General features: G+C 33.4%; 2 protein-coding genes and 1 long non-coding RNA gene across 7 annotated transcripts in view; 1 reads left to right on the forward strand and 2 right to left on the reverse strand.

Annotated features, from left to right (window-relative positions):
- LOC133675736 (uncharacterized) overlaps positions 1 to 1149 on the reverse strand; it is a 15367-nt gene extending 14218 nt beyond the window's left edge. The window contains exon 1 of one of the 3 annotated variants that reach the window (XR_009835467.1): positions 1 to 1149. This exon is cut by the window's left edge and continues 216 nt beyond it. This is a non-coding gene — a long non-coding RNA (uncharacterized LOC133675736). The other 2 variants (XR_009835465.1, XR_009835466.1) reach the window with 2 other exon arrangements.
- A 20167-nt stretch (positions 1150 to 21316) lies between these two features.
- On the reverse strand, positions 21317 to 50932 carry LOC133676199 (transcription initiation factor TFIID subunit 2). Of its 3 annotated transcripts, XM_062097815.1 has the most exons (25): positions 50688 to 50932; positions 50166 to 50502; positions 48791 to 48936; positions 48629 to 48695; positions 45189 to 45388; positions 44924 to 45077; positions 39942 to 40026; positions 39735 to 39826; positions 38731 to 38856; positions 38598 to 38651; positions 38297 to 38362; positions 37189 to 37286; positions 36050 to 36388; positions 35881 to 35968; positions 33466 to 33591; positions 33328 to 33384; positions 32898 to 32977; positions 32768 to 32810; positions 26275 to 26361; positions 25344 to 25433; positions 24288 to 24346; positions 24090 to 24180; positions 23839 to 24004; positions 23519 to 23702; positions 21317 to 22725 (listed from the first exon to the last, which is right to left on the reverse strand). In XM_062097815.1, the coding sequence occupies exons 1-25, from the start codon at positions 50801 to 50803 to the stop codon at positions 21495 to 21497; spliced, it is 4182 nt and encodes a 1393-aa protein (XP_061953799.1). In that variant the 5' UTR covers positions 50804 to 50932; the 3' UTR covers positions 21317 to 21494. The 3 variants fall into 3 exon arrangements, with proteins under 3 accessions (XP_061953799.1, XP_061953801.1, XP_061953800.1); XM_062097817.1 differs by lacking the exon at positions 50688 to 50932 and having other exon boundaries at positions 48791 to 48953; positions 50166 to 50303; XM_062097816.1 differs by lacking the exons at positions 39735 to 39826; positions 39942 to 40026.
- Positions 50933 to 61948: 11016 nt separating this feature from the next.
- Positions 61949 to 69848, forward strand: LOC133675176 (uncharacterized). Its single transcript, XM_062096466.1, has 10 exons — positions 61949 to 62208; positions 62364 to 62486; positions 62734 to 62854; positions 63431 to 63556; positions 63685 to 63794; positions 63912 to 64095; positions 65084 to 65281; positions 67677 to 67901; positions 68015 to 68225; positions 69442 to 69848. The coding sequence occupies exons 1-10, from the start codon at positions 62186 to 62188 to the stop codon at positions 69537 to 69539; spliced, it is 1419 nt and encodes a 472-aa protein (XP_061952450.1). The 5' UTR covers positions 61949 to 62185; the 3' UTR covers positions 69540 to 69848.
- The last annotated feature ends 2241 nt before the right edge of the window (positions 69849 to 72089 follow it).

Here is a 72089-nt window from a genome sequence, read left to right on the forward strand (position 1 = left end):
TAGGATGGTGGACACAAAGTATTAACAGTAGACTCTCAAGACAAAAGGACCCCATTCAACAACTGGAGAAAAAACACCCACACACACACACACACACACTCTATACCCGGATGACAGGAACCATATATAATTCAAGGCAGCAATATACAAGAGAGATAGAGCGACTTCCATGTCCTCTCCAAACACTCACTGCCGACAGCCAAATTTAGCCAACATTCAAGAGATATCACCATACCATATAATTTCAGCACCACAAGACAACGGACCACAGCGGCAAATATATTGAAATTCCACAACACAAACCACTCAGCATAGCGTGATCAACAGGAAACTTAATTCCCAAGCAGAAACTGTCTACAATGTGTTGTCTGAATTTGGTAGCTGTAGCTCAGCTGGAATGCTTGGAACATTTATCTCACCTTGCAATACAGCACAAGATCCACCCATCAAGGAAAGAAATTGCGAGGCACAACAAGGAACTTGAGAATTAACCAGCATAATCGATCCCAACAGCTACCTCTTCGCAGAGATAACAGTGCCAGCACCTCCAAAGCTCAAAAGAACAACTTCAAAAACACAGCTGCAGCAGCTACACCAGATCAAGCCATGAAACTCGAGTAAAAGGCAAGAACACACAAAATCGACTACGAACTGATAGCATCGATAGCAAAAGAATTAAAGCATCATAACGACAAGACTCCTCTGAAACCTCATTGATCAGGCCACCCATCAAAATACAGCTAAAGAACAACAACAGTCTCACCCATCAAACTACAAATTAACATTCCTTATTAGCTTTCACTTCCTTCAAAAGGAAAACAAAAGGAAGGAAAATGAAAGACATTGAGTGACGAAACAACCAAGTTATGCAAATATATTGTGACAGTAGAAAACGAATTTAGCCTAAAGATATTATATAATGACATGTGCCAAGACTGAACACCTCAAAGCAAGAATGTAGCGAAATCATACGTAACACATAAGAGAGACAATCTGATAAGCAATGTCAATTCATAGTATCCAAGGTTAATTTCACTAACTAAACTTAAATTCTGCAAATTCTTCATCTTATTCTGTTCACACATGGTCCGCCTAAAGTAAAGATGAAGACAAAATCCCAGAAAGAGAGAACAAAACAAAGACAAAGAAAGAAAGTAGACAAAAAAGACAAAAAGACTAGTGTCAAGAAATCCCATCAGTCATTATATATAATGGCTACGCTGTTCACTTAACTATACCGAAGAAGCTACTAGTACTAGACTACTCGTATGCTAGCAAATTGAACATGTAAAATGAAATAGGAAAAGCAGTGTCATAGGTTATAACACAGACACACAGGAAATATAATATAGGATTTAGAAAATGTTAGTTACCTAACCTTTCCTAGGTGAGTAAACTGTGCATTTAGTCTCTATAGTTTTTCAAATTGAATTAAATAGTCCCTCTAGTTTAAAAAATAAATTAATAGTTCTTATATTTTCTATTTTTTTAAGAAATAGACAAGAAATAGATAATATGAAAAGATCGGTAAAAAGAATAAGAATTTTTTTAAAACAAAGTATCATTAAATTAAGTATATTAATACTCACTACCAAAAAACTGATAAATAGCAATAAAAAAACTGACAAAATTTATTTTGTCAGTAATTTTTGACATAAACAATGACAAAAAAAAATTGATGATTACTAATGGAATATAAAAAATAAAAAAATAATAAACATTTCATCAACGACTTCATAGAAAATTTGACACGTAAATATTTTTCATCAATGAAATACACACACATTTTCTTTGTCTTCTTCTTACCCATAAAAAAGCAGCCCCATCCTTTATTTTCTCACAAATCCAGTCATCTCAAACTACTAGTGTCAACCTAAATCTATCAATAATGCCAACATCTCTTTCTTGGTTCAATTTCTGTGAAGCTTCATTATATCAAGTAAGCAAACCTTTTCATTTTCTTTGTAACCAATTTATATTTTGGGCTAATTTATTGAATTGTTTTTGTACTATTTATAGTTTGATTGTATATTTAAGTGTTTTGCAAAAACATTTATAGAGAATGTTGTTGTATTAATGTATGATTTGTTTGAGATTTTGAAAAAATTGATTTTATTTGTCATTTAATGAAATTGAGTTTGATTTTGTAACTTAAGTGTGTTATAATTGAAAAAATAATGAGTTATTTAATTAGTATCAATTACATTTTATCAATTATATTGTCATGTTGGAAATGTGAGGAAATTTAAGGAAAATGATTTTTTTGAATTGATAATAATTAAAAGGTATTAATTTTTATTGAAAAAGTTTGAATTGAACAAACAATAGATAATCAATTGGGTACCAATTATTTGTTGTTAATTTTATTGTTTAGTTCACATTATGAAGTAAAGTTGAATTTGTGTAGAAATGATAATTAGTTATTAGGTTATGAATTAATTTTGAATAATTATTTGAATTTTGAGTTGGTAGTTACATTATTAATAAATGCTATCATCAATATTCTATACAAGTTTATAAGTGATGAGTGATCATTCTTGAATATATCGAGACTCTTTCGAAGGGTTTTATAGGCAAGATTATCTTAAAAGAGTTGAGGTTCTTATTAACTTTATACTTTCTAATCCAAAAAATATTAGTAGGGGTAAAATTATATGTCCATGGGCGAAGTGTAAGAATAAAAAGTTTCATCATAAAGATGTTTTGACAATACATATACTTAAAAATGGGTTCATCGAGAAATAATTATATTAGTTTGTATATGAAGAATCCTATGTTCCTTACAAAATAATGTTAGAAAGGATGATTGGCTTACCTTCTAGTTTTAGAAACATATATGAGTTTGAGGATGATAATATTAATCTTTATAAGAGTATGATGATAGACACAATGAGAATGAATCAAGATTATTTAGGTAAAGGTTCACGTAATATCATTTTAGATGAAGAACCAAATGTAGATGCAACTAGGGTTTTTAAACTTTTTAAAAGATTTTGTTAAACTATTATGGGATGAGTGTACAATTCACGGTAAATTATCTGTTATTTCTTGGTCTAGGATACCAAAAAATTAATACGTGTCTAAACTTTTGCATGTTGTACAACAATGAATATGCAAATTTTACAAAATGAAAAATCTTTTATCATGCTCGGTATAAACCCAATAATGATAGAGAAATGACATTTATCGCAAACAAAAAATTAAGATACTATGCAATCATTCATAGGGCTTCAAAAGCTTTTTATATCTCCAAAAACTGCTAAGCATGTGACATCATTCACATGATGGGATGGAAGGTGTCGTAGGGCGACGTTGAAATGGCGCAATAAAAGTGTCTCCTGAGAGGTGTTGTTGTTGGCAAAGGAAAAGATTTTGAGTCTAATCATACAATTATGATTAAGGTTTAGGAGTTACCACCTAGTATTATGGTTATTAGAAAACCTATGGTCTACAAGAGTCTGAGTAAAGGACTGATTGTGCAAGGAGAAGACGCATCACCCCCAGTGCACCCTACCTCAAGTAAGCTGCATTGTTGTTTGATTGTTTTTCTTGATCAAGTTTCTATTTGTTGGTCTTTTCTAAGTTCTAAAACATATCTCCATTCATGAGAGAGTCTTTACCTTATTGGTTGAAGTCCAAATTTTAGTATCACATTTATTTTGTACTTTATATCTTTAATACCTAAAGGTTTACTCTACTGTGTAGTTCTAACCCTCAAATATTAAAGTCTACATATAAACTCTAATATAAAATAACCAAAATAATTGGTAAAGGGTTTTTGATATTTTGGTCAAATCCTAATGAATAACCATAAACTAGTTACAATATATTTTTATATATTTTTAAAACATGAGAAAGATGCAATTTTTTTGTTCTTTTTATAAAAATATGCCTGGAAAACTTTTAGGATTTGGTTGTATGCAAGAAAACAAAATATTTTTGTTTTTTGAAAGGGGAAATGAATTTAAAAGTTTTGAGATTTTTTTTAATTTTCATTTTTTAAAAGAAACATTTCAAAGAAAACTTTGGTTGCAAGCACACATCCACATACGAAAATCAAAACTGATCATGGAAACAAAACATCAATTTATATTCTGAATATTTATCTCTTCTTAACATTAGTTAGTTAACGGATCCGCCGTATAACTAACCCTAACCATCACACAACCACAGTGTCCGCACTAATAATTTAATTCAATGGCAGCCTTAAAAACTATATAAGTTGATTAATCAAGAAATGAAGTGATAAGTAAACTCAGAGTAGACACAAGGATATATTCCTTGGCCAAAATCCACAAGAGCATTATATTTCAAAGGGAAGAAGAGGGGGTGCTGCCCTGAATCCTAGAGTCAGCCGAGGAGGAGTTTTTGGAAGGTCTTCCACTCCGTCCTAACGACACCCTTGGTCGTCCAATTACAGAGGCAACTTTACTTCTGGTCAAGTATTGCCTCCTTGGAGGGGATGCTGCGGCAGCTTCATTGCAATCTTCAGATACATGAACAATCTGAGCAGAGCCAAAAGATACTCCAGGGGATCCTGGATGCGAAGCCAACTTTACCCGCTTGTGTACAGAGCATCCTGGACTCTTGTCTACAGCGACAGCTGCCTCAGCTGCCATTGGGTCAATTGTTGGTTCACCATAAGGTTCCTCCCTAGTTGACTGTTTTTTAATAGCTTCAGTGTCAACTGAGGGATTAGAGCATCCAGAGGGAGCAGAAGATGTTGGGGGATGTTTTTTCCGCTTATGACTGAAAGTTGAGTTGCATGCTGAAGTGGAGTGTCCCAATGTTTTGCACTGCTTGCAAAACCTGGGTAGGGATTCATATACCACCACCTGTGCTTTGGAAACACCATTTGGGAGAATGATATCAATCGATGATGGTAATTCAGCAAGTAAATCAATCTCAATCAACACTCGGGCATAGAAAAGCCGAGTCATGGAGGATGTTGGAGAATCAGCATGCACTGGTTTCCCAATCACACTAGCCAGTTTAGAGAGACACAATGGTGACCAGCACTAAAGGGGAAGGTTGGGAAAACAAACCCAAACTGGCATCCTAACCATATCAGAGGTGTTAAAATCAAAATAGTCAGGCATAGGTTTCAAAATCAATAACCGGTCATAGACAGAGTATGGCCCTCCATTGAGCACTTCAGTCAATCCAATTCAGAAGCAAACTTGAATATGAGCCAACCAGAGTTGTGCATAGAGAAATTGACATTACATTTCCAGGTAGAATGAGCATACTTGGAGATGGACGTATAGCTAGGAAATTTTCCAGCTATGAACCCAATTAAACTACACCACCACAATGCTTTGTGTTCACCCAAATCAGATTCAAGGAAATTGCAAGAAGATGTAGCAGTGTAATCAGAGAAATGCACTAAGGGAGGAGATAGTGGAATGGTAGTACCTGTATGATGTTATGATGAAGAGGGACCAGGGTTCCCTGAAAAGGGTTTACCTTGCAGTGGGGGAGTCGGCGAAGTAGCATTTCTAACCGTCAACCCATTGTTAGGGTTACCAAAGCCAAACCATGAGTGCAGAGAACCAGATTCAGCAGGGGGGCCACGACGTGGTCTAATAAAGACAGGGGGAGGTTGAAGGGATGACACATGGCTTAGAGGAAGATGATGGAGGAACAGCTAGAGGTGAGCGCTGAAAATCCCTCTTTTGATGCTTTATGTGAACCCTAGCTTTACAATTGGAATGAACAACATCTGCAAGAGTAATTGTCTACTGGCCTTGCTATGTCTAGTAGTGACCTAGTCATGAGCTGATCTTTTGTCTTACTGCATTAGGTGTTGTGCTTATTGTTTCTTGCTTTTGCTGCTTATGGGTTATCACCCAGTGACATTTCTGTTATTGGTTTGTTAATGGTAGTCGGTGTTGATGGGTGCTGCTCTTGCCCTTGGCTGTCCATTCTCCCTTGTTGTGTTGAATGCTCTGCCTCCCGTCGGAGCTCCTGCATGCTGTAATTTATGATGTTGCAGGGGCGTATGGCATGTTGTTATGCATCCTCTACTATTGTGTTCACGATTGCTGATCCTCTAGGTCATTCAGTTATCCTCTTCATGGAAACTGACTTTGTCTACTTTGATGGGCAGTGCTGCATTGCTGTTCAGTTTTGTTTTGCTATTCCGGCTTCGGCCTGATGCCTTTGTTTAGGAAGCATGTTCCCTTTGGTCTTATTGGTTGTAAATCTGATTAGTTTATTTTGGGAGCTTGTTCCCTTATGTTTGTTTAATTGTACATGCTTGTATATTCTGACTTGCTGGTCTCCAGTTTAGTTTCATTTTGATCTATACAATTTCTTACATTTGATCCTAAAAAAAAAATATATTCTTCCTGATGGTAAGGTTTGAGCTTTCTTTTTTTTTTTAAGAATTTCCTAATGGTAGGATTCTTTTCACTTTTCTTCTTAATAATAAGGTTTGATGATGATGATGATGATTTTTTTTTTTTGTGATTGCAGGATTGACATATGTCCTTCCTGATTGTAATGTTGACACTTGTCATTCCTAATGACTAAATTTAACTAGATTTTCTAATGACAAGGTTAAAACTTGGTGCTTCTTGATTGCAGGGTTGACCAGACAATTCTTGATTGCGGGGTTTTTAAAACTCGGTGCTTCTTCATTGTAGGATTGACCTGAAAACTCTTTCTAATGACATGGTTGATCTTCTCATTTCCTTGAGAAATTGTTAATGATAGGGCTTATCTCATCTTCTTTATGGCAGGTTTTTCTTGTTTTTCCTGGTGACAGGGTTTGAACTTTATTTTTCTTTAAGAATTTCCTAATAGTAGGGTTCTTCTCATTTTCTTTTTTATTGTAAGGATTTCAGGTGGTAGGGTTGACCTCGTAATTCTCGATTTGAGGTTTTGAAAACCCGATGTTTCCTGATTGCAAGGTTGACCTGAAGACTTTTCCAGCTGATAGGGTTGATCTTCTCATTTCTTTCAAATTTTTCTAATGGTAGGGTTAATCTCATCTTCTTCTCATTTCAGGGTCAAAACTGTGATTCTTTATTATTGTCAACTCAATGATTCTTTCTTTGTCCACAATCTTGCTGGACTTCATTGAGGTTTTTTCCTGTAACAATTCAAAAAATATTTGATGCAGTGTTTTGAGGTTAGATGACATGCATGCATCCTTACCTGGTTTGAAATATAGGTCCCCCCCTCTTTAATGTTCCATTGTCATAGTGTGCCTTTGTTTGCTATTCAAAGCCTTTTTTGTTCTTCTATACACTAGCTCGTTCGTGTGTCAGCCCTTCACTCAAATGTAAGTGCAGTGCCCATCTTAGGCTATCTACGATAATTATTGTACTCGTTGTTTATCAAGCTCGACAATGCCCCCAAGTATGGTGTTGTTTGATTCATCATGAAAGAGCTTAACCAATCATTCAACTTCTGGATTCTCTCGAGAACTCTTATTTGATTAGCTGTGTGCATCTTGCCAACACCCATCATAGATTGTTAATCAACCACAAACTTGCCACCAATTGAAACAATACTCTTTAAGTATATGTTATTATGGAACCATAAATGAACTATCAAGTTGTTTAGACATGCTTCTCATAGCTTGTAATAAAAGGCTCATGGTCGTATGCTTAATGTTCTTCTTAATGGTTCCTCTCAACTTGTCAAAACAGATTGTGAAAAGAAATGCATTGGCATCATCAATGATTTTCATTTTATCATCCATATTCATGCAGTGAAGTGCCCCGGTTTTTTTTTTTTTTCAAATGTGGGATTTGAAACCCATTAATAGATAACTATATATACTCTGTGTTTCCAAGAAAAAAGTCATGTTTTTTCAATGTGGGATAAAAAACCTTTTGGTTTAAATACTTTAACTTAAAAGGATAACATAGTATCTTTTCAATGTGGGGATTTGAAGCCTTTTCATATATATACTCTATGTTTCCAAGAAAAAAGTCATGTTTTTTCAATGTGGGATAAAAAAAACCTTTTGGTTTAAATACTTCAACTTAAAAGGATAACATAATATCTTTTCAATGTGGGATTTGAAGCCCTTTAGTATATATATACTCTATGTTCCCAAGAAAAAATCATGTTTTTTCAATGTGGGATAAAAAAACCTTTTGGTTTAAATATTTCAACTTTAAAGAATAACATAGTATCTTTTCAATGTGGGATTTAAAGCCCTTTCGTATATATACTTTATGTTTCCATGAAAAAAATTATAATTTTTCAATGTGGGATTTGAAACCCATTAGCATATATACTCTATGTTCCCTTGAAAAAAATCATGTTTTTCAATGTGGGATAAAAAAAACCTTTTGGTTTAAATACTTCAACTTAAAAGGATAACAAGTATCTTTTCAATGTGGGATAAAAATCCTTTTGGTTTAAATACTTCAACTTAAAAGGATAACAAGTATCTTTTCAATGTGGGATTTGAAGCTATTTCGTATATATATTCTATGTTTCCAAGAAAAAAAATCATGTATTTTCAATGTGGGATAAAAAAACTTTTTGGTTTAAATACTTCAACTTAAAAGGATAACATAGTATCTTTTTAATGTGGGATTTGAAGCCCTTTCTTATATATACTCTATGTTCCCAAGAAAAAAAAATCATGTTTTTTCAATATGGGATAAAAAAACCTTTTGGTTTAGATACTTCAACTTAAAAGGATAACATAATATCTTCTCAATGTAGGATTTGAGCCCTTTCGTATATATACTCTATGTTTCCATGAAAGAAGTTATGTTTTTTCAACGTGGGATTTGAAACCTATTAGTTTATATACTCTATGTTCCCAAGAAAGAAGTTATGTTTTTTCGATGTGAGATAAAAAAAACTTTTTTGGTTTAAATACTTCAACTTAAAAGTTTAACATAATATCTTTTTAATGTGGGATAAAAAACTTTTTAAAATATTCTTTTAAACTTCATTGTTTACAATATGTATAACCTATATTTACATGGATTTTTTCTTATGAAATATAAAAACTTTAATTTTTTTAATTTTTCCGGGTTGACCCGAGTTGACCCATGAAACCCGAGACTCGGCCCCTTGGCCGGGTCAACCCCTGGACCGGGTTTAATAACTATGGAGGAAACTATTCACATATCATGTCGGTGATGTCAATTAAAGTCCTCTGAGTCAGTTGCAGGTTACTAATGGAATTACCGATGGACCACTGATGAATTGGATAACCCAAAGCGCGGGTAATTATTGCATCTTTGACCGTGTGTACTATTTAACATTAGCGAGGGAATTACCGATGGATTGTAAAAATTCTGGAGGGTTTTTTTTAATTTAGTGCGAAATTAAAATTTCAAGGTGAATTTACCGAGGGAATCACCAACAGATCAATTAAAATTAATATTATTTAATATTATATCGGTGATTTTATAGATAAAAACGCAGTATAAAACCCAGTGAGAATCCCTTCAGTTCATTTTTTTTCCTCTCGTTTTTTCCTCTCTATTTAGGCGATTTTGCTTCAATCTCTAGTTCTATCATCATCTTCAGAGTTTAAAAGGTATGTATTGTGATTCAATTTATTTATTTTCTTCTTATTTTTCATCTTTTTTTTGGTTTGTTAATAATATATTTTTGTTTTTTCGATTCTTTTTGTATTGTACGTGGATAAAGTTTAAAAGTAAACACACCATTAAAGTAAGCATTTTTTATTCCTAAAGCCTATAGTTGTCTTTGTATTATTTGTTGCCTATTTTATTGTTTTTATTGCAATAATGATTAATTGTTTTTTTTAACTGTTATTGTTGAATTTATAGTATAAATATTAATTGAATATATAGGAATAAATTTTATTTTTTTCTCTATTTTATTGTTAAATTTGTATAGATGTTAGTTTATATATATGATTTTTTTTCTCTATTTTATGATTAGAAACATTATATTATCATGTTGAAAATGTGATGAAATTGAATAATCTGAAATTTCTAGTAGAAATAAAATAAAATCAATTGGATAGTGGCATGATATTTTGAATATTTGCAAGTTTGAACATTTTGGATAGTCGACATTATAAGGGATGTGCTACCGAATGTTTTTTCTTAAAATCAAATTTGATTATGTAATTATACTTCAAATTTGTGTAGATGCGTAGAACAAAATCAATTGCACGTTATAAGCAGATTATCGCAGCTAGTTCTTCTAGCAACGATGATGATGTGTAATTAGGTGCCGACCAAGAATAGACACTTGCGTAGACTCATGACGCTGCCTCTTCCAGCGCGGTTCCACAACATAAAGGCGATATCCCTTCACAACGGGTTCAATTCTCCCGCAAGTACGAGACACATTGGAAGGACAACCTTTCAATGTAAGTTTGTTTTTATTTGAATTGGTTTGTGTTTAACGATTTGTGAACAACTAATTAATATTTCATTAATTTTATTGATTTTCAGGTTGACAAACATTGAAGCCACCTGAGTAATAACATCGGCGTTTAAATCATCGATGGAGATTCCATTGTTTCAATGGAGTCAGGTTTCCAGACATCTTGATTGGAAACCTTATATCGATGCATGGTTTAGAAGATTTAAGGTTAATGTTAACTTAAAATTTTAACTATTTTTTAAATTATATTGAAATTATTGATTTATTTTTAATAAATTATTTATACAAGGAACAAATTCGTGTGGCATAGCGTAAATGACAATGTTACGAGGAGGGTGCAGGAGAATCATGCTGCAACTAGGTAACATAAAAAACAATATGATATTTTTTTAATATATATATATATATATATATATATATATATATTAAAATCTAATTTGTAAGTAACTTATATAAAATACATTTGTATCATGTAGGCTACGTGACTTTTGGTATAAAGCATAGAAAAAAGCTAAAAAAAAACACCAGAGATAACGCTCTACCAGGTTGGAATGACGTCGTGGTTTGGAGGAATTTCAAGCTTCCATACATCCTAGAGGATATATGGGTGCAGTATATTCAGCACGTGATGTCTGGGCGGTTCACACGACGCTCACAGTCTGGTGTCGAGAACCGGAACCAACAAAATCATGATTCGGTTACCACACATATCGGCGGCTCCGTCCCGTTCATTGCACATACGAAGCGAATGATAAGATTAATTTTAATGATATCTATCTCATCTCATTGAAACATATGAGCGAACTCTCGATGGATTATGAACAACTCCGCCAAATGGTCATGGACATGAGATCACATATAGGTGGTACCCATGCGTCCCCTATTTGGTCGTATGATCCCAAGAACAACTAGCCTCCTCCTTCTCCTCCTCCAACTCAACCATTTTTCTAGTTTAATTTTTATTTGTGCAAATAAAATTGTAATGAATATTTGGATTTTATATTATTCAAATTTATTTTTACATATTTCAATTTTATACAATTTTATTTGTTTAATTATTTTCTTTTTTTATTATTCTATACAATTTTATATTAATTATTCTATACAATTTTATTTTTAAAAATATTTTTTAATTATTACAGACGGAGTTACCAACGACGTCAATCAATTAGTATTTTACAGAGAGTTGGAAAAATTTTACTGCATATGCCACAATCACCGATGGACTAATTTTATTGGTGATTTATCGATGGGAATACCGACGGACTAAATCCATCTATATTTTCCAAAGAGATGGGAAAAATTTATTGCATATGCCATAATCACCGACGAACATATGCCGATGGAATTATTTAGTCGGTATATTTCCAGTTGGTAATTTTTTTGGCGTGTATTTTCTGTCTGTAAAACCATCGGTTATAAATTTTTTTTACCGACAGAATTAACTACAGATGATAGAATTACCGATGAATGTTATACCGACGGAGGCATTCCGTCGGTGAATTTGTCGATAAAATTTTCACCAACAGAATGGTAATCTCACGCCGACAGGAAAGTTCGATCGATAAAATTGTCAAATGTTATAGTGACAATGCATGAACAAATATGTACAGAATTTAAAGCGCATAAGCAAATAAATAAAGAAAATGCATATTAACAAATAAACACACAAACCCAACAATAAAACATAATAATTAGACAAAAACAAAGCTTAGTCCACAAGGTTCCTAGTCGAGTCATCATTCTATCATGCATGTGTGGCGTTACGGCGAATGCGTCCACTCTCATGGTATCAAGGTATCCGAAAAATTGGGAAATGGGTTAGACAAGGATTTCTTGCGTTTTCTTAGTGGAAAGAAGGAATGATCGCCGCCTAGTATTTGGTTACTAAGAACCCTAACTGGTTTTAGAGGTATTGGGTAAAGAAAATGTATTAACACCCCAAATACACCTACCTAAGGTAAGTTGCTTTGTCTAATTGTCTAATATATGCTAAAGGGTTATTGTGTTTTCTAATTGTTGGTTTGTCTAAGGTTGAAGACAAGTCCTCCTCGATAAGGAGATCTTTATCTTAACGGATAAAACCTAATCGTTTTAATATCGACAAAAAGAAACATTAACCCTTATTTAATATTAGAAATATTTTTTACGTATAAGTTCGAAATCTCAAATATTAAAAGAAAACAAAATATTTTTTTTGGTATTTTTGAAATATTGGCCTAGTTCTCATGGCTGTAATAAATTGGTTATTAAAGCCAAAAATGCATGCTAATACATATATTGTTTTGATTTTTTGTTGTATGAAAATACTATGTGATTTTTGTATCTTTGAGAGATTTGGTTGTATACATGAAAACAATAAATTTTTTGTTGTTTTTCCATATAAATGTTTTTGCAATATTTCAGAGAAAACTAGGTATTTTAATACCAGATTTGTATCTTTATAGTATAAAAATACAAACTAATATTAAGCAAAATTGATAGAAAATAAACGGGAAAATCACAAATTTTGAAAGAATATTTTTGGAATATTTATATAAGGGTATAGGCTGGTCCAAATATATGGGTTGAGCCCATCCTGGCTAGGATGAAATTGACCTAGAAGAAATTGAGTTAAGGTCGGCCTAAAGGAGTTGGGGTTGGGTCGAGGTCGGCTTAAAGGTATTGGGTAGCATCGGCCCAGAAGAGTGTCGCGTCAGTTTCGGCCTAATGATATTTTTCTCTTTTTTGAACTGAGTTGAACCCAACCAACCATTTCAGTCTGGGCTGGCAATGTCCGACTGTAAACCCCTGAATAAATATAGGATCGTAGTAAAAAAAAGGAAAAGCCTCGATGAGTAATGGAAACTCAATATGAAAATAAATGAATATATAGTAGAAAAAAATAATAATAAATGTGATATGTAAGGGAGAGAATAAGCTCCATAAATAAATTTAAAGATATGGTGGAAGTCGAAATGAGAGTTATGAATTTTAGATTAAAATTTGTAATGTTAGCGAAACTGAAGAAGAGCCTCATAGGATAAAAGGATTATTTTTATAAATCAGTGACGGATGATGTGATATTGAATTTAATGAGTAAAAAATTAGGAAAAAATTCATGATGTTCTAAGTGAATAAATTAAAGCATGAAATTCAAGTTTTGACGTGAAAGACACCGATTATCCAGTTTTATGGTATCGATTATATCGCTTAATCTAACCGTTGGATCACGCTGAAATTTTGAAGAGACTTTCTAGACTAACTATTTTATCCGAGGCTAACATTTTAGAGTAATCGGATTTTAGAAATATATAGAAAAACTAATAATGGTAAGAAAACAAAATACAGAAATTTACACATGAACTCATTAAGGGTATTTTTGTAAATTGGCAGAATTTCACTAATCCTATCTCTAATTCACGCTGGACAGAAGAAATAAAGAGGCGGGGGGGAACCATTTCAAAAATCCTTCATTTTGAGAGCTTACAAACACCTTCCCAAAGAGTGAGTTAGAGTTTTATGAGTGATTTTTGAAGGAAAAAAGTGTTTGGCCGAAATTTATGAAAGGAAAACTTGTTTAAAGGAAAGGAGCTTAAGTGATTAGGTATGGGTTCTTGAAGAAGAAGAACAAACTTGAAGAATAGATTTTAAAGGGCACTCCAAATTGGGTATGAACTTCAAAGAGTGAGACATATTCTTTAACCCTTTTCTTTATTATGTTGGTTTTGGTGAGTAATTTGGAAGAACCCAAAATTTTAACTTCTAATGTTCATACATAATTTGGGAGAAATAAAAATTTTGAATAGGGGTGAGAAGTAGAGGTCCATTTGACATATAAAATGTTGGAAATTAAGAGAAATTGATGATAACAATTGGATTCCAAGGCCATGTAAGTTTCGGCCAAAAAGGGAGGATAAAAAGGGGACTTCTCCAATTTAATCTTTATTGCTTAAATGTTGAAAAGAATAGGTATTTGATCATTTTACATTTTAAATGTATGCTGAAATTTATTGTATAAGACAAGTACATTTAGAAATTCTTGTGAGCATATAAGTTAAATGTTAAATTAAGCAATGATTTGATTATGTGAGAAATGTTTATAGCTTGCATTGATTGTTAGAAAGTGTTTCCATGTAAATTCTTACTTATGTCATGAATGTATGTTGAAGTCAATGGTTATAAAACAAATTAAAAAGAATGAAAAAGGGAAACTTGAGGTGTAAAAATGTTATAGTGATAAATTGGTTGTTAAATATACAAATTCAGAATAGGACAGTTTCGTTGGTCAGGACTCGCACTAATATTAGACATCGAAGATGAAGAAATTTGCCACACATTTTCATATAAAAGTTATAGATAAATGAATTAGCTAACATTTGAAATTGGTATTGTCTCAATTGGAGTTATAAAACTTCAGAAATAGGTAAAACACCGTTGAAAGGTCAAACTACTCGTAACAGGGCAGTTTCGTTGGTCAGAACTCCCACTAATATTATACATCGAAGTTGAAGGAATTTGCCACATACTTTTATATAACAGTTGTATAGAAATGAATTGGCTAACTTTCGGCACTGGTATTACCCCCATTGGAGTTATAGAACTCCATATATAAGCAAAATACCGAGAGGAGATCAGGCTAGAACTTAGTGGATAGATTTGTTTTCTAACTTCTAGATTGGTTTGGTATTTGATAGTGACAGATTATGATGCATATTCCTTTATGAAAGTTATAGATAAATGTGTTACCTTTCAATTGACATAAATTGTGCTTTATTTGGAGTTATAGAACTCTATATATGAGCAAAATACTGAGAGGAGGTCAGGCTGAAACCTACTGGACAGAGTTGTTATCTAACTTCTAGTTTGGTTTGGGATTTTATATTGATAGATTATGATGCATAATCCTTTATAAGATTGTAGATAAATGTGTTACCTTTCTATTGACACAAATTTTGCTTTATTTGGAGTTATAAGACTCCAATTATGAGTCATAGGACACCTAATGACATTGACGCAAAACTGAGTCATAAGACACTGAAAATTATTAATGAAAAATAGAGTTGTTTGAACATTAAATGTTAGTGTAAATGAATGCTAATTTAATAAAATGAAGTGATAAATAAAAAGAGTTTATCCATGAACTTGTTTTCAAAACTAATTGGGCATGTGAAATAATAGATGTGATAAATGAATCAGAAAAGGGGTTTGAGTGCTGATTTAGGATGTTCTACTAGAATGTAGGAGAAGCATACAGAGTGGGACCCGACTTCTCAAGTGCAAGTACAACAGGAGTTCAAGGTAAGGGTTGCCCCCTTGCTTCTTTAAATTGTTTAAATTCTTGTAATGCTAGTATGTGATAGACATTATGCGAATTTTATACTACTGTGTATCATGAGAAATATTACTATATGAACATTGCGTACGAGCAATATAAATATTATTGCGTAAAACTTACCAACAAGTAGGAGAAATATTATTATTGTGTGAACGTTGCCAATGAGTAAGAAATATTATTACAATGTGAATGTTGCATACGGGTAGGGAAACAAATACTAATTATATGTGAATGTTGCTTACAAGCAGGAGAGATAATATTATTATATGAATATGTCCACCCAGTGAATAAGACTAAAGAAAGGAAAGATACGATGAAACGGACATGGATTTGAAATCTGAATTTTGGTCGTAAACTCCGGGATTTGGAGTTTGGATATGGGTCTATATTATGTATATAAAAAGAAAAGAAGAAGGAAAAAAAAAAGAAGAAGAAGAAAGAAAATGATCGCCTATAAACTTGATTAGCCGACCTCGAATAGGGGCGGCTAATGATGTTAGAAAATATTGTTAACATCGGCATGAACTTGATGGAAATATAATGAATATTAAACTTGATTAACTATTCGTATCACGAATAGTTAATGACACTGACGAATAATGTTTGTATCGGCAAACTTATAATAACTTGATTAACTTCCTAAGGAGGAAGTTAATGGTGTCAAGAGAACTTGGCATCGGCATTTCCGAAAACATCTCTAAATGTGATGGAGAGTAATTGATTGACTATTTCGGGTTGGAAATAGCTCAACGACATTGATTGATTAAGTTGGTGCCGACATTGCTAAGAAATTGATTAGTCTATCCGGATAAGGGTGACTAATGACACTAATAGGAGTTATTAGTGTCGACAACGACTGCCTCAGAATTTGGGGCGAATAAGAAAAAAGGTAAATCAGAAAAAAGTTGATGTGTGATAATCGAAAAGAAAACCATAGGTAGGTTGTGGAAGAATAAGCGTTATATGTAGTAAAGGATCTTTTTTTACGGATCAACTATCATTATGCCCTATCAAGTGGGTACATATATGCGTAGTTACATATGGTAGTGACCCTCCATTATCTGGTTGTATTTTATTTATTTAATATAATTATTCTCTTATTTTGATGTTGCAGGTCTTTCTCATTCCTGTCAGGAGTAGTGTCGTAGGTGTCTAGTTCTTTTGTATGAATTAGGGAATTAGCATTTCCAATTCCTTTATATGACTTAGGGTTAGCATCCCTACTTCTTCTATGTGAACCTGGGATGAAATGGATGTTGCTGTATTTTTTTTAGATAATTATATGACAAGAACGATATTAGTATTCCTTTATCTTAATCTTAGAGATCCTCAGGATTTTATGCTCGTAATATTAATGTTATTAATCAAGTTTGTATTGTAAATTATATGTTTGAAATGAATCCCTAGATTTGCAATATATTATGATTAATAATAATTGTGGTCGCGATGCGATATGGAAATGCGTTGATGATGGAATGAACATGAGATATGCATAAGATGAGTTGTCGATAACTTGAGACCTCCCGGTATAGGGGAGACCCTGCCGAAATTTCAATAGAAATTTTGTTATAGTGTAAAACAAATAAAAAAAAATTACCTGTATTTTTTTTACGTGCCAAATTCTAAGAAATTAATTATAAATGCTTACGAAATCATCGGGCGTTACACCGGCCCAAAAAGCAATGGAGAGACTCTCCATTGTTCACATGCAACGTGAACAGTAGAGAGTGAATTAGAATTCACTCTTCACTATTCACTTGCAGGAATAGTGGAGGAAGAAGAAGAAGAAGGTTGACCTAGCAGTAAGGGTCGCATCATTGCTAACGTTGACGACGGCTCACGGTGGCACTGTGTAGCGACAAGCGGTGGTTGCTGCCTTTTTTCTTCTTCCCTGTGCAGAAGCACAAGTCTCTGTTTTTTCTTCTCTTTTTCTCTTTTTGTTTGTTCTTCCTCCCCTCTGGTTTTTTTTTTCTTCCCTACTGTTCTCTCATTCTCTTTTGTTGTTCGTCTCCTTCTTTCTCTCTTCTTTTTGTTTCGTTCTTTTCCTTCCCTCTCCTTCTTTCTGTTTTTTCTCAGTTATCTCGTCCCCTGTTCTTCATCTATTTTTTCTCTATTTTTCACCTCTCAAATCCCCCTCAAAATTTCTCCTCAGCTCCTCTCTCTCCCTGGTGGTAGGCTATGGGTGTGGGTCTTGTCAGTTTTTTGGTTTTTGGGAGAGGGAGAGAGACAAATGCAGGGGAACAAACTTCTTCCCCTGCCTCTATACATCCAGGGGAAGAAGATGGCAAACAATGTCATCAAAACAGCAATGTTTGCTCCCTTTTTTCCAGTGAATAGTGCATGAAACGACATCATTTTGCACAAAGCACGTCATTTCATTTAAAAGCAAATGGCGCAAAAAACATGTCAAATTCCAAATTAGTCCTTAATTTTTTATTTGTTCAATCAAGTCCTCAATTGCAATTTTGATTTTAAGAATCAATTCAATTGCATCCCTAAAAATTTTAATCGTCAGCCATGAAGTTGTGCCTTTTTCACTTTAGTTCTTGGTTTTGAATTTGTGTATTTTGACCATCAATTGATCAACAAACTTTCATTTTTTTTAATTTGGCCCCGATTCGGTCAATTTCAATCCCTTTATTTACGCGTCTTTTCCAGTTTGGTCCTTGGTTTTGAATTCTTTCAATCAAGTCCCTAATTGCCCATGAAACTTCAATATTTATGTAATTAAGCCTCTAATTTGACCAAATCAACTTTTAAAAATTATAATTTGACCCCTGAACTTTAATTTCTTCAAATTAAAGCCCAAATTGACTTAAAATCAATTTTTCTTGCAATCAAACCCTCCATAAATTCAATTAAACCTTCAATAAAATTTAATCAAATCCATAAACATCTGATTTTGGACTTTTCTTTCTCAAATTTGAATTTTTTTAACAATAAGGTTTTTATCAATAAAAAATATATTGTCAAATTTCAATCTTAATATTTCTAAACTTTCTCAATCAATCATTGCTATTTTTTTGGTTTTTTCCGACAATAGTTTTTTTTACATGTATCTAAAAGTGAGTAACAACACACATTGTTGATTGTAGTTCATTAGCCTGTGACCTGTATATTCCTCAAATCCTGCAAGTTATCTCAATTCTCAAGACTCAGGAGATTAAATTCTGAAAAGACTATAGGTGTTCAATGAACTCGATCTCTCTATGCCGCGCGAGAGAGCTTTGGTGGTAGGGGCCATGACGCAGAAGTAGCAGCTCTCTTTTGACCGACTGTTTTGTTACTAAAACCAAATCCAAATCGAAGACCAAGATCCACAAACAGAATCTTTGATCTGCAGCTAGGGGTTTTTTTCTCTGCTCTGGAGACCCTATTCTTTCACCTGTCAATTTTTAGGCTGTGGCTATAGCTACTACATTGATGGCTAAAAACACAGTTGAAATCGAGATTGCAAATGTTACAATAAAAACAAACCAGAAAAGCTTGAAAAAATAAAAAACAAAAGCTTCTCGGCTTTTTGATGTAGGCCATACGAACGCACATTCAACTTTTGGTTACCAAACCCTTAATTAGTAAGTAAATAGCGTGAGTTGATCACCTTAGCAAGCAAAAGACTGGATTCCAATTCCCCCAACCTCCAAAATGAATTACCTCTTAGATAAGTGGACACTAAATCTTCTTAATGTCAAGCAGATTGATTCGGTCGTGTTCTTCTCTGTCGCTACACTTCAAACGGGAAAGAAATGAAGCCTTGACGAAACGCCATGTCTAACCTGTATACAAGTACACGTATGTGTTCTGTGCTAAACAAATTTGCAAGTTTTGACCATTAGTACCGAGAACTAGTTTGACTCCAAAAATCATACTCCCATGAACCTTTATTTGGCGCAAAAATTGTTAAGCTCTACAAAAGCGAAGCCAGCTTCATGAAAAATAAGTAGGTTTCTGATAGCATTTGCGCTAATCATATACATGAATCACCAGTTGTCTAATAACAGTGAAAAATTAGGGCGGTTATAACATTTACATCCTTCTAAATGATGAAAACAGGTATGGATAGGTAGAAAAGGATGAAAGAGGGGGACAGAAAATCTTAAGAGGGGTACTTTCCCCTTTGTTGTTCATCACATATGGTTATCTTCCCAGCAAAATCCATTTTATTCAGGGTATGGCACGTCAATCCATCCACTTTCCGAGTAATCAAAGTTCTAGTGCACGCACAAAAAAAGTTCTAGTGCACTAACAAAAACCAGGACAAACCCTTCTAGGTCTAAGACGGCAACTAATGCCCTAAAAATTCAATTTTTTTCTATTAAAAATTACTATTTTTTTGTATTTTGAATCGTTTTGATTCGCTAATTTCAAAAATAATTTTTAAAAAATAAAAAATATCATTTTAATATATTTCGGCACAAAAAACACTTTAAAAAACAATCACAATCACACTTTCAAACAGGCTCTAACTTTCACAAATAAATTACCATCTACAATTAAGCGTAACTATATCTAAATCATAAATAGTAGAGGTGTTCAAAATAATCGAGAAAACCGAAGAAAAATTAATTGAAAAAACCGAACCGAAATGAAAAACCAATTAAACTAATTTTCAAAACCATAAATTTTAACAGGTCCGGTTCAGTTTCGGTTTTGAACTAGAAACTGGACCAAACCAAACCAGACCCACTAAACAATTAACAAAAATTTACGGTATAAAAAGTTAACTTGCAACCTTACCGGCTAACCCTAACAATTAACATGACCTTCCTACCTCTCATAAAAAGCTGCCTCCTTGTCCAGAGAAATTCTCAATCTTCCTCTCAATCTTCCTTTTCCAGTTTCCTTCCAATTTTCAACTGCACTGCTATCTGCGTTTAACAAGCAAAGCCCTAGCCACCTCTGCTTGGCCACCTCTGCTTGGTTCAACTTAAACATCCTATAAAAGAACCTGCTCCAAAAACTCTCATCATCAACTTTATTAGGCACAACCTCGCCATAAATCTCCCTGATCACCCCATTTTCACTAAAAAACCTCTCAATCTCCTTCTTTTTCTCATCAATCACAAAACCCCTTGATTTCCATTTCTCATAATCCTCCTTATCCTCAGGGTCACTGCAATAAGTATCACATTGCAATGCACGCACTTGAGCATCAAAACAACTATACTGTTTACCCAAACTACTTCTATTGATATTAGTATTAGATAAAAGTATATCACGATCATGATCATGATCAAAGGCTAAAATGAAGTCTCTACCTTGAGAAATGATCTAGGCCGTTGATTTCCACATGAATTAGATTTCCCGGTTTTTTGCCAAAAAAAACCAGATTTAACCGAACTGGACCGGTTCGGTTAATATTTCACAAAATTAATGTAATTTGGTTCGGTTGGTTTTTTTATTTTAAACCAAACCGAACCATGAACACCCCTAATAAATAGTAACACCAACTACAGAGACCGCTAGTAAGATCAGAGAAATTTGACGGTGTCAGGCTATGGCAGTAGAATCCAATAAAAATAACTTTCACAACCAACACGTTCCAATCCCTTTCTAGTATCATGGATACAGATAATTAATGCATTACCTCAACTAAGTTAGCTCCTAATAAATTTTAAGTCACTGAAACTAAAAAGGAAACAGAACAGGCAAGTCTAAGTCAATGCTTGAAAGCTTCAAAAAATAAAAATCAAGCACAAATTGTTTCAACAGAGATGGGTTTCGATTACATTAATACCCAATTCCTGACATGGACAGACTAAAGATCCAAAAATTCAGAGGGATTCCATCTGAGCAATTTCTACGAGGAAATATCTAATAACTTCATACAGCACTAACTGTTAAGTGTCCTATTCTTAATTTTAATTCGAAATTTGGGAACAGAAGAAGTACCTTCTGATGGCTCAGGCTTCGTTTCAATGTTCGTGGCCACTGCTTTGGATTCACTGGGTTGATTTGGTTTCAATGGCACTGTTGCCAACTTAATAGTAGGCTTCTCATTCTTACCTGGCAGCTCCACTGATGTAGCCTTTGCCCCACCACTCAGCAACTTTGTCATCTCCTTTTCTTTCCTTTTCTTCTCTTTCTTCAACAGTTTCCTCTCCAAATATTCAGGATCATCACGGTGCCCCTTGTGATCTTCCCGCTTCCGCTTCTTTTCCTTATCCTTCTTCTTCTCCTTTTCTTTCCCTCGAGAAGAAGATGCCATGATACCCAATGAACCACCATCAGGATTAACTCTTTCAACTGAGAGGGTTTGTAGACTAGCAAACCTTTGTGCATCAGTGTCTACAAGGTTATCTTGCATGACTCTACGTGATGATGGATCATCAGGCTGAGGGTGCATAGAAACTTTACTTGATTCAGCAGTGCACTGGAGTTCCTTTCCAAAATTGTCACCATCACTTGCTAATTTTGCACTGCCAATGCTAGCACTCATCCGAGAACCATGGTCAAGACACGAGTTGACTTCGTCGAGATTTTGGTAGCTAATACTCACAGCTTCAGTTGAAATCCTCTGGGGTGCATCCACAGAAACAGAGCTGCTGGCCCCACGATCAGTTTCATGGTGCCCACCTTGGGATCTCTCAACATTTTGAATATCAGTCTCCTCAGCTCTACTGGAAGCAGCAGAATGTTTGACTCTGATCTTAACAACTGGCCGTCTGCGCTCATGGCTGTTGGAGATGTTATCTTCTTCCTTTGAAGCTACTGGGATGTCTGTTTCCTTTGAAGCTTCAGGCACAGCTACTTCTTCTGAAGCTTCTTGAATGGCCAGATCCATTTTCTGTCCATGATTGTTGGAAATCGCATCTGGATCATTGAGACCTTCTGGAATGGCCATATCCATCTTATGTTGATCTTTGTTGGAAATTATATCCGCTTCCTTTATAGCCTCTGGAAAGGCAAAATTATCTTGTGCAAGTTTTGGAATCTCCATAGGAGGTTCCAGGGGCTTTGTTTCTGTCACAAGACCTGCAAAAATATTCCTTGGATCACTGCAAGTTTCTGAGTCGCCAATACATAATGTTCTATCCCTGGGAATTCCATAAAGTGTTGGGGCCCTGAAAAGGAACAATTAACGTTAATATATCAAAATTTTATTTCCGATGTAAATGCTCCCAACACGTGCGCACACATGAATTCTAACAATCAAAATAAGAAAAGCTCCACTAAAAAATTTCCCTTGACCAAAATGGAATCTTGAGAACATAATAATGAGGATTTTGAGCTATCATGAACGACAACTACAACCTGGTTGAAAAACTTTGTCCGTGTTTAGTATTGTGGTGAATGATGCTTTTCAAAAATGTTTTTCGCTTGCAAATGCATTAAAATGATTTTTTTTCAGAATTATTTTTCATTTATGATATCAACACATCAAAACCATCAAAAAACATGAAAAAAAAAATTAATTTGATGTTTTTTCAAGTTAAATGCACTTTTGAAACACGACTAAACACGGTTCTAAACGCAAAAACAAACAGTGTGCATCCCTAGTCATTTACCCAATGATTTTAGACTTCATGGTGTTAATTAAAATGTGGAGTAACCAGCACACTATATTTATCACATAAACAAGTCATTGAGAGAGTTAAATTTATTTTGTGGTTCACTATTCATGGGTTCGGAGTAGATATACCCTCACTTTACTGACTTTGAGATTAAGAATACAAGGGAAGCAATAGGGTGCCTAGCTGACCCTGATGATTTGGTTGGGTTTGGATCCTGGCCGGCAACAATGATGAATCTTTACAAGCCTACTAAAATGAAGTTAGGCTGGGCTGGACAACCCAACCTGTATTGACTTCTATGACTGACAAACCATAACTTGGAAAGGAAGAAATCAGTACTCACCTTCCTGCAAGGATTTGTAAAATGCAGAACAAGTGATGCCGAAGAATGGTATTGTTGAATCCGATATGACCTTCAAGTAGACGAATCAAAGCCAATAGAGTTGTACACTTGATAGAATCTTCAGAATCGGATTCATCTTGTATCTGACATAACCGCATGGCATGTGCACCAAGTTTTGCTTGCCCTGCAACCAAGTAAAGAAGACCCATTATAAAACGCAAAAAATAAAGCACAAGGACACCATGGAGATAAATAAAACATGCAAAAGAACCAAAAAAAACTTTTCATTTCTTTTTTTTCCATAAAAAATAATGCAGAACCTCTTAATGACGGTTCTTCCTCCAAATATGTGATAAATAATGACAATGCTGCATCCACGCCTTTGCAGTGGAATTCCAGATCAAGGAGTGCTCTACTGGCTTCAATTCGAATTTGCCATATTGTCTTGAAATCCCGAAAAGGTTTAATAAGTTCAAAGACATGATCCTGCAGCAAGTAATGAATGATATGTATGAATGAAGAAATGTTTAGAAAGCAATCCATGATTCGATTGAATGAGTAGAAAACTTACATGATGAATGGATCCTGAGAGTTTTAATGCAATTTGTGTCAATGTTCGAATACAGCTGATTGTCAAGATCCCATTATAACTCAGCATCAGCCTAGCAAATAACACATTAAGAAATATTCAATCACTAACAAGTATTTTCCAATAAACTACCTATCAGAAAAGACATAAAAATATCCCACAAATTAGAAGCCAATGCACCTGTCAAATTGCAAAAGACAGTCAATTCGCTTGAGAAGGGAGGACAGAAAGAGAACAGTCTGCCAGGGGTTAAAGAAGCAACAAGAGTTAAAGCCCTCAGAATTGTATATGAAGGCAGAATGCAGAACTTCACAACATATAGGTATCAAATATCTCTCTACCCAGACATCAAACACAACTTTGATGCCAGATCAACTTATGTATTGAACTTCCAAACTTAGGAAAACCCAACTGTTAACTTTTAAGCCCGGTAGAAAGAAAAAGAAATGCAAATATTGTTGTCATCTGACATAAAGCAACAAATGGAAGCGTAAATGGTAGTCTCAGTCATTCATTATTAATGCATTTGAAATGGACATGCAGCATAGATTTTTTGGCTATGGTGATACATCTTCGGTGTTTGTCATGTGGTAGCAGAATCTATGTTGACATTTTATGTGAAATCAGGGAGAAGGATTGTCACGTTTTATGGCAATACAGTCTGCAAATTTTTGGCATATTTGGTTGGAGAGAAATGCAAGAGTTTTTGCGAATCAATATACTCCTAGAAATTTGATATGTGAGGACACACTTTTGGGTGGTGCTTTAGGGGAGTATCCTTGGCTGATACTCAGCAGGCATGGAGTGCCCTATATGCTTTCTGTTTTGTAGCTTTCTTTCCACGGTGGATAGCTTATTCTCCATTTTGACTTGGAATTCTTACACATTTTCATTAATATAATAATTTATTTTTTCTGCAAAAGTGGAGGCATGGAGAAATATAACATAGCTGCTTCTCAGAAGCTCCCACAAGTCCATGACCAAGAATTCCAATCTCATCCTTCCATAACTTTTCTTTTCCTAAGAACTTAATACATTTGTGACTAAAATATAGTGAGAGCCCAAAGAGAGACAAAGCGTTGCGTCGAACACGCTCAAACGAACAAAACAGAACACATCGAGGGATCAAAATAACAGGTACTTCAAAATTTATACAAGGCTGAAAAGTAACACCAGAAATTATGTATTGTCATGAGTCAACAAATTATAGCATGTGAGAAAATGATGTTGAAAAACCTGTTGCCCAAATTCAAGTCCACCAACTGACTGGACCAGTGCAGCTAACCAGAACACATCAGAGTAAGGATTTCCAGTGTTATCGTTATACTGCCAGACACAACAGAACCAAATCAAATCTGGTTGAACCACTGAGCATATCCAACAAGTAAAGAGAAGAAACAAGAGAAGAACTAAATAACAGGGCACTCAAGACCCCAAAAAGAGCAACTACTATGCATGGATTATACATGGGCTTCCGAAGAAAAATGGCGTGCAATATGCTGATATCTAGAGAATTTTGCTGGCGAGATGCAACAAATCAATGCAAACAAGAACATGACATTGGATAGGGCATTTTGCATGCCTGAACTTTAAATACTGATGAAGGAAGAGAAGGCTCTAAGTTCAGGCAATCATTGACTGCATACTGACCAAAGAATGGGCTATAAGAACCCCCAGGATTAGCTAGTGGCATTGTTGCACTCCACATTTCCCTCCCCTTACAATCCTTGCTATAGTATGACTCAAATATAAGAATGCCAAGGTTAGTTTTGGCTAGAGAAGATTAAAGTTCAGTGTTATGTTATTTCCATTGACAATTCAAATTGTGATCTGGTCAGACTATCCATTCCTTGGCTTAAATGAAAGAACCTCCAGCGGAGGACAAGCAAGGATACCAACCCACCACAATTTTATTGGTAAACATTACAAAACACACAATAGCCTGTTAACCTCCTGCCCAAGTTTTCACTTGCGATCTATAGCAAGAATCTGCTCATCAATTTTATTGATACACCACTACAAAAGTCAATTGGTAAACATGCTTGCAAATAACAAAAATAATGCACCATCAATCCAAATATTTTTTAACAGTTTCTCGCATTGCAAATGATAGAGGGTGAAAAAAAAAAGCAAACAGGATTCAAATTGATGCTAAGGAAGACCCTACCTTCAGAAGTTGCAAAATAAATTCAACAGCTTCTCTTGGGCTTTTCTTATCTGCAGCCCTGACCTTAGCAACAGCATGAGGAATTGCCTGAATACAACAAAAACAAATGGATGCTGTAAGTCTTCAAACGGTGAGGAAAAGTCTAAAAGAAAGTAACCTTTATTTCTGGGGAAAAAGGAAATACTATTGAAAGAAAAATTTGAATTGAAATTTGTTTCTTTTATAAAAAAAATATTAGATATAAAAAGAAGCCATTATCAAGAAAAATAAATGAACTCATCAATCAATCATCAGAAATTAACAATAAAAAGAACACAGAAATTAAGTTTGGAGAATAACAAGTCATTTTTCAACAACCGAGCATTAAAATAATAATGCACCACATAGAAGTTAAGTTTTGGAGAATAATAAAAAGAACATGTCAATCAATCATCAGATTTTTTTTTAAAAAAAAAAGGAACACAAGTTAATTTTGGAAAATAATAAGGCATTCTCAACAACAGAACATTAAAATAATAATACACCTCAACCTCTCTCAAATAACATGTTACGCAGCATATAGCGAAGATAAGACTATGGTTCTCAAGCCCTAAGGTTACAGACCTAACTATAGCGAAATCTAATAAAACTTCTCGGATATTTTTATTAAATCTGAATAATAGTCTTAATCTCTATAAAATAAACTAGACATTCCTAGTTATATTAGTCTTATAATCCTTTCTATGAAAGAATTCCTAATTAAGACTTTAACTAATTAATAAAATTCATCTACCATTAGGATATCTAAATAATAAAATACTAATTAAATTAAAAGTTCTAAACTAAGTAGAGAATAAATAATTAAAATCCAAAATTAACTAGGAAAATAATTAAAACAAGGTTTCGTATGAGATGCTTCGGGGTTTCTTTGCGAGTTTCTTTTTAAGCTTGGCCTTGTCAATCATGTAAACAAACCCTTGGGATAATTGTTTTACATCAATCTCCCCCACTTGAGAAAAACTCGTCATCGAGTTGAGTTTAATAACTAGAAAGTACTTGTAAAGGTCAGCAAGATTGAAGGTCTTTGATATGCCCATACTATCTGAAAGATCAATAACATAAGCATTATCATTGATTTTCTTCACCACCTTGTATAGACCATACTTCTTCATCTTCAGCTTATCATAGATGCCTCCTGGAAACCTCTCCTTGCGCAAGAAAATCATCACCATGTCTCCTTGAAACAATTTAACTTGCCCATGCTTGTTTGTTATGTGCTTATTTCTAGCAACTAAGTATTCTAGTTTCCTCCTAACCTCTTAATGATAGCTTGCAGCAGTTCAACCAAATTCTTTGCTAACTTGCTAAACCTAGTAGCTTTGAGCAAAGAATGTAGATCGAGTACATGATTGGGAGGCTTTATTTACACAATCTCAAATGGTGTCTTACCAGTAGCACTATGATTGGAATTGTTGTCACCAAATTTTGCCTCGACCAATGCAACATCCCACTATTTAGGCTTATCTCCCAGATGCTATGAATTAGATTGCCCTAAGTTCTGTTTAGAAACTCTGTTTGGTCATTAGTTTGTGGATGAGTAGTACTATTAAACTTCAAAGGGGAATTAAACATCTTCCACAAAGTTAGCCAAAAATGACTAAGAAACCTTCAGACATGATGGATTTTAGACATGATGGATTTTGGAATATCATGCTACCTCAATTATCTCCCTGATGGATTTTGGAATATCATGCTACCTCAATTATCTCCCTGAAAAATAGTCTAGCCATACTGCTCGCATTCGTAGTCTTCTCACAACGTATAAAATGTGTCATCTTTAAATATATATCCATAACAACAAAAGAAAAATCCATTCCTCGCTAGGTTCGTGCAAGACCTAACACAAAATCCATGGAAATATCTCCCCGGATATAATTAGGTAAAGGTAAAGGCATGTATAAACTAGGGTTTCGTGATTACCCCTTAGCTGTTTGACAAGTAAAACAGTGTTGACAAAATTTGTTTGCATTACGCTTGAGCTGGGCCTAGTAATACTCATCCTCCAAAGTCGGCATTGTCTTGTCTCTTCCTCTATGACCTTATAATCCGCCACCATGCAAGTCTCAAATCAATTTCTCACATAAGGATCTGCAAGGGATACACAATCGATTACCTTTCATTAAGCAACCATCATGTATATAGAAATCTCCTTTAGCTCGACCATTGAAACACTTCTCCTGTGTCTCCTGAAAATCAGCATCTTCAACGTACAACTCCTTCAGACACTCAAAACCAAAATCTCGCTACGAAAAGTGAATAGTTTATACAGGCCTTCACCTAATGAAACTAAACTTTTAAAGGAATGTAATCCACCTGGACATCGTATCCATACTGATTTTCTTTGACTATTCAGAGACCTCAAAGCTTCATGATTTGAATATAAGATAAATCTCTGTTAATCAAATAACACTCCTTAATTTTCAAAGCCCTTACCACAACATAAAGTTCTTTATCATAGGTAGTCCACTTCAAGCGAGCTTCGTTCAAGTTCTCAATGAAAAGGCTGTAGGATGTTTCTCCTAGGAAAGAACTCCAACGCCCACTCCATATGCACCACATTCAACCTCAAACAACTTGTCAAAGTTGGGTAAAGCAAGCATTGAAGCATTCCATAGCTTATCCTTTATTAAGGCAAAACTTTGTTCTTCCTCACCCCACTAAAACTTCCTTTTTCTCAAACATTCAGTGATTAGTGACACAATGCTATTGAAATTCTGAATAAATCTCCAATAGCCAAGCCATAAACTCTGCACATTACTAACTATCTTAGGTGTGGGCCAAACACGAATTGCCCTCACTTTCTCCTAATCAACTTCAACTCCATCAGCTCCTACAACAAAACCCAAGAAAAAGTTACACTTTTTCAAGTTGACATCCAAACTTATTTTATAGCAGCAATACCTCTAGAACACTCTTTAAGTGCTCAATATGATGTTTCATTATGATCGAACACAAGAATATCATCATAATAAACCACAATGAATTTATTTGTAAAGGTCACAAAACCTGGTTTATCAGCCTTGTGAATGTGCTCGATGCATTCATTAACATTAAAGGCATGACTAACCACTCATACAGCTCATCATTGTCTTGAAAGTTGTTTTCCATTCATCCCCTGGTCGAATCCGAATCTCAAGTCAATCTTCAAAAAGACTATTGCACCACACAACTAATCTAGCATGTCATCCAATCGTGGAAGTGAAAACCTGTATTCCATAGTGATTTTGTTAAAGTAACGAATATCAACACATACATCAACTACCGTCCTTTCATGTCAGTAAAGAAGGGGCAACACATGGGACTTAAACTCTCTTTAATCAGCTCTTTCCTCAACAATTCTTCTATTTTCACCCTTAAGATTTCCCTCTCATTTGGGCTCATTCCATAATGCGGCAAATTCAAAAGACTAGCCCTTGGTTTTAAGTCAATTTAGTGTTGGATATCTGTTGGATATCACGCATGAGAGGTATCTTATCTGGTAGCTCATCTGGAATAACTTCCTCAAACTACTGCAATAGAGGCTTAATAGCTTCAAGAACCTCTATTGCCTTGTCAGCTTCTTCAGACAACAAGGACTTCACAATTAAAGCATGTACTTTCTTCATCTCCTTTATATTTGTCTTAATTTTTTACAAAGATTGGTAATAGTTAGGATTGCTTATCCTCCAACCTTTCGAACTTGCAGTTGGGAATTTCCATTCAAATGCATCAAAGTAAAATTAATCTCATCCTTAACAAAACTATAGATGTTTTCTCATCCCTTATGCCATGCATTTACATCATAATGTCATGGCCTACTAAACAGCAAGTTACAAGCATTCATGTCAACTACATAACAATAAACTTCATCCCTAAACTTGCTTATAAAAAAAAGAAATAAACTTTAAATCTTTCAGTTACTTTTACTTTTGGTACCTCTTTAATCCAACCTACAGTGCATGGTTTAGGATGTTTTTCAATATTCAAACTCAATTTTAAATGCAAAAAAAACCTTTACATCTTTCAATTTTAAATGCAGTTTCCTTACCAATAATATTCTCATAGCTAATGTCATCAATAATAAGGTCAAAAGCTTATGTATTGTGCACTTAGTACCAAAAAGGCTTGTCATATCTCATCAACTTTTAGTGTCAGGAGCAATCGTCTCACCACATAGGCTTGACCATCATCATCCTCCTACACACCCTCACTATCAAGTTCACGTCACTCTTTCGAATACAATTTTATACCTTCTCTACCCTTTCAGTCCTCACATTCAACCATGTTCATAGGCCTCCTGAGAGAACATACATCGGATATATGCTCTTCCTGATTGCATCTATGACACTTTATTAGAAGTAGCTTAGCATGGGGATTATCTCTCTTTTGGTTATCCATGTTAGGAATTGCTTGGGTTCTATTTTATCATTGCCAGAGCCAACAATAGCTTGCTTGGATTGACTATTTGTTTGTGGCAACTTACCCTTCACAACACCATTAAATCAAGGCTTTACAATAGGAACCCTCTTTTGATAATCAAATCTCATATCAGTTTCATCTTGCATCAACATCTTTTCCATTAAATCCATATTTCATGCATCAGTAAAATTCAACAGCATTTGAAGCTCAATTTTATTTCCAATGGCAGGTTTCAGCCCCTCTACCTATCTAGCAACATCTTGCCTATCAGTTTCATGCAGATTATTTCGCTCAACTAAGTGCAAAAATTACATTGTATATTCTTACACAGTTCGGTAACCTTAGGAACACCTCTAATACTTATGGATCAAAAGTTAATCATACATATTAAAATCTACCTCTCAACAGGTCTTCTACCCTCTCACCTCCAATAAGTTATCCCACCAAACTAATGCCCCATGCTTCAATTTAAACTCTGCAATTTTTATCATTCTCAAATCTAAAATTTCCTTATATTCATAAAATCGATCACGTGTAGCTAACCAATAAAAAAACTCTACTCCTAAATCACCACCAAAAGAAGAAATCTCAACTTTCATACAGTAGTCTTGATCATACATATTATTTCTAGCAACCTTCATCTCAATCTTCTTCATCAGATGAATACCAAAATTCATATTGACCACGACAATTTGCACGAAATAGTTCAGGTACAGGTTGGTCGCGAGCATCATCCTTGGAGTGTGCCTCTCTTCTTCACTGGTTCATGTTTACACGCAGCCCTAATACCTTGAGCATGGTTGTAAGGTCATCAAATATGGCGTTGATGTCGCCAAACTCAGTTTGCACTTGCACCTATAACGCTAATATTGTTACCGAATGGCAATCTAACTAATCCTAAAAGGCTTGCATCCCCTAATCATTGTTACGGAGATGGTTGCCTCCAATGATTCTCTTCACGGTTCGCCATTGATCCAAATGTTGATCCGCTCTGATACCACTTGACACGGCGTATGGCATAGATAAAACTAGAGTTCTCAAGCTCCAAGGTTATAGACCTAACTATAGAGAAATCTAGAGACAATTCTCAAGTATTTTTATTAAATCTAAATAATAGTCTTAATCTCTATAAAATAAACTAGACATCCCTATTTGTATTACTCCTAAAATCATCTATAGGAAAGGATTCCAAATTAAAACTTACATAATTAATAAAATTCATCTAGTATTAGAATTCCTAAATACTAAAAAACTAATTGAATTAAAAATCATGAGTTAAATAGAAAACTGATAATTAAAACATGCAAGCAATAACTTCAAGCTTCATATGAGATACTTCCAGATTTCTTTGCAGATTTCTTTTCAGGTCTATAAACTCTTGGGGTAATTGTTCGACTTCACATTTGTTGCAATAGTGCTAACTTGTGCATGCTTGCCTCAAAAAAAGAAAGAAGAAAATTCAATATAGACATCTTAAATTGATGATGCCAATATAAAAAGCAGTGTTTTCTATTTGATTTTCTAAGTTGGGGTCAATTCTGTAATTTTAAGATCTTCAGAAGTCATTATGTAATTTCATTTTCAGTAAGGTATTTATGTGGTCTTAAAAGAATTGGCCAGTGCACTACTTCACCATTACAGTACTAGCTAGCACCACTCAAGGTACTCTCCTAGGTGCGCATCTTTAAGGCACCTCCTTTATTGGGATATATTGGATTACAGGTTATGATCCCATATTTTGATATATGACAGAGTCATATACGAGGATTGCAGCTTCTCTTATTTGTGATGCTTTAGAATTCCTAGGAGTGATTTCTAAGAACCTTGTTGTGGTGCTAGGTATTTCTTTTATGTAGTTCTTGATTTTGTTTACTTCCCAGAACATAACCTAGCCTAACTGCCTAACCTATAAAAAATTCCCAAGCTTCCAAATCACCAAGACAGCTATAACTAGTAAACCTTTAGTTATTTAGGTGTTGTATTCAAAGATTCCTGCATCACACGCACACATCAAATCTGACACAAACTCAATACATATCCTACCTCATTGCATTACCTCAAGAACAAAGTACTCGGGAAAATCATGAAAGTCATTTGGCCTGGCAAGGCAGGAGACAAAATTAGTTAAGAAGGTGTTATTCCAGCATGCTTGCCAAAAGTCAGACCACAAGAGTTAAGAATCTCACTTGGGGAGTCCAATAGCTGCATCAAACCTTCGACTTTTGTAAAATTTCACCAAATGGAGTAAGCCAGCCCAATCATTTTCCTGTTAATCCATAAAAATAAAAATAAAAATAAAAACACTTCACCCAACTACCTTAAAACAATCATGCAAAATATGTCTTTATGATCCCTAAGTTCAAGAAAGTTCAGGTGGTGAATCGAAATGCATCTTTACAAGAAACATATTTAGGTTGCTACTAAAAAGTGTTTCTGATTATGGGATTTAAATTTAGTACAATAAATAAAGTGTGTTTGAATTTAAGAAGAGAAGCAAACACCAAACTAGGGAGAGAAAAAAACACACCCTCTTTGCAAATAAGCTTGGAATATGTTCCATTAATGATAAAAAGTTCTTGATATGTATATAAGGAGTGTGGAAAGTGGCTACAGTACCTCAGAAGCAGTATTAGCCAATGCAAATGCAGTCTCAATTCGAACTCTCCAAAAGGCCTTGTCAGAACAAAACACCATTGAACTTTTCACATTCCATTCAAAACATGAATCAAAATCAAGCAAGAGAGAGAGTAAAACCTTGGTGTCGTTGAGGAAATTATTCATAGCATTTGTAACAGAAAAGGAAAGTTGTGGTAAAGTTTTTAATGCTGCAATTGCTTGTGCCTGTGCAACAACATCTTCATCCCTCTCTAATTGATTGATCTGATTTACATTACCAACTTTTACAAGGTTATTTACCAATTGATATACAAAGCAGCTACTACAAGAGAATTGCAGCTACTACAAGAGAATTTTATGGAGCAACAAGAAAAGCAACAGAATCAAGTAGAATGTTCAAAACAAATTAATACAAGCACAAAAGTAACTCATATAAATGACTTCATGCTTAGGGTAATCATCTTGTATCCTACAAAAATAAATTTTACATTTTACTATTTACAGATAAAATGGGTATATATAGTTCCTCACATGTGCATAAGCATCAATCATGTGATAAAGTATCAAGACTTCTCACCACATCTATTACTCAACTGAAAAAGGATCCAATCTATATTTATGAATGTTGTTGAGTGTGGCTATATGATTGACAAGTGACATTATGTCGTGAGAGTTTAGATTTGTGGTTGCTTCCTTTATATGACACATGAAAGTTTGAATTTGTGATGGATCGATAGCATACTGGTTATTTATGAGACTTTTAAGAACTTATTGTATGCTCTTGTAATAAACCTTATAGTATGTGTTTTATAAGACAATCTTTTCAAGATGGGATAATGTCTTAATTTTGATATGCAAATTTCAAATGTCATATGAGAATGAGTTGACTTATTGTATGAAGATTTCACAAACAATGTCTAAATTCTAAAAATGTTTTTCAAATATTCAAATAATATTAAAAAAATAACATTCAAAAGTAATTAAAAAAAATAACATTATTACAGGATTAACACATTTTTTCAGGGTATATTTTAAAATATTACAAGAAAATCACTTGAATTTTTTAAGTAATATTAATATTAGATATAATTGTATGTAACCACAATGATTTGGAAACCAAAAGGATACTCCTTTTTAAGGATGCTTTATGAGAACACTAGCTTCTTAAACCAGTTACTTCAATGATATCTAGTAGAATTCTATTTTCTTTTAAATTCTTATATACCATTGGACTTCATAATACCTTATGAAAGGTATTTTTTTCTGAAAAGACAAATAATTTATAAAAAATAGACTTCGATATATAAGCAAATTTCGTATTAGACAATTAGGTATGTTCTTAATTTGATAATATTTTAGAGAGAACTGATTGTAATTGATAGTTTTAGGATTATAACTCCTGGTTTCATAAATTAGTTGTATGTGTTTTGCATAACAGAATTCAATATAAACTACTCACATTAATTAGTATTAATTTAATGCATGATAATAGCCTAACATTATTTCTCTACAACATTTTTATTTCATATACTGAACTTTTTTTTCCTATTAAACTATATCTTCATGAACCAGGGCGTGAACCATTGCATATCCTGACATTGCATATCCTGTTAGCATTGTGAGCCAGTTCACGTCTTCCCCACGAACCACCCGTTGGGCAACCTTGGAACAGATTTTGTGTTATCTTAAAGGAGCTCCAGGGCATGGTATATGGTATAGAAATCATGGTCATACTCATATTGAATGCTTCTCAAATGCAGATTGGGCAGGTTCTAAAATTGATAGAACATCTACTACGGGTTATTGTGTTTTTGTTGAGGGAAACTTGGTGTGGAAAAGTAAGAAACAAAATGTAGTCTCTCGTTCCAGTGCTGAATCAGAATATAGAGCCATGGCACAATCCACGTGTGAACTTATATGGATACAGCAGTTGCTTAATGAGATTGGTCTTGGTAGTTCACTACCTATGAAGTTATGGTGCGACAATCAAGTTGCTCTTCACATTGCATCAAATCCAGTTTTTCATGAAAGGACTAAGCATATTGAAATTGATTGTCACTTCATCCGTGAGAAAATTCAGCAAAATTTGATCTCTACCAGTCATGTCAAAACTACAGGGCAATTGGGTGATATCGAGCGGTCCTAGGATTGAATATATTTGTAACAAGCTGGGCATGATTAACATATACGCTCCAGCTTGAGCGGGAGTGTTGTAAATATAGTAAATCAATTATAGGATTGATTATTGTTCTAAATAGAGTAAGTCAACTATAGGGCTGTCAGTTATAGGGCTGATTGCAGGGCTGATTTATATGCATTCAATTATAGCTTGATTCTAGGGATTTAGATTAATCCTAGACCTGTATATATACATATTGTACTCATGCATTAAGAATAAGAGAAATATCATTTTCATAGTCTAATAATTCTACAATAGCAAAATGAAATTCATTTGCTTAAATCTATCAACTCACATTGACCACCATCAATTACCTATACTTATAATATGCAAATAAATGCGAGATTTCTACTAAAAGAGCCAGAACATCTTACCCACATCTGTATAGGCTGATTAAAATGAATTTCAGCAAGATATTCCATTTCTGGGTCTGCCCTAATCCATGACAACAGGGATTCCAAACTGAAAGGAGAAGAAATGAACACAGTTAATAATATACGAACTACGTCCATCAAGAAGAATGTCCATCAAGTAATAATATACCTGGAGCGCATATCTGAAGCAGGTACATCACCATTTTCATCAAAGCCATCAGGTTTTGAACTCTTTTTAGGCTTTTGGAAACGTCTGGCTGCAAGCTTTGAATGGCACTGTATTTCCAATAGCTGCCACATTTCTCCAGCCAAAGGTAGAACCGGATGGTCATACATGCCATCAAGTTCATAAACTCTGATACTCATCATCCCTGGCCATCCAATATCACCCTCCCGGTTTTCAGAATCAAGGTTAAGGAAAGATGCATTTGCATCAGGTGCAGCTGTAAACTCTCGAAGCACCGCCAATTCAACCATATTTTTCCTTTTGTTATAAGAGAACCCCATCCTTTAAAAACAAATCCAAAAAAAGAGGCACATTTAAGTAAAAAAAAAATAATACACCTTACATGCAGATAGGTATTTGGAATTGCACTATTCGCAAGACAAACCATACAATTCAAGACAGTTTGCACTTATTGCATTGTACAATTGAATCAAATCACCAAATCAGACATTGATAAGGCAATGCAGGCAGGAAATGAAAGTTAATTGATCACAATAACAGGAAGAGATAACCAGGAAAAAAATCATGAGTTTCTGAATGGCAGCTCCAAGTCATCAGAAGAAACAGAGTAGAGTTAAAGTATAGAGAGGAAGCAGATTGCATGAAAGAAACATGAACCCAACCCACTGCTTGAGAGAACTTGATATCATTCAGTGAAAAAAGAAGATGAATGTTGTGCGGGAGACAAAAAGAGGTCATTAACAGTGGGGGGTAAACAGAACAGATGCTAACAATATTTTTATATTATAACTGAAAGGCTTAATATTTCAACAACTTAGAAATTAGCTTTTGGATGCATTATGCACTAAAGTATCAATGAACAATGTCTTAAGTCGTTAAGTATTTGCAGAATTTTATCAACCAAGTGATTATAGAGGAAGTGATGCATGTTTTGATCATGTTTTCTTCATTTTACAAGTGTAACATGTCATCTATCATTTCTAATGTATTTTTCAATTGTCTCTCAATCTTTCAATTCACGATGTGAAACAAATTATGATTCTATAAATGAGCTTTCCAATTCATGAGTTGAATCTTGGTTTGCCAATAGACAAGCAATATGTGGATCACAAACCATATACCTTAGCACTGGACATCCACAAGAGCAGACCCATCGCAGGAAAAATTCTTTCACAAATGGGCGCTCAAGATTTCCAACCTTAGTAGCGAAGTGGCGGAACTGCATCTCACAATAAATGAAATTAAAATAGAATGAACAATATGGTAGCAAAAATCTGCAAAATTCACTAGAGTAACATATAAAATGTAAATACACTATGCAGCAAAAATTAATAGATTATTTACCTTGGGAAAAAAAAGTTTCAAAATATGTAGTTAGGCAAATTGTGAACCTACACTATAATCCTTCCTTTCTTCTCTTCACTAATTTGTTAGCTTTACAGTTAAAAGAAGTATTACTTGTAATAAGATGAGGAGCAACGTACACATCCTGAAACTAAAATCAAATACATCTTTCTAGTAAACAAGCACAATTATTCTATAATTCAATCAAATACTTTTGAGGCAAAGTATATGCGTGTATACCATCTAAAAAATGACCTTTTCAGTTGAACTTCAGCATTAGGTGAACTAATAACCAAGGATAATGTGATAAAATGACCGTAGCAGTTGAGAAATGTTGTTTTTGTTGATACAATTCAAGACAGTGAATCACTCGCTTCTGCATTGTACAATTGCTAGTAAAGAGTGTTGTTTGGTTTCTTACTCTCTGTCAATTGGATTATACTCAGGCTGACTCAAAATTCTGTCGTGCTGGTAAGGAATGTTTGATAAGCAAAGAGATGTGCCACACAAAAAACTATTATGCTGTATTGTATATGAACTATCTAGTTTGAGGCAGATGAAAGTCTTTCTAAAAGGTTTAAATCTCCATATCCAAAGGTTTGAAAAACAATTTTCACATCATTAATGGATTGGCTTCTTCAATACATTGATTCTTATCCTATTGAAATTTTACAGAAAACCTGAATTTTTAAAGCTAAATTCCTTTGCTATCTGGAGGCATCTATTGTTTACTCCAGTATACTTCAGCTTTCTAATCTATCATTATTTAAAGAAAAAGGTTGAACATATGTGTTGCGCACTACTGTAGTAGTAATTACTAAAATATAGAGTAAATCCACAAAATGGAAAATTTGGAATAGAATAACCATGGCAAAACATAATCACCTCCTTTGTACTGAGAGATCTGACAGGGATTGTATCTTGAGCCCGGGAAATAACCTTTTGCAAAATCTGCATTTCAAAATAAACAAAAATATGGATAATGGAATCAGTAAAAAAAAAAAATTCACTCCATAAATAACCAATGCCATACATTTTTCAAGAAATCTCTACAAAAATTGATATCAATGAAAACACAAAGCATCACTTTTGAGTTCAAGTCATCCATCTATAAACAATAAAAGTCGTGTGATATGCCACAAAACATTCATGCATCAACCTAAAGTGCAAGCAGCTAGATCTTTACCTTGCGGAAAAACTCTGGACCCATTTGCTTTTCCAGCATTTGCAATATTGCCACCTATTGAAAATCAACCAGTCAGCCTTAAGGAATGCATATGAAAGTTCCTTATTTAAACAAAATATGGAAACAAACTTACAGACTTCCAAGATCTTATTTTCCCATAAAGACCAATTTTATGGGTTCCATGCAATTCCTTGCAAGAAGCAGAGAAGCTCAAAGCTGTCGCGCCACTATCATCTACCTTGCAAACAGCACAATTAGCCTGCACATCCAGAATATAATGTTCACTTGCATCTTTAAAAATGAAAAATAAACATCGACAATCAACATTTTGCAGTTTATATCATTAGGAGAAGACAGGTTGTAATTAAGATGAAAGAAGAATTTAGAATAAACAGAAAACAAAACAAGTTCTAAAGCATGAGAGAAGTGAAGAACATGCCTATCAAAAGAGACAAATCTTCCAACAGTCTCATTCTAGATCAAATATCATGAGGGAATGGGAAAATTCTTCTACCTTAGTTATGCGGTTATTTTTTATATTTATGGAATATGGAAGGCCTCGGTTATGTGGGTAATTTTCATATTTATGGAATATGGAAGGCTGAGATAGGATTTTTAGTTAATAAAGAGCTGAAAAATGAAAACACCAAAGGGGAGATACAACATTAAAAGTATTAGGATTTCTAAATAGTAAAATACTAATTCAATTAAAAGACTTAAGCTAACTAGGAAATATTAAAGCATCAAAACCATGAGATATGGAAAAGCCTCTCTAGACCATTACACATATTGTGCTTGAAGAATTTGTTGTTTTGATAAATGATAATACCCAGACTCAAAGAATCCATGCTCACTCATGACACATCATACCATATAAGAATTGCCTGAGTCCATGCAAACAATACATGTATGAGCTTCATAAGGAAGAAATCAAAAGCTTGCATGCATCCATGTAAGCCAAGCCAATAGCAAGAACTCAAAGTCAAGTACACCAATGAGATACACCTCAACATAAAAAAGAAAAACATTATAAACAATGATGGTAAATCAACATATAAGACATCTCTCCATGGCAATGACCACTATTGGATAAGCAATTAGCCTATCCACCAAATTAAACACTTCAAATGTTCTAACCTTGTATCTACGATAGCGAGCTTCATTATTTCCTAAAAACTTCTTTATAAATAACTCTGTCAAAAAGCCAGCAAGCCCATCCAGAAGCCATTCTGACAATAAGCACCAAACAAGTGAGTCTCAATAAAATAATTGGCATTTTTCAAAATTCATACAAATTGTTTAAATTTTAGTCAAGTACAGGGTGCCATGTTTTACCAGACTTACCATCATTAGGTTCCTCGGGAGTGACATATACCCCAAACCATTGTTTTGCGAGTGCAAAAGCTAGTTTAATGCTAGTGTCTATGGCCTATCACAAAAACAATGGTGAAGTTTGAGAATGCAACACGTGTACAATGAAATTAGCATGCAAGACAGCCATTGACAAGAGACAACGAAATTAGCATGCAAGACAGCCATTGACAAGAGACAACAAATAATGCTCCCAATTTACATTTTATGCATTAAACTTTGCATAGAAGTGAAGTTTTAAATAATTAATTTCTTACCTAAGCATTAAAAACTTATTAAAAAAGAGGGGGGGGGGGTGACGAAGCTCATGCGTTGAAGTTCAAGTTTACAGTTTCCTATTCTAAATTCTCTCACCTTCATGCCAATATTGCAATATTTTCTTCAATATCTGAATAACATCATTCACATTAAATTCACAATCTCATATAGTGTTCCCAATTTATGTAAACAAAATTGGGAGAAGACTGTAACATTCTTTATAGATATTAACAGATTTATTTTACAAAGATGTATCAAGTCATTAACATAAAACACATTATTCCTTATAGAACATTTTTACAACCTCTAATCAAACACCTTGCTGAAAAATCAGCAAACATGGAGCAACTCACGTAGGTTTTCTTTTAGGTGAAAGGTTTCTTAACATAGAAGAGGTTATTATCGTGTTTGTATGCAAGAGTGAGTTAGTGAAGTGTTCAATCAGGAAAAAATCCTCCACAATATCAAAATATTCTCAAAATGAAAGTCTGGGCAACATTCCAGCCCCACTATTGCTTATTCAAAAGCCCTTTACTAGACTCCATTAAAAGATAAAACAAAGCATTCTATCAACTTTTTTGCATGGTAATAAAAATGATAAAGACAATAGAAATAGAAAACCCAGTTATCAACAGGTCCTCTAAGAGTAAGAAACCTGTAGATGAATGAATTTCCATGGGCTCTAACAAGAATGATAGCAAGTCTAACCTAGATATCCAATCATTGGTTTAAGTTTCATACTAGTTGCAATGACCTTATGCTATAAAGTGTCAGTTGTTGAGTGTCACCTTCTAAGTCAAATTAGCGACCACATATAGATTCTTAAATAGGGATAAAATGTTGCAATCTCGAGCCTAAATAAGACTGATCCGTCTCCCTTGTTGTTAAGAGGGGTGATTTAAATATCAATAACATATATTACTACTACAAAGATGAGCCATTGTCATTCATGCACATTGCATGCAGATAAGGAAGCAATATATGATAGTAAATCATACCAATACTAGCAAATACAAATACTAATACTAATACTATGGCTGACATTATATAGAAAAAAAAAGGATGTCAATAGATTTCCTAGTGAGAAAGAAATATTCTTTAAAGGCACCAGCTTCCCTTTAACTAAACCTCTCTCCCCTATATAATCCTGTAAAAGCATATAAACCACCATTATTCTAAGCAAAAAGGAGAAATGATCTCTTTACACATACCTCTAAATCAAGTAAACCAAGACATTAGTCTAGCAAGAAAATTGTAGTGACTCAATTGCATGACTTTTCTAATCCAGCTTAAACATCAACTCTTTCTAACTATCCCCATTCCGCCATCACCATGTTCCCCACCAGCTACATATAAAATCCACCAACCAACAATAAAGCCACTGAATAAATGACACATAACTCACTAAGCAATACACATGGTCAACTAGCCAAGACCTATCCAAGATCTTTAAGCAGTCATATAACCAAAATAATCCAATAGAACAATCTTTCGGGGGAACATAGTAATGAAAGTAGGAGTAACACTTATCAACTGCTAGAAAAAAATTCATGAAAAAAAAATCACAAGATCATCTTCAATGATTTTAATAGTTTTAATAAAAAAAAAAAAAAAAAAACCATCCAGGCTAAGAGCTCCTTTGTCAACCCCATAACTATCCATGTTGCATCCTCATCCTTAAACTACCAATCCAACCAAGATGTGCTCTCTAGATAAAGAGTGGCTCCTTTGTCAACCCCATAACTATCCACGTTGCTTCCTCATCCTTAAACTACCAATCCAGCCAAGATGTGCTCTCTAGAGAAAGAGTACCATAACCCAAATCCTTAATCTTTTAGATTTGAAAGCATATTCCTTAGCATATACAATTTCATTTAAAAGAACGTAAACCCATAAACATCTAATAAGGGTTCCTAAGAATCTTCCAGACAGTAAAAGTTTGAAAAAAGGGAGAAAAGAAAGGTAAAGTCGAAAGATTCTTTCATATATCAACAAAATGTTGACATCAACCAGACCTTGCATGATTGCTCAATCCAACTAACACCCAAGGTATGAAAGGAGAAAGTTTCTATAGTGACATTATCAGCATTCAAGTGGGAAATCACTCAAGATGCAAGGATAACAAGACTCTTCAAATGTTAGAAAGGAAAAATCAACCCTTCAAAGGTCTGGACCTTGTAACATTGTTATAAAAAGATCACTCAAATACCAAGGTCGTTTCAACTACTAGACATCTTTCATCCTAGCTTCAAAATACTTTGAGAGATAAGAAATCACTCTTCCAGGTAAGAGTAGGATGCAATCGAAGCGCATATGTCTTCTCAGGAAGGATGTATTCAAAAAGGGACCTTGATGATGAAGGAGGCTTGCCCTCACTACCAACCCATCTTCTTCTTGATATTAGTATTGTTCTGGCCAACAGAGAATGAAAAGGGAGAAACTTTCAAACCTATAACTTCAAGGCACGAGCCTAACAAGTTGACCATTACTCTACCCCACTTCTCTTTCTAATAGACAAAATAACATTCTTCTCTTTCTACGCACAATTGAGCAAAAGAAAGAAGATCTGAAAGCTCTCTTTATCAGTCAAATAGGATCGTAGGTGTACAGTGATCAACTTCACGAGACCACTTGTGGATCTATTCAAGGTTGACGCTCTATTGGGCGCAACTTTCTAGATATTGATTTCTGACTAATTAAATAGACTCGTCTATTCTTTCTTCTCTTAAGAGATTTTATTGATAGATAGGCTAGTGTAATGTAAGCTCTCACACAAGACAAAGAGCGGCCTTCCTCCCTTTAGTGCCCATTGATCAAAGTCCCAAGCTTGGGAAACCTTCCCACATTATTGTCTCTTTCTTTTCAGCTGGAAAGATGCAATTCTTCAAAGATGTCTCACATGAGACCCCTTTATCAACCTAATCAGCTTGCACCTAGAATTCAGACTAGCCCACAATCTCAAAGCCTCCTATCAGAGTCAACCTATGTCACAAACCAATCCCTTTCATCAAGGGAAAGACCTTCATCAATTTAGCACTACCAAACTACAGCCTCTACTCAGATAGGTCTCCAAGCGAATTCGTAGTTTTGGCAACAAGAAATCCAATAAACCATGCTTCTACCTCGGCAATGATTGTCCTTATCAGATATAGGCTATGAGGTCAATGAAAGGCAATAGATAAATCTTGTTCATCAACCAATTTTGAAACCAAAGAAGAGTAGGTTCCTATCGGTAGTTGGAAGCGTCTTCTTTGAACTAAGAACTTGGTGGATGAAACGAGGCAAGAGGGTTAGTCTAGTTTCCTACCTTTATTTATGCTAACCGGAACTCCGTGGTTTCTCACTATATTGACTAGCCTAAGGCTTTGAAAGACCATTAGCTAGTTTAGGGCATCAGGCTAGCTTATGAAGAAGTCAAATCAGACTTGTCCATGATCAAATCTCCTCATAGCAATCCAACCTTCCTTCGCCCAAGAAGGGTGACGGTTGTTGCCTGCCATGTGGAGCTTTGAGTCCATTCCTATCTAGCTTTGAGCCCATAAGGAAGGTGTAGGTAGCATAGTGAGATGCTTCATGCAATTGCATAAAAGACTACCTAAGCTCAAGCAGCGGATACTACATACAAGTGAAGAAGATCTAGCTCAAGCTACAACACTTATTAGGAATTGTCCAATTCAATGAATTCCAAGGTCAAAGGGAGAGTCACGAAGTGCTATTCTTTGATTAGGTATGATTCAACTTTAACCTTCCCAAAGGGATCAATGGTATACCAAACGAACAGAAATTGCTCAAGTTTAGTTTTGTTAGGGTCGATAAAACCTAAAGGCAAGATGAAAAGATACGAGCTTGAAGTGTCCATAATCTTGAAGCGTCCATAATCTTGAAGCATTATGGGATGCTTATGATTTTATAAAGAGGCTTGTTCTAGTGCGCACTATGATTTTTCAGCCTTCATTAGTTGCGTCGATCAGTCGATTCAATCCATGGCATTCTTCTTTTATACAATAGTATACCTACTTGAGATACGCTAACACGAAGGTTGCATAGCCTAGTGAGATTATAAAACACAATGTGTCCAACCTAGATTTTGACTTCCTCCAAATTAATTCAACCATTTCATCACACATGGGCAATATCAATAAATTGTTGACAATGAATAACAAAAGTTGACCAACCTATGGAATTTCTTCCTCAAATCGGAAGTAAAACAAACTCCTTTGGATCTTTTTCTCTTGGTTTTGAACAACTAACTAGTAGCACTCTTGTAAAACTTCTTTAGTTCGCAAGTTAAGTCCCAATACCTTTTCTTTTTTTCTAATAAACGTCCCATTATCATTTTTAAAGGACTAGAAATACAAAAAAGTCTAACAAGCCATAGACACTAAAAAGTACAATATCATGTTAAAAAAAAGGCATAAATAGTTCAACATTAGCATGATAGGATAAAAGATCAAAATGAATGATGCCCAGGCAAGTAAGAATTAGTTTACATGGTTGTAAATAACTCTTGTTGGCCTTAACATTATTATCAGTATGATACATGTTTTATGTTTCAAATAGGCTCCCATATTTAAACAGGAAAATAACGCTTCTGACAATATATTTAAACATAAATTACACAAAAAGTACTCATGGGACTCTATTTGCATGGGATATCCAAAGTGTGCAAGATCTAGAAAATTAGTAAGTGAACACACCTGATCAATAACCGTCTCATCATATAAAACTTGAGAGCTAAAGACACCCATTGAAGCTCCCAGATTTGTTGAGGATACAATCATCTCAGGAGCTAAAAAAACTTGTGTGTATGAACCAAATGGAAATTTTGCATCAAGGTATTCTTCATAATAGCTGTTGAAAGTATATTGCAAGTCAGTAAACAATGCAAGCTAATGTTCAGAATATCTATTTCAACTGTCAAAACCATTTGAAAACAAGAGTTAGATGGCCAAGATTACAAACTTGAACGCATTATGAAAAATTTTGATGGTATTCCGGAGCTTTGACAAATTAGATGGCAAGCACATGTGTGATATGAGAGCAACATGCGGATCAGGAAGTATTTCAAATGGTGCAACCACCAAAGATATCCATTTAGCAGTCACAGGAACATCTAATTTGTAGACAAATGTTTTGTGAGGAGGATCATCCTTGCTTAGAACCTGCAATATGTTAATAATGAAACATGGAAAGTTAAAATCAATGAAAACTAAAAGCCTAATACATAGTCGACAACCACATCTTTGCTCACAACATCCACAAGCATGATACTCATTCTATTATTAGGCACTCCCAATGCAGCACTCCCACACTCACACACTACCCATGGATCTCACTTTTATGTGAGTGAGGGAGCACTAAACCAAGAGTACAAAATACTATAAATTCAAAAAGCATTTAACTACATCAAAATTGTTAATAATATGTATATGAATAAAGTGGCAATAATCATCAATGTACATCCCAAACTCCAAAAAGAGTGATTCAGAGTCAAATCTCATACAACCAAATTAAGTCTTCAAATAAGATTATGACAAAAAAAAACTTGTGATCTAGGATTGTTAGCAACTTATATCAAACAATTTTACTCACAGCCAAAAGAAAGAAAAGTTGCAAAAGGCTACACAAGTGCGCTAAAGGCCAAATAAAATTTAGAGCTAAACTTTTTAGGCACGTATAAGACGAGGTTTAGTTGTTATATAACATTCCTTCCAAACAAATTTACAATAATTCAAAGGAATCCAAATTGAAGAGAATCAATATGCTTAGTCATCATGGTTGAGTAAATTAATAACTTTCTTGATGCTTTGCTACCCATCTCGGAAATCATAATTTTTTCCATTGCTTTCATGCTATCCACATGTAAGCAAGCATCTAGAAGAACATCTTACCATGCATCTCAAACTGAAAAATATCACATTCTTAACCATACAATTAACAATTCCTAACTTTTTCTCATCTAAAGTAGTTAATAACCTTTCCTCTTCAATGAAAATTATTGCATTTTTCCCACTCATCGAAATAGGCTACCTGGAAAAAAAATTTGACCCTGGTAACATTAAGATTATAGTCCTCAAATGTCATTTCAACTTTCATTCCACGTGAGTTCATATCTTTTAAAGCATTTATCTCAACAAACTTCACTTTCAATAATCATTCCCACTTTCATTCTACATGACTTCATATTTCCCACTTTCATTCTACAAGACTTCATATCTCTTAAGACTACGGAATTGATCTCCACCAACTTCACTTTCATAGATCCCTACTTTCATGTCATATGACTTCTTGTCTTTGAAGATAAATGCATATATCAAATTCTCGATATACTCAACCAAAAAACATTCTTAGTAGTACTGAAATACACTAGGTAATTTGTTAAAGTCAACAGGTAGAAAAATGTTGACAAGGCACCATTCCATCATGTTGCTTTTTTCTAAAAGAACAAAATAGGTGAAACAGATAATACTCTAGTACTCCAATAAATATGCTGAATTTATGAGAACTACCTCCACAATTCATTTCACATATCCAATTTGCTCTCTCAATGACTTGGTTGCATTCAATAAACATGTGTATCTTGAACATGAACTACACCATTAATTTTTCTTTTCAAAGACATTGACACATTCATCAATTATACACTTTATTCGGTCCAGGTATTTAAACTATTGGAACTCCAAGTTAGTGTCATATTTAGCTTGCAGCTTGCAATTCCCCCAATCTTCTACTCTCAAGAGTTAAAGGTCCTTGCTTGTGAGAGGACATAGAAAACATTCCAACAGAAGATCAAGCAACTTGACTCCATTGGACAAATAACAATTTGCAATGTCTATAATAACAAGTCCTTGAAAAATGTGTGCATTGCACCCACATATCATATATACATCAGTACATGTGTGTGTGAGCACCCACTAGTTCATTATGATAAATATTTTGAAGAAAAATAGAACACAGCGATTGCATAACCTAAATGTTAACTACTACACATCAAACCTTTCTTTTTGACAATGATAATGCCTAATGGGTGAACATGGGCCAAATTGGTGAAATGCACTTTATCACAAGCTACTTTCTCTAGTAGCAAGTTAGCTTGCACTTTGTTATCAGGTTGTAACCAACAAGCCATGATCACCGTGCAATAACACCTATCAAAGGACCTGTAAATGTTAGGCGATAGGCAATAACTCCTTTACTTCTTCTTTCATCTTTTTCTTTTCAGGTAAATCGATGTCAAATAAAAAAGGTAAAAGGCAAAAGAAAAAAGTCACAAGTCCTTTTGAGATTTTACTATAGTTCAAGAAGGGGGAGTGGCAATCTTCAATTTGCAAAAATTACCTTCCATTTGGCTATTAATTGAGTTTTCAAGATATATTGTTAAGCCATAACAATCAATTTTTTTGTCCTTACCAAGGCATTACCAACCAACCTCTAAAGTTAAATCTAAACTAAACAAAGCCTCAACCCCAAGGATGCATGCAAATGATGCACCAACATGAAATCAAACCGGTTTGTAACATGGATGGTATCCCATGAATTGGAAGACTAACAACTAATGCAATTCCCAAAGGCAGTGAAACTAGAAACATGATTTTGCTAGAGTTATGCCAAGTAATCATTGGTTAGCAATGTAATCATTGGTTGGGTTCTTTATCTCCAAGTGCCAAAGTACAGATTTAAAAGCTGATAGATTAGGAGTTCAAACACTCTAACTAAGCACCTTTACAACTAATGCAATTCCCAAAGGCAGTGAAACTAGAAACAAGATTTTGCTAGAGTTATGACAAGTAATCATTGGTTAGCAATGTAATCATTGGTTAACAATGTAATCATTGGTTGGGTTCTTTATCTCCAAGTGCCAAAGTAGAGATTTAAAAACTGATAGATTAAGAGTTCAAACACTCTAACTAAGCACCTTTAATTGGGTGCCCTAAGTAAATGTCAAAAAAAAAAACCTTAAGGAATGCCCTTCAACCAATATCATTTAACATGACAATTGAGCTCATAGATTATTTTTGAGCTCATATCCCTCCACACCTTCATTTCTATTTGTGATGCAATCAAGAATCTTATACACAATTGCTTGATGCAATCAAGAATCTTATATGCAATTGCTTTTGCCATTTCAAATTAAGGATTTTTCAATGAAGCACTATTGTGCCGTAAAACTACGTCTCAATAATATTTGGTCACTGAATAGCAACATTCTTTTAATACAGTATGTTGATTGCAATTTATTAGGAGTATCGAAGAGTTTGTAAGAATTTAAAATTCTACATATTTTTGGCTAAAAGTCAGCTGAGTCAATTATGAATATGAATACAGTTCAGTAAAAGCACTCAGAAAGTATAGGGTTTGAGACAATATTAGTAGTCCAAATACAGGGATATTATTTATCTCACCTGATATAATAAGCTTCCAGTACTAACAGCAACAAGATTATGGGCAACTGTAAACTCCAGATCATAACTGCAAAAGTAGCCAAATAAATTAGTAGATGGACCTATAAATTGCTAAATTTATAGAACTTTAGAAAAGAATGTCAGGAATTAAGTAGGTTATACCAGCAACGCTGAAATCCTTCATCCATACAAGGGAACCAGCAACGTGCACGCCTTATTTGGTTATCAGTATGTACCACTTCATTGTCAAAATGAATGCCCGTCTCTGCTTTCTCTACCCAATAATTAATGCGCACCAATTTTACATTCTGCATCCAACATGAACCTACATGAGAAGCCACAAAGGTGTAAACCACATTATGACAGCTCATGCTGAAATATTACCATATAACATAGAGCTTTGAGCCTTCAACAATATCCAATCAAATTTAGTTACGCTCGTAGATAAGCTAAATATCGGGACACACGTAACCATTTAGTCTATACTATAATATTTCATAATGTGAGATCTAGTTAAGGAATAAATTAAAGTAAAAAAAAAAAACTTACGTTAATTGCATTTACAAGATATTTTAAAAGTTTGAAAGTCTAAACTATTTTCTTAATTTTCATAAATGATTAACTGCCCATTACAGGACATGTTCATTTATGTATTCCTATTTCTTTGACATTTGACAGAAAAGAAGCTTACAATGAAAACACCTTATAGTGTAGATTGGAGAACCAATGAGTATAATTTAAAAACAAAATTAAAGAAAAAGAATTAAAGCATTTTTATAGCCAAAGTAAAAGATAATGAATTCTATTATGCGCTAATGCTCTATTTACTAAAAGGAAAAATCCTTAATCCTCCTTTTGAAGAATTTTTATATTATATATATTATGGGTATAGAGATTTTCAACTTATGCTCCTCCATAGATTTGTATTCCTAAGAATTCAAACTGATGCATACATGTGAAACTTATGCAAAAGGCTTGATATTTAGCTTCATTTAAATTATTTAACAATCAATCAAAAGCAGTCACATGCCATCATTCTATCTTTTTTATAAAAAAGACATCTCATTAAGTAACTGGCAAAATGTTCTTAAAGTAAGAGCAAACATCAACATCGGGAAGAAACAAACAAAAGGAAGCTAGAATAAAAGAACTATCCACTCTCTCTACATATTTGCTAAGGAATCATCATCAACACTAAAACACCTGCGAGCATAAGAACATTTGTTCTCTAATCACCAACCAGCCATAATAATTCATAGCAAAGAAGTTCCGAAATTCCCCACATTTTAATTCCATTTTTTTCTGCACAAAATTTGACATTAAAATTCAATTCCAACAACATTACTCTTCTTGTGTAGTCATAGATAATAAATTTCTCAAATCAAAAAACACACACACAAAAGCACTCTGCCGCTCACATGCAACAGCATCTACTTATAATTAAGGTAAAAACCAATCTAAATTTCCTAAAAAAATAGAAAAAAATCAAAATATTCAAACAAGACGCATTTGATTTGAATAGATTAACCACAGGAACCTGCTTAGGTTCACCAGAAAATGGCACTCCATTCTCCAAATTCACAATCTCTTGCACTTCATTTGGAACCCTAAAAGCTTTGCAACAATTAATTAGCAAATTCGGAACACGTTCTCTCTCCAGAGCCGATAAATACACAGCGCCAGCAGCGTCAGCAGCCGAGCTAGGGCTCGTAACTGAGCTCCATCTCTTTTCACCATCCACATTTTGTTGCTGATGTGGATAATATTCATACTCAGTAGCTTCACCATCAACAAATACACTCTCTATTCCTAAATTCTCCGCATGTAACCCTACAATTCCTATATCCGGCACCGCAATTTCCAACTCAGTGTAACTACACACAAAAAAAATATTTGGAGGAAATCATTAGCTCATTTTAAAAAAAAAAAGTTAATCTAGTATAAATCCCTAAAATTGAAATTTTCTATAAATTTTAAATAATCAGGAACTGAAAATGAATAAAAAAATACCAAAACAGAATCATTTATTAATAAAACAAAAGGGAAAAAGGAAACAGACCCGTAGATTTGGTGCTTGTCGATGTCGATAGAGAGGCAGAGTTTCTGGTGACGAACCACGGCACCGGAGTTCTCAGGCTTGGCGTCTTCGTTTTTCGGCTTACGAGGCTTAGCCATGGCTTACGTGAGCTAGCCCGCTGGATTTCTAAGATAGAGAGGAGTTGGCTTGGCTTTATTTATACAGGAGGTATGTGAGTGGTTCTCTGGTTTGGCTTTATTTATACAGGAGGAGGTATGTGGGTAGTTCTCTGGTATTGCAGTCAGCGTTGGAGACGATATGCCCTATATTTGATTTTTAGATCTGGATCGTACATGTGACGAAAGGATTATCTAACGGTGCATGTAGTTTTTTCGTAGCATTTGCTATGTTAATAAGTTTTTTAAAATAAATAATTATTTGAAAATATATTAAAATAATATTTAATAATTTTAATAATTTAAAATTTTAAAATTAAATTAAATTAAATTTTTATAAAATAATATTTTGCTACGTTTCCAAAAACTAACTTTTTTTTTTTATTAACGTGGGTGTCCGGACCAGCTTGTGCGCACGTCGACTAATTTCACGGGCCCTGAAGTTAACGACCATATAAGTCTCCAGTGGGCATCATATGAACAACCACATGGCTCGAACCTGAAACCACAGAAGATGCAAACCCCTTAGTCTCAAACTCTTACCATTAAGGCACCATCTGGATGGTTTCAAAAAAAAAAACTAACTTTATTGATTAAGGTCGTGACGTGAGACTAGCAAGGGGTACTAGCATTTTGATATATTACTTTTTCTTTTTTTTTTATTCATTGAATTGATTTTTGACTTTATGGTTTGTACCTGTGCTTGTGAAAATCTATCAATTAAATATTTTTATTAGGTTCGTTATTAACTAGTTATTTAATTTATACTTGATAAATGGTTTTTGAAAAAAAATATATAAGCTTTTTAAATTTACTTCTTTTAATTTTAATTATAAATAATAAGGTCTATAAATGTATTTAATTAAATACATCAATAATCATCTATGTTAATAAATATAAAAAACAAATATTAAAATGTTTATTCAACTTGCATCACTATAGGTCGAATAATTTTTTTCTAATAAAAACATTAATATATAGGTGTTATTAGAATGTTTTTTGACATCAAGTAAAAAATATAACCGTGAACGTTGATGCTTATATATAATAAAATATAGTGAAAATTATATACATTAAAAAAAAACATGTAAGATCTCAAGCTAATTTTTAACATAGCAGGAGAATAAAATAATTTTGTAATTACTATAGTAAAACATTATTTTTTTAGTCTTTGTATAATAATTTTTCAAAACAAAAGTGTAAAGAAAAAAAATAAATTACAAAAGAATAAAAATAAAAACAAAAAAAGGTATAAATATGTTAAATGTAGAATGATAAATATTCAAAGTGTAAAAAATATAAAATAATTTTTTTTCCGGCAAAAAAATGCAAAGAAAGAAAAGGAAAAATTACAAAAAAAATAAATATTAAAAAAATAAATAATAATAAATAGGTCAAGTGTCAAGTATAAAAAAAATAAGAAAAACTTGTTTTATAAAAAAAATTAAAAATTATAATTTTGCCACTATTACAATAAAAACAATTGATAAAATTTTATAATTATACTATTTCTACGTGAAAATATTATTTTTTTATTATATTTTCATTACAATAGGTGTAGGTTAGAGGTGAGAAAAAAATTAAATAAAAATATTGAAAAAATCAAATAAAAATATTAAATTAATCAATTTAAAACAAAAAAATCTAGTTCAGTTTCAATTTTAAAAAATCTAATCATGCCAATTTAAACAAAATTAAATCGAGTTGAAAAAAAAATGAGTATAAATATTAAACTTTCTTCTCACCTTGAAGGATAAATTAAACTCGAATCCCTCCCCCACTCTTTCTCTCAGTCACTTTATCTCTCGTATTTACCAGTTTAAATTCAACAAACATCAGAGCCAATGGAGACTTATATAGTCGTTAACTTTAGGGTCCGTGAGATTAATCCAAGTATATACAAGTTAGTCTGGACACCCACATTAATGGTTTTGCATAAATTGCACCTAATATATGATTTTGTGTGCTTGGTTAATTGGTCTCCTTTGTTTTTAATTTTACGTGGCTTTGCTTGTCTTATATGCATTTCTTTCTCTATGTTGTTCTTTTTGTTTTTTTTTGTCCTAATTAATGTTGTTTTAACATAATTTATTTCATGAAAATTGAAAGGAGAAGAACAATTGAGAGATATAAAAGAGATACATGAACAACAACAACGATAGTTTTAAAACCAAACCATATACACAAGCAATCTCATTTCTCTTTAGGTTAGTTTTATTTATGTATTTCTGTTTTCTTGCACTTCTTGTTAAACCAATGAGATTTATCATGTTACTAGCTATGTAACCTTTGCCCCACCACGGGATAAATATTTTTATTTTTCATAAAAAATTATTTATATAGATTTTTTCAATGTATTTTAATAGTTTAAAAAATATAACAAATCAAAAAATATATTTTCATGACAGCCATAGTTATCATTGGAAGTAGGGCCCACCTTCAATGGGTCATGCTTCAGCTGGGCCCACCACTGCTAGGGTCTGCTAGTCACCTAGACCCACTATCATTGCATTTAACAGCAGTGTCATGCCCAATAAACTAAGGCCTTGACAAAAGGATCCAACAGCTAGATATCTATCAAAGCCTAACACTGCTAGGCAGCAGGACCCAACATCATTGGATCATGCTTGGCAAAAGAACCCAACAATTGGGTATCCATCTAGGCCCAACGCTGTTATTTACATTTACATTTCTCGACCAAGAGAATCGTGATATAGTGAAATGCACTAACAATATTTTCTTTCTTTTATGTTAAAAATTAACTTGAGATCCTATGTGTCTGTTTTATACATATGATCCTTGCTTTATTTATTACCCAGTGTTATTATGGATTGCAATAGTAAACAATAATTTTCTTTCAATTTATTTCTTAGAAGTTACATTTATTTGAAATTTTACTTGACTATTCATTTTAGATGCCTAAATTATGGGATCTTGGGTGTTAGAAAAAAAAATTGCTCAGTTTATGTGTGGTGTAAACCAATTAAATGAAATCTTAATGATTTGGAATAATTGGAGGTTCAGGGACCAAATTTAAACAATAGGCAAATATTCAGCCATTTTTTCTTTAAATAATCATGGATTGAATTGCATAATTAGGTTAAAGATCAGCCCTAATTTTTTTATCACTCAATTGTTTTTTAATTTAATCCTTTTAAATTTAGTTTATTTGGAATTCAACTTAATAATGTTTTTTGGCTGCTTAGAAATGGGGATCCTATTGTATTAAGAAAAAACTCATAATATGAGGAAATTCTTGTTCACCCACGCTCATGTTACTGTGAATTACAATAGTAATCCATAATATATTTTTTTCACTTTAGTCCTTTGATTTTTTTATTTTGATCCCTTAATTTTTTTTCCTATTTGTTCCAAGGTTGTCAATTTCGTTCTGTTTCGCCCGGAATGGCCAAAATATTTCATACCAATTCAAAAAACAGAATAAAACGGAACAAATTTCATCTTATTTCAAATCTCGGTCCGTTCCCAATTTTTTGGCTAAATTCCGCCTGGAACGTTCCGGTTTCATTCCACATGTTCTGTTCCGCTCTTGAAAAGCCATTGAATCAAATTGAACCTTGTTCAATTTAATTAATTAAATCACCCAATTATAAAAAGCTCTTTTTCATTACTATTTTCAATAACAATAATATTAATAATAATATTGAAAATTATTATTACTATTTTCATTAACAATGATATTAATTTTTTAAAATTAGATTTATCACTAATATATATGGTTTATATTCAAGTTGTTTTTTTCATGTTTATACTTTGTAGAAATTTAAGCAAAATAAGGGATGTTTTAGATTCCATTAGCCTTGATAACATTGACCTAACTTTATATTTAAAATATTTGTGTTAAAACATTTTACTTTCATAATATTTTGATATTTTGTTTAAGTTGAATTACTTTAAGTTAAAGATCTATTTAATCTTGACTATTTAGAAATATTTTAAATTTTAAAATTATATTTGTTTGGCATTGTGTTTGTATTGCATAATTTATATTTAATTTATCTTGAATTTAAATTATGTTTGTTGAATATATATATATATATATATAAACAGTACAACCCCGAAACGGCACGCCGAAACACTCCGAAACTGAAAACATTCCATTTCAATTAAAAAAACGAAACACTTACCGAAACGGAATTGACAACCTTGATTTGTTCCTTTGTAGTTGCATTTATTTGCAATTTGACTTGGCTATTTGTTTTGGATGCCTAGATTATAAGATTTAGGGGTGTAAAAAAAACAATTGTGCTTAGTTTCATCCAATTAAAAGAAATTTTGTTGATTTGAAATAATTAGATCTATGAGGACCAAGTTTGAACAATAGGCAAATATTCAACCCTTTATCCTTAAAATAATCAAGGATTGAATTACTTGATCAAGTAAAAGATTAGCCTTAAATTTCTTTTGGTCACTCAATATTTTTTCCAATTTAATCATTTTAAATTTAGTTTATTTCGGACTCAACTTAACAATGTTTTATGGTTGCTTAGAAATGGAGATCCCGCGGTGTCAAGGAAAAACTCTAACATGCAGTTGATGCTCGATTTCACAAAATAAAGTTCAGTTGTATTAGGCTAAAATAATTAAGGCCCGATGGACCACATTTGAAAATAAAAAAAGCAAGACAGGGACTGGGGTAGGTAGTTAGAGAGAAAGAAGTTGGCACATGTGGTGGAAGTCATCACTCTCTAACGACATATACGGCTTCCTCCAATGTTAGACCATTATCTTCCTTCTATACGCAGTTAGGCAAGCCCTTCCTGATGGTATAATATGTGTCAATGCTCAACTTACACATCACTTTTATATATTACAAAATATCAAATGTTCAAAATAAATCAAACACTAGTAATCTAAATATACACAACAATGTCTGAAAATTACAGAAAAATAAATAAATCCTCGAGAACAGTGCTGGAACAGTGGCGGCGCGTCTTCTCCACGCGCCCTGCAAGAAAGTTCAACAAACAGGGGGTGCAACCAGTCGCCTTCACACTACCACCATCTATAGATGTTCACACTTGAACTTTGACTTTTCTTACTTACAATTTGTCTATAAATAGACAGCTAAGTTTATGCTATTAAGAGAGCCAAAAGGGAAGAAAAGAGAGTGCAGTAGAATAAAAGAAAGAGGGGGTGCAACCATAAGAGAAGAAACACAAACTCTCCCCTCTACAAATCAGAAATCATGTATTCTTCCATCTTTAGGAGTAGTTGTTCAATAGATATGCAAGGCTAAGCTCGTTTTCTTGGTTGCAAAAACGCAAAAACCTTTAGATTTCAAGAACTGTGAGATTTATTCTTCCATTTATTTTCAGTTTGTATTATGAATGAGTATGTTTGTTTTCCTATGCATATTTCCTATGATTGTTTATTTTAATTGCTAGAGTGAACTCTAAGTTATTATTATGAACAATCTATTGCTAAGTTTGATATCAAAACCAGAGTTGTGGTATATAAACTTGTGAAGCAACTAAGCTTGATAATTGTAGCGGAACTACGTTATTAAACTTAGGGAGAACATTCGATCAAAGCAACACAAGCAAACAACTTAGTTATTAAGATTAATGAATTTATCTAGATCTTAAGGCTACCATTGGATTAAATCATTAGTGCGGACACTGTGATTGTTTGTTGGTTAGGGCTAGTTATACGGCGGATCCGTTAATTAACCAACATTAAGAAAAGATAAAAATTCAGAATATAAATTGGAGTTTCGTTTCAAGGATCGGTTTTGATTTCTGTAGGTGGATGTGTGCTTGCGACCAAGGTTTGTTTTCTTGATAAATTTCAGTTTTAATTGATTTTGTTTGCTAGTTTAATTTCTACCATAGTTTGAATCATTACAAATCAAACTCCCCCCCAGTTGTATAACGTATAGTATAAAAATTTAAACTAAACCTTCCTCGTGGGATCGACCCCTTACTTGCTCTATACTATTAAATGTGTTTTAAGTTAGGGTAATTAATTTGTGCATCCGCAACATCGCAATAGGAACGGTGATGGCTGGTTTGGTAGAGGAAGAGGGCTTCCTTCGGTTTGAGAGAGAACCAGAGGAAAAGGGGGAGCGGCGGTCCGGGAGAAAAAGGAAAATCTTTAGGTTTAGGTTTTTTTTTCTTTTTTGTGGTTCCCTAAATTCCTCAATTTTTTCTCCCCTCACCTTTTTTTTCACTGTAGACTGGTATTTATAGGAGAAGTGTGGCTTGGCCACAATCACATCGGTCCCTCAACTTTTTTTTTTGTATTTTAAATTTATTTTAAAAACAAACAATACCAACGTCGACTCAATAAGAAAAATCAGTGATTGTAAACTTAACACGTTAAAAGTTGAACGCGTTCAAAATACCTTTGCAAATTTAAATTCTTCTGAGATGACGTTGAAAATGTTAAAAATGATGCAAATATATCAAAAAATACATTTTTTTTGAGATTTTCATTTTTTTTTGCTATTTTTGGTTTTTTTCTAAAAATTTATCAAAAACATGGGTAAAAAATTAGGTAGCAACAGGGTGGTTGGGAGTTAGACTTCGTTTTTTGTTTTTGCTTTCTATGGGGTAATCTCATTCCTATGACTCGAGTCATAAGTTTAGTTTGGTTGTAATTAGATTTTATGATTTTTTATGATTTACTTTCTAGTAAGTTATCTCGATCTAGTGATTAGGGTAGTGGGTTTGTCAACTTAACTTGGGTTAACTCATATTGTATTTTTGTTTTTCTTTTGAAATTGTATCTTTTCAATTTCATCCTTTAATTGTAAGTTAGTTGTGAGCTCAACCTTGAATTTTTTTTTTCATTTTTCTCTATATTGAGTAATCTCATTCTCATGACTCAAGTTACGGGTTTAGTTTGTTGGGCTTCATTTTTTTATTTGCTTTCTATTAAGTTATATTGATCTTATAACTTGGGTGACAAATTTATCAGGTTAACTTACGTTAACATTGCTATTTTTCTTTTAAAATTATTTCTTTTTAAATTTCATACTTCAACAACGGGTTGGTTGAGACCTGGGTGTTGTCATTTTTCTCAATTTTCTTTCTATGGGGTAATTCAGTTCTTATGACTTAAGTAGCGGGTTTACCTGGGTTAACTTTAGCTGAGTTTTTTGTTATTTTTTAAATTGACTTTGTTTTTCCATCCTTATATATTTGGCTTATTGTGCATTAACCTTATTTTTTTTTATGTTTTTTAAATAATGATTTGACTCGTATTATGGAGCTGGTTAAGGATTTAGTAATAATTTAAAATGAAAAAAAAAGTATAATTAATTTAAAATTAACAACTTTTTAAGTCATTAAATTACTATCAAATTGGATTTCTTTGATTTAGTAGGCATTGGGAAATCATTTTCTTGTATTGTTAATGCATTAAAAAACACACATTAATGATTAGTTTTTATTTCTTGTGCAATATAAACAAATATGAACAACATTTATGAGAGCATAATATAAAATATAGAGATGTTTCTCAAAATTACTCAATGATGGATGGGTTGTCACCAATGATTTTTTTTTCTTTTCTCTTTTCTTCTAAAAAAATAAATTTTTATCCTCTTTATTTTTGGTGTTTCAATCTTAGTCTTTATTTTTTTTTCTTGACCATTTTAAAATTTTATTGTTTATTTTCAATTTAGTTATTCAATTACAATTTGTTATAAATTATCTTTTTTGATCGGTTCTTATTCTTTGATTTCTAATTTGTTTTTCTTGGTCTTTTTATTAAAGTTTTATTGTTTTCAATTTCATCATGAAATCAAATTTTATGGTGTACTTTTTTATTTGATTCTCACTTTTTTGATTTTTTACTTTTATTAAAGTTATTTTTCTTTTCAATATAACCTTTCAACAAAAAACAATTTTTGCCCTTTCATTTATGTTTTATTTTAATTTTCACATATTTTGTTGGATTCTTTTTGTGTAATGAATTGTTTTCTCAGTTTTATTATTCATGATTTTTCCATTTACGATATTTCCAGTATAATGATCTAAGGCACGGGTCTAAAATATTAATGCGGGTTTACATAGTTTTCAGTTCATTTTCTTTTTCTACTTAATTGTTCACCATTGTTTTTTTTTTTAAAAAAAAATTGTTTTGTGGTTTTTTTTAATTTCTTTTTTGTCGGGTTATCCCGATCTCATAACCTCAACTACAAGTTAATCTATGTTGGCTCGCCCTTTTATTATATAGATTACATATCTATGATGCAAACTTGAGTTGACTTATGCTGTTTTTTTTATCCATTTTCGTGTTTACAATGTTTTTTTTCCCTTCAAGTTATCGTGATCTCATTTTTTATAAAAATTTTGTTTCTTTGTTATTGTTGCCTATTTTCTTATTATGTAATTAAAACAAAATCAACTCATTAAATCCGGTCAAGCCTATAACTCGAGTCATTTATATTTTTTAAATGCATTTGCGACACCTAAATTATCGATGTCTTTTTATTATTTTCTTATTCTAATTTTGTTTTTTTATTTTAATTGATACCTATTTTTATGTTTTTTTTTAAAAAATTATTTATTTATGTTTTGATTAATATCCATTCTCTATACTTTTTTGATTTGCTTATTTTGCTTGTTTTGAATTGAGTTTTTTTTTTAAAAAAAACGTGTGTTTATTTTTTGAAGATATTATTTTGATTTATCTGTATTTTTGTTTTGTTTTATATAGATGAAATTTATTTTAAAAAATAAAAATATTTATTTTTAGATAATATTTCTAATATGTGTAATCTTGTATGATATTTTTTTTTATTTAATAATTTCACGTGTGTGTCTGTTTCTATTATTTTGTGATTGAATAAGAAAATCATTTTAGTAAACAAATTCATAAACACAATTAAGTAAATATCCTATGTTGCTGGATCAAATATCTTAATTTACATATACTTCTTGATTTTTTCAATTTCAATTTTAGATATAATTAATGATATTTTTTCACTTATTTACACAAATAATTATTAATTTATTTAATTAAATGCTTGTGTAAACCTTTTGATTTACACTTATAATTTTGAATGAAAGAAAATGCATCGAAAAAGCCTATAGGGCATGGAAAAATCATTGTAGCACAAAAAATAGTTTATTATGGATTGTAATAGTGAATTAATGATTTTTCCCCTCAATAAATCAATCAAGAAGACTCATCTCAAGAATAAAATAATCTTTTTTATGTGATTCATTTGTCATTTTTTTTCAAAAGAGGTACAAAAGTCTTTGCAAAAATTTTTAGAACAATGAAATATCTTTATTGCCCTTATAAATAAAAAAAAGATAATTGGTTGTTATGAGAGTTTTTAAAAATTCACATTTTTTCCCACAATGAATTTATTAAATTACTTTTGAATTCAAAATTAATTAAAACTTATTTTGGGATCATCTTCTGATTTTTTCATTATAATCAAATTTGTAAAGAGGTAAATTGATCTTTTATAATAATTAAAAAATATTAAAAATTCAAACTTATCAAATATGTGCCTCACATGCGGAAACGCATGAAAGGAGCCACGAAGCTAAGGTGGCAGCCGGCATGTGAAGAGTTATTCGATGCTGAAAAAGGCGTTCTCTTCCTCCTTGTTAGTCGATTACTTAAGGCGTTCTCTTCCTCCATAGGTAGCGTGTTTTGGGTTTTGCTAGATGGATTGTCGTTAGAGCTATTTTCTCTTTTCTTTCTCTTCCCTCAAAATTCATGTTTGACTTTTAAAATTTCAAGGTATCCCCTTAGTTAAGTATATTTGAGTATTAATCCTTATTTTTTTGATTTTTTGATTTTCATCATTAGCCCTTTTGTTAGTTATTTTTTTCAATTGTATCCTTCAATCTAATTTTATCTTTAAAGTTTGGTCATAATTCTTTGTTTTCCTTCAATTTTTTCTCTCTTTTGTAAACTTTCAATTATTTTCAATTTCATTTTTTAATCAAAATTTTTAATTTGTTATTTTTTTTTAAATTTGGTTCTCATTTTAAGATTTCTTCTTTAATTCTTCCGTGAAATTAATTTTTCTTTTCAATTTAGTTGTTCAATTCAAAATTATTCATGCTCTAATTTGTTTTTTTTTTCAAATTTGATTCTCGTTCATTTGATTACTATTTTTTTATTGATTTTTTTTAATTTCATTAATTGACATTTGATTTATTGAAATTTGAACTTCATGATTTTTCTAGTTATAGGTTTTCTAAGCTAACACGAGTTCAATTCATTTGTTTTCTAGACTTATTTTCTTTTTCGATCTCATTACTTAACAGTGACTCTTTTTTTTTTTTAAAAAAAAAATAGGCTTCATGGTTTTCTTTGTTTTTACTTTTATAGGGTTATTCTGATCTCATGGTCTGGTCCGTGGGTTTGGCGGTTTAACCTAACTTAATCAACATCGTTGTTTTGGGTTTTAATTATTTTTTTCTTTTGGATCTTTTTGTGTGATTTTTAAAATTTTATTTTTTAAAATTTAATTTATTGAGAATTGATTTTCATGATTTGTTTATGTTTGATACTTCCGATCAAGTGGATTAGGACATGAGTTTTATATGTTAACAAGTGTTGATATTTTTTTTGTTGGACTTTTTTTTTCATCTCATAATTTGATATTGTGTTTTTAATTGAGTTTCATGATTTTCTTCCCTTTTGTTTATGTCTAGTTATCTTGATTTGTTTTTTTTTAAAATTTTATCATAATTAAAAATTAAAAATTAAACTTTGAGATATTTTTAAATTTTTTATTTTTGATTAAATAACTCGGGGTCAATGATTAAGAAACCGTTTAGGAACGTGGTGCAAACCGCGTTTCTAAAAAATTCAATTTTTTTTGTTTTTTTTAAATTTAATATGGTTTGTATGTTTTGGATTGTTTTGATGTGCTGATATCAAAAATAATTTTTAAAAAATAAAAAAAATTATTGACATAAATTTCAATACGAAAAATTATTTGAAAAGTAACCACTATCATACTATCAAATATTTTTTAAATATGTAATACAAGGTTTTTTTTTTTTTCCGGTGCGTTTATTAAAAATCATTTATTATTATTATTATTATTTTTTTATCCGAACCATGGCAGAGTTCGGGTCAAAACTAGTTAATAAATTCGAAGAAAGCCCCCGAGGTACGACTGCATTTATAAAAATAAACGAAGCACATACAGAAGTGAAAAAAGAGTAAAAACAGGACAAATAAAGAAATCAGTCCTTCCCCCCTCCCTTCATCCCATTTCTACGATCAATCTCTACTATTCCTCTCAAACTGCCACCACTACTGCCTCTCTCTCTTCGTCTACAAGCAACTTTCACTTCCAAAACCAGTAGCAGTTGAAAATCAAATCATTGAACTTATGAAACCCTAAAATTCGTCAACATGAGTATCGAGCCTTTCAATAGGTAACCAACTCGTCGATTCAATAAAACTTAATTAGTACATAACTAGACTTAATTACTAACCGTATAAAACTTAATTAGTACATAACTCGACTTAATTACTAACTGTTTTCCTTTCCAATTTCAATTTTGTTTGTCAAAAAAACAAAACAAAACAGGCTTGTGAAGCTTGCGGCTCGAGCATTTTATGATGATATAACAACAAAAGGAGATAATCAACCCAAAACGGGACGGAGTGATAATAGGGGCATCGCTGTGGTAGTGCTTGACGCTCTCACTAGGTGCAGCTTCTCTCGCTTTCTCTTGTAATTGATTTTGAGCATACTTGTTTTCATTTTACTAATCAGTTTAACTTTTAGAAGTAGAAGTAACTTTTTTTTTCCTTAAATTTTTGTAAACTTTTTTTTGTAATTAATTAATATGTGATTTATAAGGTCATGTGTATAGATAATAGTTTGGGGATTTGACTTAAGGTTTTAGTGTATTTTAATATGGTTAGTTGTGATTGTGATATATATTGGATCACAGACGACAATGGGTAAGGGAAGAAGATTTGGCCAAGGAGTTGAAATTACACTCGAAGCAACTTCGTCGGACTCTGCGGTTTTTCGAGGAAGAAAAACTCGTGACCCGGGATCATAGGAAAGAGGTTGATGTTTTACTTTGTTTGCATCAATTTAGTCTGGTTGATAGACTGCAGGATAAAAAAAGTCATTAATTGTGGGAAATCTGGAATTAAAGTTTGTATTTTGTTGTGCCACTGAAGCATTTTATTTCTCTTTCTTTTTTCTCGCCACAGAATTCATTCCCGAACCATGTTTATTGAAGTAATATTTGCTAATAAGGAAGTACAACTTTGCTCTTTTCTTGTTTTTTCTTATTTAATTGTTTTAGATTTCAGCCTTATTTTCCTTTTGTGGTCATTATCCTTATGTACAGTGCTTGAGCTAAGGAAAAAGAAGAGAAGAGAGGATTTTTAGGGCCTAGGGATACATTTGTTATCTCTCGCATGAGAGGCTTTTTTTGTGTTTTGAGTTTCCAATTGTCGAACTTCCTAGTTTCCTCTTACATTAATCTAGCCCTGTCCTCACAGTCCAAGTTTTTGTGCCATTTATTAACAATGAACAATCTTGGTGGAAATTATTCACAATCTTAGATGCCATCATTTGATTCATTAAGGATATCTTTCCTCCTGCATTATTGTTAGTCTTTTGGTTTGTCACAGACGGCTAAGGCTGCGAAGATGCATAATGCTGCAGTAGCTAACACTACTGATGGGCATAGAACCAAGGAGGGAGATGACAAGATCAAGATGCACACTCACTCTTATTGCTGTCTAGATTATGCACAGGTTCTCTCCCTCTCTCTCTTTCTGTGCGTGCATGCACACTCAATATAGGAACCTTCATTTGATCAGCTTTTTCACTGTATTATTTTACCAAATGTTGAGCTGACTTCTTTACAAATTTTGGATTCCAGATATATGATGTTGTTAGGTACAGACTGCACCGCATGAGGAAAAAGCTGAAGGACGAGTTGGAAGACAAGAACACTGTTCAAGAATACACATGCCCCAACTGTGGAAGAAGGTATTTATGGGTGTTTTTTTTTTTGTTCTCATTTCTGTCTGTTTTATTTTGAGAGAGGATTTGTCTCTATCTGTACATATGAGGGTATTTGTTTTTTGTTTGATGTCATATAACCAGATACAATGCTTTGGATGCTCTGCGCTTGATGTCTCTAGTTGATGAGTACTTCCACTGTGAGAATTGTGATGGGGAGCTTGTAGCTGAGAGTGACAAGTTAGCTGCCCAAGAAGGTGGAGATGGAGATGACAATGCTAGGAGGCGGAGGCGTGAAAAATTAAAAGACATGCTTCAGAAAATGGAGGTAGCTATTCATTTCTATTATCTTGTTTGTTCAGGATGCTAGCAATCTTTTCCTTTTTAAATGTTACTTATTATTAATGAAAGCTTGTTATAGAGTTATAGAAGAGGTTCTTGGCAGAAGGTTTGTCATTGAATAACAAAAATATATCCTTTCTTACTCTTTGGTATGGTTGGAGTTATTTTATTAGCTATGCCATATCTTTGTTTCTGTATTAGTGATGCAGGTTCTATGCTGTGAAGTTGAGCAAGTGGCCATAACTTTGTTCCTTTATTACTCTTTTTTGGTTTTTGATTTTCTTTTTTACTCCTGGATTTCTCCATGAACAGAGAGCATATGGAGATCCAAATCCTTTATTTTACTCACAACTAAAAGAATTTCACAATGTCATAACAATGAGGATTTGACTTCTGATGTTTTTCCCAGGCATTATGAATGTTTTCGAATCATAAAATCTGGGCATTTTTGAAACCTAACTCTTCTTTTTCAGACTTACCATCCCCTTTTCCTTCTGGTTTTCTTTTCTCAAGGTAGTTTTCTCTTGTATATTCCTTTTGTGTTACATTTAGATAAGCAAAATTGGTGTTCAATGTTCGGTACATTCACAGTACCTCATCTTGGTTGATTAACTGGGTTGCATCTTGATAACATGTTTGATGTGCTTATTGCATGCAATAAAAAAAACAAAATACAAGGATGGACTTCTACATTCTTAATCATGCTTATGACAGGATGTGGTGTCATTGTTGTGAGAAAAACTAGTTGACTATTCTGTTCTCATATGCACATAAGAAAATGCAGGTAGATTCTAAATCTGGAATTGTGCACAGCTTCTGAGATCGTTGATTTGCATATTTCAAGAATGTTTTGTTGGATGCTACATCATTCCAACTCTTAATGTCATGTGATATGTGAACTCTTGCTCTCATTATTGCTTCTGTATAATTTATAGGTTTATTTTCTCAATGACTGGACAAATTGAAATGGCTAGGTACAACTTAAGCCATTAATGGCTCAACTTAGCAGGGTGAAAGATTTACCTGTCCCTGAATTTGGGAGTCTTCAAGAATGGCAAATTCATGCAAGTGCTGCTGGGCGTGCTGCAAATGGTGATTCTAGTTCCAATGATCCCTCCAGATCTTCTCAAGGGTATGGTGGAACACCAATGCCATTTCTGGGAGAGACAAAGGTAACACTTTTCTCGGTCCCTCCTACAATCGCTCTTTCTGCTTGAAGTTTGAGTGCAGAAAATATCTGCTGTTACTCATGCAGTGTTTTTTATAAACTATAAGGACTTTTTATATGGTTTCTTACACTAAAATTTATGTAGAAGTTATTTTCATAGAAATGATACTTCTACTAGGGAGCTTTAACGCCTCTGGTGTACCCAAGCAGCACTACACCTTTCAGAGATCGTAAATTATTGCCATCCTTAATTTTCTAGGGTTAGCTTTTTGCATGAAGTTAATGGACAAAAATGGTTTAGCATAAGCTAAGGTATTGCCGCACTTTGGATTTAACATTGTGCCTTTTAGTAAGCCATCAATTTTAATTTAATGCACCAAATAGATGAAATTTAGGCTAGAAGGTGAATGGGGTGTTAGGTAATAAGCATTTTGAATTAAACCAATTCACTGCCTCCCAGGCCATGAAGGAGTTGGGTGCTTCCCTCATCTGTTAAGCCATAGCTTTACATGTGAAAACTCCATATGATCTAAGCTAGGTTAATTCAAGCCTTGGTGGTGGTAGCATGACAAGTTTTAAGGCTATAAATTAGGGTCATATTTGAAAGAGTTGATCAAAATCATAACTCTCTCAATTACTCTGTCTATCATTCACTGATCTCTTGAATGTGGATGGTACCTTGCCAACCACGCAGACCTTACTGTTTCTCTCAGTCTCTCTTTCAAGAAAGGGATCAGTGTTTTTTTCTCTTCTAGCGAGTCATAACTTCACTTGTCAAACCTTCAGTCCATCAACGGTAGGTTAGTTCAAGCTTTGGCTTTAGTGTGAGATTGGAAGAATCATTTGCTCCAACTTGTAGACTTTACTGCAAGTTCTTAAGGCAACTAATGTAATCTTGCATGCTAAATTTATTTGATAAAGTGTTTTGGCTTATCATCCTCACCTGGATGTTACCTAACAAACCAGATTAGGTGTTTTGAGCTATTGTTTTGGGTGTTCACGACAATAATTCAGTGTGAATTTTTGGTAGTATTTTTGGGTTTGTTGATCTTTATTTAATGAGTTTAGGTGGTGTTTGAGCAAAAAAGATATGTGCCATGTACAATAATGTATGGTATTGTGTTGATATAATCCATGAGAGGCGTGTAATGTACAAACTCCCTTCACTTTGCCACCACTTAAACCGTCATACATATGGGAAACGAGTTGAAGCTTTTGAAAGTGGTATGGATATGATGAAATCACTCCTTTGAACTATCTGGCTTGTGATGTGATTATTTAAGGCAATCTAGAAGTTTGACATCAAATGTGATAGTTGAAATGGCATGTATAATATCTAAATGGTAACTTTCCCAATTGAAAAGTTGTTAGTGCTTTTTTTTTGGGTGAAGTTCATCCATCCTTGGCTATGATCGGTCATGAAAACATCAGTTACAGGTGTTATTTTGACTAGCACATTTGACATGCAGCACCAAGTTGAATTTAATGCATCAAATAGATGCCAATTGAGACATGACCAGGTTCGAGAAAGGCATACTGCAGACAGGCTGGTTTACTTTATAAATTTGGCGAGATAAAACGGAACCATTTTTGTCAATAGTGCCCATTTTGTTCAGTTATATCATGGGCTTGTTGTTGACAAAGTTGATAGCATCAGTGATGAAATGATGCCTTCTTAGTACAGGGATGCTTAATGTGTTATAAACTGCTGTCCCATCAATGTGGCTGTTTAAAGTGATATTTTGAGTTGACTGATTAATTAATTCCACCAAATAGATATATTTAGGTCTAAATAACTCTTTCAGAGCATTTCATACTCTCTTTTTACAGTGGGAAATCAATGCTGATGATACTAGGAAACATTGAGGGCAAGGGCAAACTGTCTCCCTCGCTAACTGTAGAGAGATCTATTACATGTTTCTCTTTCATAAATAATTGGTTGGATTGTCATTAATGATCCATTTCAAATGGTCAGTAAAAGGATCATGGAACCAATGTTCTATATATCATGTGTGCTTGTCTCTGTGTGATAAAGGAAAAGGACAGCTCTACCAAAGGGAGGGCAAGTTGTTAGAAAAAAAAAAAACCCCTCAAAGCTGTAACCATTGTCTGTGTCAGATGTAATGGACATTCTTTGAATTCCCTTTTTGACAGGGTCTTTTTTTTCCCTGTTTGGTGATTCAGTTCTTTTTAACCTTACCTTTTTTGTAGGAGTTTTTTTTTCTTTTTTCAGTCTTCTGGTTCCATGGAAAATTTTCTATTTACCATGCTATGGCTAATCATTGAAATTTGTTGGGTCTTTGTTACGAACACTGGCCATGTAAAAGTTTCTAACATCAGCATTTGCTTCGATATTTGATTAAATTATTCACAAGCTATAAATTGCTAAACTTTGACAGGTTGAAGTTTCGTTTTCTGGTGTTGAAGGCAAGGAGGATCTCAAATCTGAAACTGCAAGTGCCGGTCTGAAAGTTTTACCACCATGGATGATCAAGCAGGGAATGAACCTTACGAAAGAGCAACGTGGAGAGGTCAAGCAGGGGTCTAAGATGGATGACATTTCAGCAGCAGCAGAGCCCTCAGATGACAAAAAGATTTCTATTGAGAATGATGACAAGATAAAGGTCTCCTGCATGATATTATATTTGCATGTTCTGATTTGTTATACATGGTTTTGCTTCCTCTTTTAACCTCACTTTCTTATCTTTTGACTTGGCTTCTTCTTTTCAAATGACAGGATGAGTATGTTAAAGCTTATTATGCTGCTCTGCTTCAGAAACAACGAGAAGCAGAAGAATCTGCTGAGAAACAACAGGAATTGTTACAGACATCCATCTCCAATGGTTTTTCCAAATCATCTTCTGATCGTCAAGTGGGCATGAAATCCAAACATGAGGAGGATGATGAGCCAGATGATGACGTTGAATGGGAAGAGGCTCCAATTGGAGGTATGTCATATTTATCAATGGAATGGGATCCTCTCCAATCCCACTAGGGACTAGGAGGTGTGTCAATGCATCCTATGCATGCTAGGAAGTGGCATCCTGCCCCTGCATTTGTTGTGCTTTACATTGGTGAAAATTGTTTTTCGTTTTTCTTTAGTTAATAGATGAACAATACTATTGAGAGACTAAAAAGAATGAGTACAAATGGAAGTTAAGACATCCTCCTTGAGGAAAAAGAAAAAAAATCTCAACTTATATAAAAGTGAACTCCAATTGTTTTGCATGCTCACTAAAAACGCTGCACATTAAGTGTGCATGTTGGGATTTGAGTTTTCAAAACCATGGTTTTTAAAAAAGCAGCAGATTGTTGCTTCTCCAAAACCATATGTTTTGAGTTTTTGGGATTTCAAAACATGGTTAAAAAGATAACCTTTTGGCTCAAAACTTGATCCTAAACACACTTTAAAAAGCTGTGAAAGCAATACCAATCATATTATTGTGGAAGCCCTGCATCTCCAAAGCATCTGGCCTTTCATCTCCGAAGACCAATGTATATTGTATCAACTCCAGGCTATAGGGACAGATTACTGCAAATTCACATAACCTATTCCAACCTTATGCTATTGAGCTACGGGAGGAAATATGATTCCCTGTTTTGTTGGCATTAAAACACATGATGCATGCATATGTTTAAGATGCATTGGGCACATATGGAGATAGATTAGGAGCTTCCCATTTTTTTATCCTTCGAAGAAGATATGTACTTCCATATTTAGGGTATAACCTGGTTTCATTTATAATGAAACCATTCTGGCTTGGCTTTGTAAATGTTGTAACGGGTGAGGTGGGACAGCCAGTGAAAGATTTTGGAGGCACTTATTTTAGGAATATATTTAGGTTTAATTAGTTTCCTGATAACATTAAAGACTGTTTAGTATGTTTTCCTCTTCCTATTTCTATTTGGTTTGGCACCCTTAATATCGCCCTACCCAGACATTCAAGTCACATTTTGAATATTGATCAATCAAATTAATTCAGGGTTCTCTTGTGTTTTTATACATCACCTGGACTAAAACTAAAATTGCAGAGACTGAGCCATACCAAATTTGGCTGCTTGGGAGTGCAGAAAACTTTTAACTTCATAGGTTGTTGAAGTTTTTCTTCTTCCGTTTGAACTCTTCTCCTCCCAGTTCATTACTTGTTGTCTACAATACTGCAGGCAACACAAGTGAAGGTTTTAAGGTTAATGACTTAAATGCTGAAGCTCCTGCTTCTGGAGAGGATGACGATGATGATATAGACTGGGAAGAAGGTTGAGCAAACACTGCTTTTGCATTCTCCATCAGCTTAGGCACCATAAAATTGTTGTAAAACATATGATGTTCAAGTTGGCTAAAGTTTACCTGGATATGGTTTTTTCTGTAGATTTTTGTTTTGATTGAACACTAAAGAAGCTCTAGACATTAGTACTGAAAACAACTGCAAGAGCTGATCCTTGCATGATGGAGAGGACCTCTGTGTCAAGTGGTGGGACTTTCGTGTTCGTTTCAGCAGCTCATGTAAAACTGCATTACATTGTATATTGGCTCTCTTGGTGAAAGCTGAAACTGTGAAAGACATTTCCAAGTGCTTGAAGCGATCATTTCGCATTCACCAACTACTAGCAAATTGTGAGAGTAACTTTGATGGCCATGGGTGCCATGAAAAGGGAAAAAGAAAAGAAAATGAAGGAATGAATGAATAAAGATGACAACTTCGATTAGCTTGTAAAACCAGGGAGGGGAGAGGACGGATCCCTAAATTCATTTTCTAGTTTAAAGGGGGAAACATTTCCATAACTTACGAAAGGAAATTATTAGTATTGCTATTACTATGATTAGTAGTTTTAATTGCCATTCCAGTCATTTGTGTTCTACTGGATTCACCATCAGCAAGTTCATAATAGAAAATCCATTCCTTGGAAGTTCAAATGTGCACGACAAAATGCTAACCAAAAGGGTAATAGTAATTAGTAAGCTCCCCACCGAAAACAAATTGAGCCCCATGGATCACATTTGAGTTTTGGATATCTGCAAGTGCATAGACTGTCACAAACACTCGTGTTTATAGTGGGTGTCTGTGGTTTTAAAAAGTGCATGGTTAGGTGGTTGACCATGGATGCATCATAGTTGGTAATGATCATTTTCTTTTGATGCCCAACTACTCCTGAGAACTTTATGTTACCCAAAATAGTGTGTTAAATCGGATGGCCAGTGTTGTTTACCCAAAATAGTGTGTTAAATCGATCGGTATGGTGGGTCATCTCAGGCCATCCATGTGTCGGAAAGTAGACATGAATGAGGAAATTAGTGGTGCGGTGAACTTCAAAATTATCTTCATGGTTCCCCAAGGCTTGCTTTAATTTCTCAATTTTCAAAAAGGCATTGAAGTCATTACCACTTCAGGAATATATGGAAAGTATCACAATTAACCAGAAGAGGGGAGAGAAAGATTGAGGAAGTTAGTTCAACCTGCCTTTGTAGCTGGTGTAAGAGCGCACAACCATACTGGGTCCTTGTCCTCATGTGAAAAATATTGAGTGAAGGGGGTTTTAACTTTGATTAGTTGAATGGTGCTGCCCTCCCCCTACATAAAATTTAATCCCATGTAGAATTGAACATGCATATCTATGATCAAGAGTAGTGAAAATGAGATTTTGTTATTAAATGTTTGGTATGCTGAACAATATTGATTGGATTAAATAAGACTAAACATAACAGAACATGACTGAACAAATAACAATTTTGTCTTTTATTTGGTGTGCTTTGGACTGAACATGATAATTTGTTTTATTTTATATTTGGTAGACAATAGACAGAACTCGGCCGATCTATACCTGAAAGAGTTTGAGTTTAAGAAAAAATAGAGAAAAGATTAATCTGACCTAACTTAGTTAAAAACCTGGGTTGAACTGCGACCTAGTCAACCTGAGATAAAACAAGTGGAAAAAAATCTATTGACTTTTTTTTTTAATTTTTTTGGTCAAAATGAGTGTCGTACCCTTCACGAGAGTGTGGCGTCTCGACGACCCTTCCTGAGTGGGTTAAGAGGTCTTTGGTTGGATAAAGAGGTACCATCTTGTATTATGGTTACTACGAATCCTAACAAGTCTTTAGAGATTCTAGGCAAAGAGACTAGTTGCGTAAAGAGAGTATTATGATTATTAGAAATCCTAACTAGTCTTTAAAAATTCTAGGCAAAGGGACTGGTTGCGTAAAGAAAATGTATTAGCATTCATAATACACCTTACCTGAGATAAACTGTATCATTTTTCTTTGTTTGTGATTGCTATGGTATGATGGTGTTTCTAAATTTTATCAACCTACTATGATAAGTTTGCTACGATAAACAAACCCTGGTGTTCTAGATTAAGAACTTGGTCTAAAAGATCCCGATTTGAAAAGATATTAGAAGAAAGTAAGTTTATTCACAACTTCTGCGCTACAAAGGAACTGAAGTTAGAAATCCAAAAAGATTTGGTGACTATTGAAATTTTACTTTTCCTTGTGGTATTTCAAATGTCCATGATTTGTACCATGAGACATAGGTTGAAATATCATCATTTATCGTTGAGGTTTTTTTCAAACAAACTTGAACTTTGGGTACCTTTGCGTCTTCTTTAGTAATATTTCAGATAAAAAACCCCTTGTAGGTTTTTTTTAATCTTTATATCAGAAGTAAATGAGTTATATTACTCCATATAATATGTTGGATATTAATCTCATATAGATTTTAATCTTTATATTAAAAGTGAGTAATAGATTTTACTAAAAATAAATTTTTTTATATTTTTTGAAATATAGGCCATAATCCTTTGAAACTTTACAA

Source organism: Populus nigra, chromosome 16 (assembly GCF_951802175.1).
Source record: "Populus nigra chromosome 16, ddPopNigr1.1, whole genome shotgun sequence".
NCBI lineage: Eukaryota > Viridiplantae > Streptophyta > Magnoliopsida > Malpighiales > Salicaceae > Populus > Populus nigra.

Bases quoted from the DNA above. Each gene is read 5' to 3' on its own strand.
- LOC133676199 (XM_062097815.1), bottom strand. From the start codon at position 50,803: ATGGCTAAGCCTCGTAAGCCGAAAAACGAAGACGCCAAGCCTGAGAAC. The intron at 24,181-24,287 runs GTGCATTGGCTT...GTTATTTGCTAG, and splicing joins TGTCTTTTGCAATTTGACAG to GCTGATGCTGAGTTATAATG. The intron at 22,726-23,518 runs GTGAGTACTGAT...GTTCCTTTTCAG, and splicing joins TTACAAATCCTTGCAGGAAG to GGCCCCAACACTTTATGGAA.
- LOC133675176 (XM_062096466.1), top strand. From the start codon at position 62,186: ATGAGTATCGAGCCTTTCAATAG. The intron at 62,209-62,363 runs GTAACCAACTCG...AAAACAAAACAG, and splicing joins AGTATCGAGCCTTTCAATAG to GCTTGTGAAGCTTGCGGCTC. The intron at 63,557-63,684 runs GTTCTCTCCCTC...TTTGGATTCCAG, and splicing joins GCTGTCTAGATTATGCACAG to ATATATGATGTTGTTAGGTA.